The 72,089-nt window shown below is 47.4% G+C and overlaps 1 protein-coding gene across 1 annotated transcript; it reads right to left on the bottom strand.

Annotated features, from left to right (window-relative positions):
• Window positions 1-23,243: 23,243 nt before the first annotated feature.
• Window positions 23,244-48,943, bottom strand: MXRA5 (matrix remodeling associated 5; the record flags this gene model as incomplete). The annotated part of the gene is made up of 6 exons (XM_082864177.1): window positions 48,729-48,943; window positions 43,537-43,666; window positions 42,898-43,288; window positions 33,597-38,582; window positions 29,330-30,230; window positions 23,244-25,152 (listed from the first exon to the last, which is right to left on the bottom strand). Exons 1-6 carry the CDS (start codon window positions 48,932-48,934, stop codon window positions 23,244-23,246), a joined length of 8,523 nt encoding a protein of 2,840 aa, XP_082720303.1. The 5' UTR covers window positions 48,935-48,943.
• Between the last annotated feature and the right edge of the window lie 23,146 nt (window positions 48,944-72,089).

Raw genomic sequence — 72,089 nt, forward strand, 5'->3', positions numbered from 1 at the left:
AGAGGTTGGCCTAGGATATAAGATCCAAACACACGAAACGTCTTGTAATGTGAAAAATGGTCAACACGGATTACGAAGGCCGTGTGATTCACAAGGGAAGCAAAGTTACTGGAATTTGGGCCTCATCTGAAGATATTTCAAATACAGTTTCCTTAACACACCCACTGTCTTAGGTCCCAGATGGTGTACATTCGACGTGATGTGATACATTTGGTGACACAGTACTTTTTCCTGGTCTTACCTTACGCTCCTAAGTATAGCATTTTATATTTTCCCCAAAGACCTTGTCTTTGATTTTAGTAAAACAGGTGATGTGGTCCCATAATAGGACCATTGCTGGTACCATATTCTGGGGACTCTCTTGGGTCTTAGACCCTTGAAAGCAACCTTTGCGATGTGTGCTTCATAGCCGGTCCAAGAGGAGACGACAATAAATGTACCTGGAATCAGTGTGGCCATAAAATACCTAGAGGGAACTCTGCTAAGTGCTGGGAACACAACAGTGGGAGAACAGCAGGAACCCTTGACTCGTTCCACAGGTAAGAGGGACATCGTCAAGGGGAAACCGAGCAGGGTGGGTGTGATGGCGAGCTTACGGAAGAGGCCCTGCTGCTACCAGACCTCAGAGGATGAACTGGAGCTTACGAGATGGAGCCATTGGGCGAGAAGGTCCGGGACAGAGGAACGTGTGAGATTTGCAGCTGGGAGTGACCCTGAGTTGTTCAGAACACAGGGAGAGCTGCAGTGTGCTCGGGGCAGTGGGCAGACAGGAGGCAGCTGGGAGGACGAGAAGAGATGAGCTGGGGGCCAGGGCGTGCCAGCCCCAGGGGTGAGCGCTGGGAACTTATCCTTAGTCAGCAGGGGGCCACCCAAGATGTGACGGTTGTGTTATTGTTACAAAATCGGGAGACATGTCAGCGGGGAATGGCTGTGAAGATCACGATCACGGTGGGGCTTCAGAGCCGTTCATCTGTGTATGAAATGGTGTGTGCATATACATACATGTAAAAATACACATGAGCCTATATCATCAGCATATATATATGAGAATATGTATAAGAATATATGAGGAAATATATATGAGAATATATGCAAGAATATATGAGAATATGTATAAGAATATATGAGGAAATATATACGAGAATATGTATGAGAATATATGACAATATATACAAGAATATATGAGAAAATACATATGAGAATATATAACAATATATTAGAAAAGCATATGAGCATATGTATAGGAATATGGATAAAATATATATGAGCATATATACACGAGCATATATTTGACAAATATATATATAAGAATATGGGAGAAATGTATATGAGAATATGTATATGACAATATATATAACAATATATATAAAATATATATGAGAATATATAAAATATGTATGAGAATATATACATGAATACATATACGAGAAAGATATAAAAGAATATGTGAGAAAATATATGAGAACATGTATGACAACATATAATTTAAAACACATATATGAGAATATATATTACAACATATGCGTGAGCATATATATGAGGATATAAATGAGAGAATATGTATATTTTTTCTCATTATTCACAGTAGTTATGTTCAGTGAGATCACTGCAAACTCTGAATTAGTGCATACTAAACCATGGCTTCTGGGGAAATACAGAGTTAGGGTCTTGTGAGTCTCCAGTTACAATATTTTCACCAGCCGATCCGTAACACACCCTGGTTTTATGTGTTTTTCTTTTTAAAGACACTGTGTAGAGTACATATTTTCATTCATTCATATTGAACTCACAGCCAACAGCGCTGAAACTTATGCCTGAAGGAAGCTTTTCTAACACAAGCATTTTTTTTCCCTAAGACACATCACGACCTTCTCATGCTTCATGACCACTGGGCAGGTATTTAGTGCTATGCTTGGGGCCCACTTTAAACAGCAAAACTCACCAAAAAAAAAGCACCAAAACATGGGAAAAACAATGCACTCCATAGGCTGCAACAGGGACACTTGTTTTCGGTAAGAGAGATGACACAAGAAGACAGTGTCACCATTTAACCTCAGCTTTGGCCACACAAGCTTTTCACTACGCAGCATGTGGCCACAAACAGCTATGCAATCAATAGTATTGATCTGGGCATTACAAACGGATTTTAGAGAATAAGTGAACGCACAAATATTGATTTCTTTTTTACTGTAGAGCACAGAGAACAATATTCAATAGCTTGTAATAACCTATAATGGAAAATAATCTGAAAAAAATATATATATCTGAATCACTTTACTATACACTGGAAACTAACACAACCTTGTAAATCAACTATACTTCAATGAAAACAAAAGAAGGATAGCTAGGTCTAAATAGTCAATCAGGGAAATAACTGTATATTCTTTTAAATATAAACTTTTATATTTCTCTTCTTAAAATTTGCAAATGTTCCTGTGAACCTCTGTGGGAATAAATAAGGTAAGTATGTTTATTTCTTAAAAAAAAAAAAAGAGTCTACCCCAGGAATTCCCTGGCAGTCCAGTGGTTAGGATTCTGCACTCTCACTGCGGTAGACCTGGGTTCAATCCCTGGGTGGGGAAGTAAGATCCCACAAGCTGCATGGTGTGACCAAAAAAAAAAATAAGTCTCCCCCCTACAAAAAAAAAAAAACAAATATGGAATCCATGAATAATGAGGATGGACTGTGTGTGTGTGTGTGTGCGTGTATGTGTGTGAGTTTTGCAGAGAACTAATAGTGAGTTTCAACTTGGACTCTCCCTCCCAAGGACTGTCTTGCCTAGTTTGGGAGTTTCCAGAGGACGATGCAGAAGAGACAGGTAAAAGTGAGGGAAGAAGGATTGAGAACCTACTTGAATTACCTACTGATCTGTCAAGACCAAATTTAAATAGTCCTCCCAGTGTCCTGTGTTTCCCAAGAAGACTCACGTATAGACTGTTCTCTACACAGTGAAAAGAATCTTGACGTTGGCAGGTGTATTCATGGGATTGGTGAAGGGATTTCTGTGTCTGACTACAGCCCCAGAGTCCTGCAAAGGGCAGGAAGACCAGTTCTACGGGAACAAAGAACTGTCCTCACTCAAAATATCAGATTAAAAGTTGAGCTTCAGGCGAGGTTGGGAGGGTTTGGACTCATAGCTCCCCCTTTTCTGTTTGTCCAAGAGGGTGGGGTTCGGGCGTCTTCTGGGGAATAGTGGTCTTTGCAACAGAGCACTTTTCAGGATGGAAATTCCTCCTTGGAGCTCATAGCCTCCTTCATCCAGGTGACCGAACCCATAGAAGAAGCACTGTCAGGATACCATATAATATAGTTAGGGTTAGGGCTGGGGTATTGTATGGTATCCCCACTCACTAAACTGAGTATTTTGCCCGAAAGTGAATGGATTGATTGAATAATCAATTAAGGTGCCTTATTTCTAGCATACTAAACATATGGATAAGGTAAAAACTTAAAATTTTGTTGTTATAATGTTACCGAAAGTCGGGTCTGGCTGGTTGCCACTCCAAAGCCAATAAAAGGCCAGGTTGGGGGAAAGGAAAGGTTGCTTTATTTTGGAGGCCGGCGATCGGGGCGGGGGGGCAGCGTGGACGCCAGTCCAGAGGCCGATTCCCCCTCTCCTCCCCGACAATCAGGGGGCAAGGGCTTTTATAGGCGGACGGAGGGGGCCCCAGGCAGAAACAGCACAGTCAGCTCTGACCGTCGTCTTGAAATCGGCCCTGCGGTGGTCTGACCTGCGTCATCTTGACTGTTTTAAGCACAGTTAATCTTCAGTTCCAGGGTTGGTTTGTTTCCACTTCTTCGAGGCCAGTTCTCGGAATTGTGGCAGGTTATATCATGGCTACAGCCTGGTCATCATGCAGTTCACTCCTTCCACGTGGTGGGTGTTTCGGTGTCTACAAGACAGCTCACAGGACGTGGCTCAGAAGATGATCTATAGCCCTTGAGGAGGAACTAAAGGTCCTTGACTGACTAAACTGTTACTATTTTGTCCTGTTGGACTGTTTTCCTTTGTCCCTGCATTTTCTCACTTCTCTGATTAAACCTTTTCTTTGGCTAAAATTTTTTCCACAGACAGAAGGCAGGCCAAGGACATGGGGGGCAAGGACCACAGGGTCCTGCTCTGTTTCAATAAGTATGACAGTTGCACCATCTTATTAGTAAAGAAAGTACACATAAGCTGTCCCTTTCCAAACCGATCTCAGCCTGTGCAATGTCATCACCATACAGCTGCAACTACCTCATTCTTTTTTATGTGCTTAACATATTTTATTGGTCTTCGCCTTCTTTTTTAACATCTTTATTGGAGTATAACTGCTTTACAATGGTGTGTTAGTTTCTTTTTTTTTTTAACATCTTTATTGGAGTATAATTGCTTTACAGTGCTGTGTTAGTTTCTTTTTTTTTTAACATCTTTATTGGAGTATAATTGCTTTACAATGGTGTGTTAGTATCAGCTATACATATACATATATCCCCATATTCCCTCCTTCTTGCGTCTCCCTCCCTCCCACCCTCCCTATCCCACCCCTCCAGGTGGTCACAGAGCACCAAGCTGATCTCCCTGTGCTATTGGCTTTTGTTTTTGTTTTGATACACGCCCTGTCCGTTGTCTGTCTCCCCAAGTGGGTGTTGTTGTTCCCAGTTGAGTTTGAATGGGGTGACACCCTACCTTCTTGTATCAGGTCTCCTACTGAAAACAAGTGTCCTATTTGCAGCCTTTTTTGTGCCATGTTTTTCCCAGCGTGCGAACCCAGTGTCATCCTGTTTGTAATTAGAACTTTCCTGTTGAAACTAGACCGCTCGTAAGTTGGACGCTGTCACTTAGAACCTGCTCGAGTAACACAGTCAAACCCCGAGATGAATTATAGGTCCAGTCACAAGCCTGGTGTTCGTGCCCCGCCCTAGTGGGTGAAGATGGGAAGCTGACATTGTCAGCATCTTCCTACAGGCATCCCTGGACAGGTTTGCTTCTTTTTTTAATTAGTTTTTTTTATTGGCGTATCGTTGATTTACAATGCTGTGTTAGTTTCTGCTGTACAACAAAGTGAATCAGTTATATATACACATATATCTATTCTTTTTTTAGTTTCCGTTCCCATATAGGTCATTACAGAGTATTGAGTAGAGCTGCCTGTGCTATTCAGCAGGTCCTTCTTAGTGATCTATTTCATATATAGTAGTGTGTATATGTCAGTCCCCATCTCCCAGTTTATCCCTCCCCCACCCCCTTTCCCCTTTGGTAACGGTAAGTTTGTTTTCTCCATCTGCGACTCTATTTCTGTCTTGCAAATACGTTCATTTGTACCCTTTTTTTAGATTCCACGTAGAAGTGATATCCTATGATATTTGCCTTTGTCTGTCAGACTTACTTCACTCAGTGTGACCATCTCTAGGTCCATCCTTGTTGCTGCAAATGGCATTATTCCATTCTTTTTTATGGCTGAGTAATACTCCATTGTGTACATGTACCACGTCTTTCTCCATTCCTCTGTCGATGGACGCTGACGTTGCTTCCATGTCCTGGTTATTGTGAGTAGTGTTGCTGTGAACACCGGGGTGCACGCATCCTTTTGAATTATGGTTTTCTCCAGATACATGCTTCTTCTTGAGGCTTTCCCCAACATCTCTGGCAATGTCTTTAATTCGCTGTCCCTTTGGTTTGCTAGAGGAGCCCCGACTTCTGCCCGTTAGCTGGTGTTAGAGCCATGCAAGAAGGATGCTTAACTGAATGTTGACACAGCCCATCCCAGTGTGCCCTCACCCAGATAATCCCTGAAGGAACGTTCATTCTAAGGTGACCTTCTGTCTTCCCGTGGTGTCTCTTCAGCGGCCCTGAATCACCACACAATCAAACGTCCCCGCGGTAAGATCAGCCCCTGAACTGACAGCGCCCTGCGTGTTGAAGCTTGTCATCCCTGCCATCTGGCTGAAGTAGCCCGGGGTTTATATTTCGAGCAGAAGAAGAGGTTACGTGGGACGCAGCAAATAAAGACCACAGAGCAGCTGTGCCTGTGGGGATTTGTGTAGTCGGGGATTCATGGGAGCTCTCCTGGCTACTCAGTGAAAAGGCAACCCCGGGGAAGGTGAGCTGAAGCTGGACAGTTTATAAGAAATGCCTGTGTGGTTCTCTGGACAGCCGGTACATAGGTCAGTTCTACGTACATTTTCCATAGTGAATGACCGTATGTGCAGGCAAGAAGTGGAGCTGCAGTGAGAAGTTGGAATAATATTGTAGGACTGTAAATCCTTCCTAAAAATACACAGAGGGAGAGAAGGAGGGAGAGAGAGGGAAAGAGAGAGAGGGAATTAAGGAAAATTGCAGAATGTGGCCATTCTATTTCATCGGCAAGGGTTAGAAGCCCTCTCTATGCTTTAAGTCTTGGGAAACCCGGTAGGCACTGATGGTAGATGGCACTAAAATGCAGAGGTGCGTACAGACCTTAACTCTCCCGTTTCCATTTCAGACCCTCTGCAGGGACATCACGGTACAGTGGACAGAGCAGAGTGTCTGCACTTGGCGTGACCTCATTTCTGATTCAAGATCTGCAGCTCACAGCTATACACGTTGCTCGACAATGGACCATGTCACCGACGTGGGGAGTGGCAGAGCTTAGGTGTCCCAGCGCTGACTCCAGAGGTCCAGGTTTGACCGTTATGAGTATCACCTGGCCTCCGAAAGCCCCAGTCCCCACCTGGCAAACAGCTAAATAATATCTCTTGTACCAGGCGTTCCTGAGGATCTAGAGAAAGGGTGAGCCTGGGGTTGAGCCAGCCTGGGCCCCTCCGGACACCTGAGTTACCTTCCACTGTCTTGATCTGACGACCCTGTTTTCCTGTGAAGTATTGTAGTCGTTTTTTTTTTTTTGCGGTACTAATTTTTTTTTGTAGTCGTTTTTTTAATGACCTCTGACCAAAAGCAATACACGGTGTGGCACGATCTTTTGTTGTCAATGCCCCTTATAAATTATACAATTTACAAATGAAGAAAAGCTTGACCCCTTTGTTGTCCAAAGAATATATTGATGATTGGATCTGTGGTAAAACGTTACAGCATTCACCTAGGTTTCAAACATTTCGTTAATGTCAGCCATGTCCACGGCCATTCAAGCCTCTCATTAGTCAGCTATGCACACGGCAATCTTAGCTTCATGAAGGTAACGATTTGCAGTATTTACAGGTATGATTCTGATGCAAGTTTCTGTCTGAATAATGCCGGTCTATCCCCTAATCACAGCGTTCCCTGCTGTCGCTCGGAACGCACGTCTCCTTTCTCCTGGGTTACTGACGTCTCCCCGTGCTCTGTTGCACGACTTCTGTTTACATGTTTCTGTATCCCTGGTGTCTGTGGCTTCCGAAATTATGCATCGTTTTACTCTCGTAGTAAGATAAGAAAATTATAATGGAGGGTTTTCCAAAACTTATGGCAGTATTCGTTGTTCCGCCTGACCCTTCCTTTGTGATCCCATGGGGACAGTTCCCGAAAAATAAAATAAATCTGCCAGGCCCGCCACTGCCCACGCATATAAGTCATCCTGTTTCTTGGTCTGCTGGCGCGTTTACTGCAGGTTTGGCTTCAGCCTGATTCATCCTATAGGCATGTGGACCGAGCTTTAATGAGCTCTTGGTAGAAGCCCAAGCTTTCCTAGGTACCACCCTTAGGACAAAAGCCATTCACCAAACCTGGACGGGCCCAGCCTGCTTTATTTATCCTGGCAAATTGGTTGGCAGTTGGCTGTTTAGTCGGCACGGAGACCATATCAGGTCACTTCGACGTTTAGCCTAATGAGACTTCCATTCATTGATCATGGATGGAATTCATGGTCCTTTGCGATTCTTAAATCTGTACCTACTGGGTCTTCTCGCTTTTGCTCGTGTCCCTGGCTTGGCAAAGGAAACTTGTGAGCCGCCCCCCTCCCCGCGTGTTTGTGAGCCGCCCCCCTCCCCGCGTGTTTTCTCTTGCTGGCTTCTGTGGCTGGGGGCAGTGGCGGCAGCAGTCAGCACATGGCTGCCATGTGCTGAGAGGGAAGTCCGAGCTCCAGAGCTGTCTTTGTGCGTCTGCGATTCCTTCTTGCCGACAGGAAAAGAAAGCATGGGGAGGGGGTCTGCGTCTGGGCCTCCTGGTGGAGAGCCGGTCCCACCCGCCAGCCCCATATGCAACCAATCACCCTGCGTCCTCTACGTCCAGGCACACAGCCCTGCAGGCCAGCTGGGACTGTGCTCTGAGTGGATTTTACTGGGCTTTGCAGCAACTTTGCGAAGCTTTTCTGGGTTGGGTCTTTATTGCCCCCACTTGGGCCAAGTAACAGAGGCTTTATAGGAGGCTAAGAAACCTTTCACCAATCTCCGACCAGCACGCACTTGGGGGTATGACGATGCAGCTTTAAATCAAAATCAAAATCTCCAGTTTACCCCCTTGTATGCCTCGGGCCGACGCTCCGCATTCCTACCGTGCCAGCTAGGGTTGGATTTTTGCCCCAATACCTCTATGTTCCTTCTTTTGGTATATATATATATTTTTTAATTGAATTATACTTGAGTTACAATGCTATGTTAATTACCGCTGTACAGCAAAGTGACTCAGTTTTGCATATATATATATATATATACACACACACACACACACATTCCTTTTTTTAATATTATTTTCCATTATGGTTTATCATAGGATACTGAATATAGTTCTCTGTGCTGTGCAGTAGGTCCTGTTGTTTATCCATTCTTCTTTTGGTATCTTTAGCTCAGATCCTATCAATGAGTGTCTAACAGTCAAAAACGTTAAACTTTGAAATAATGGAATAGATACATTTTAAAAAATGTAATTATTTCTGAATCTGGTGATATTGAATAGAATCTAGTTAATTTCTAATTATTGGCCAGATAACTTCAATTCACCATCTGGAAAAAGGCAGCTTCACCTTTGGACTTACCCCTTTTTGCTGAAGGAGATACATTCCTGTTAGTCACTCATCCAACTATTTTTAGGTGGGGATATTTCCTCTTTGACATGCAAGCAATCACCACCTCTTAGAGAATCTTCCGGTCGTATTTCACAACCACCTTTTCTCCTTTCTCTTTTTGGTCGAGCCCTTCAATCAAGCCTTCATTAATTCTTGTCTGGATGGTGACAATCACCTCCCAACGAATCTTACCAGGAGCCCCATTAATTTTTCCCAATGGGAATCATGCCAATTTACCATGTCCCCATTAACTTTCTTGAAGTTTCTCAGAAGTCAAAGAATCTATGGTATGTCATCAAAAAACAAACAAAACCCCTAGAACTGTTCCATATCGACTGTGCCATTCACCTTATCACGGACAATTCGTCATAATACAGCACAACGGCCATACTCAGCTTCCTCTTATACCCCACACTTCGTGAACCGCAGCCCTAAGCTAAACCGAGCCATTCACTGTTTCTCAGAGACCCAGGAATCCACATCCTTGTGTCTTCCTCAAGGTCATTTTCTTCCAAGGATGTTTGTCTGCCATCTGTGCTTGATCAAATCGTAACCTCCTTGACTGAAGCTTCTTCTAAGACCCTTTTCCCATCCAATTGTATACCCTCTTTAAAACTCTTTCAACTACCCCTGTTAATGAGCGTTTAGTTGGTGGTCCATTCTGTCCTTGGGGTCATTGGGTTATCTCACTCATTTTTCTCCACCGAATTGTGAATCGATGATCAATAGTAGGTCTTCACTAAATATGAGAAGACGTAAAGCAATGTCACGGATACATACGTAAGGACATGGAATTATCATATCTCTCTCAGAAGTCCATATGAATCTGACTGCCCGTGGACCTCTACAGCTAAGAATAAAGGTTGGATCTCAAAAGGAAACTCAATTCGTACACAAGTTGGCATGCCATTTTATCAGCTATTTTAATAGCAAACACAATACAAATGGTACTTCTGTCACATAAAGCTAAGGTAAACAACACTTGATAGGACGAAACCTATTGCCACCTTGTACTGCTTATAAACCCAAGACACAGAGTCAGGGGGGAAAGAAACGTTTCCAAGTTCCTAAACACAGACACATGCAGAACTTGGGCAGTAAGTGAGAGAATATGAAGTATTCCAAGTTATGCTTTTATTATTTTGCTTCTTTTCAAACCATGTGGAACTCATTAGATTTCTTTTCCATGCAGCACTCTGCTACACAGAGACAATAATGTAACTGGGAACCAAAAGGACCACAATTGGTGGTAGGTTGATGTGTGAGAATTAGACCTGGGAAGCTTTGACCTGGAGAATCTTTCAGGAAACATGGTGGGTTCTGAGGATCTCCTGTAGAGTCCACTATAAATGCTGTCCCGTCCTTTGATCTCAGATCTCTCCCATATGAGTGAATCTTTATTATTCAATTCTGAGGCTTGGATTGCATACTGAGGCGGGTTCTGTTTATTGTGGTGAGCTGTTTTTTAAAACAGTTGTCTCTCTGCGTTTGATGTAGGGAATTCCAGTCAGAAAAGAACTGTTTATATATTTATAAGGTCCAGAGTCCTGGTGAGTAACTCGGTCAAAGCCGAGGCGTCATGTCCTCGGGGAACACTTGGGAGCTCAGTTTTGGCGAGGTACCTGCTTTACAAACTCTGATCGCGTCCTTTTCTTCTTTATGAGATGTATCACGACTGTGTTTATCCATGGATTACTGTGTAGTTATTCATTAAATTTTCGCCTCCCTTTTTGACGTTTTTATTATGCTCTTTTCACCTTGTTTGGCACATAGGATATGCTCAAAAATATGTATTTAATGAATGCATGAAGGAGATAAGCTATATAATAAGTGGTGTGTGAAGTGGACTGTCTTTCAAACACATGCACTCAGATTTGTAGAGCTTGACAATTTCCATGGTGTAAATACTCCACTAGAGTTGAGGCCAAGCTATCCACGGTTGACCAGATGGCTCTCAGAATTCCTGGCTGTTTGACTTGGCTTCTTAGAGCCAAGGTGAGCCACTGCATACGCAGTTCATCCACAGTGTGTGAGAAAGGTCTTTGGGGCATGGAAACACCCCTTCTCAACAAAAGAACATGGTTAGTAACTTAGGGTCAGAAGGATTCTTCTTGATTTAATTTTTTTATTGAAGTATAGTAGATTTACAATGTTGTGTTAATTTCTGCTGCAGAGTAAGGTGATTCAGGTATACATATATAAGCATTCTTTTTAAAAATATTCTTTTCCATTATGGTTTATCACAGGATATTGAATATAGTTCCCTGTGCTCCACAGTAGGACCTTGCTGTTTATCCATCCTATAGATACTTTGCATCTGCTAACCCCAAACTCCCAATCCATCCCTCCCTTCCCCCTCCCCCTTGGCAACCACAAGTCTGTTCTCTATGTCTTTGAGTCTGTTTCTCTTTCGTAGATCAGTTCCTTTGTGTCATATTTTAGATTCCACGTACAAGTTATATCATATAATATTTATCTTTCTCTGACTTACTTCACTCAATATGATAATCTCTAGTTGCATCATGTTGCTGCAAATGACATGATTTCATTCATTTTTATGACTGAGTAATATTCCATTATATATATACATATATATATATATATCACATCTTATCCATTCATCTGTCGATGGACATTTAGGTGGTTTCCATGTCTTGGCTATTGTAAATAGTGCTGCTATGAAAATAGGGGTGCATTTATCTTTTTGAATTAGCGTTTTGTCTGGATATATGCCCAGGAGTGGGAGTGCTGGATTATATGGTAGTTATATTTTTAGTTTTTTGAGGACCCTTCATACTGTTCTCCATCAACTTACATTCCCACCAACAGTGCAGGAGGTTCCATTTTATCCACACCATCTCTGGCATTTGTTATCTGTAGACTTTTTAAGGATGGCCATTCTGACCGGTGTGAGATGATACCTCATTGTGGTTTTTTTTTTTTTTGGTGGTATGCGGGCCTCTCACTGTTGTGGCCTCTCCCGTTGCGGAGCACAGGCTCCGGACACGCAGGATCAGCGGCCATGGCTCACGGGCCCAGCCGCTCCACGGCATGTGGGATCTTCCCGGACCGGGGCACGACTCCGTGTCCCCTGCATCGGCAGGCGGACTCTCAACCACTGCGCCACCAGGGAAGCCCTCATTGTGGTTTTGATTTGCATTTCTCTAATAATTAGTGATGCTGAGCATCTTTTCATGTGCCTATTGGCCATTTGTATCTCTAGAAAGATTCTTCTTAAATAAATATTTGCTTTGTGTTGCCTGATGCAGATTTTCTCAAGTAGAAAAGCCCTTGTTTCTTTTTTAGAGCATCTGTCAGAACCAGAGTTTTGAGCTCTACCTAAGAAATGCTGCTCCAGACACATTGTCCTTCTGTTAACAATCAGAAATGTTGTCAACCGGTGGCTTTAGGACATAGAGTCAATAGAACAGAACAAGAAACATAAATAAGAGATCTAACAATTGGGGAAGAGAATAAGTTATATTTTTTCACAGACAATGCGATCAATTAAGTAGCTCTGCTGAAAATGATGTATGTAAAAAAGACCTCCATGAGAAGATTTAGCAAAAGGATTCAAGACTTCCACAAAAAAAAGATCACAGCGTTTCTGGCAGATATAAAAAGCAGCTTATTAATAGGAACAATTCATGTCCTTGTGTGGGAAGACTCAATCTCATAAAATGCAAATATTGCAAAACTACTTCATATTTTCTAAAAATTCCAACTGAAATATTGATGACTTTTTGTTATGAAATCTTGGAAAATAAAATTTATCTCAAGGCAAAATTGAGCCAGAATGCAGATGGCAATATGGGAAATACTGGGCTTCCCAGGTGGCACAGTGGTTGAGAGTCCGCCTGCCGATGCAGGGGACACGGGTTCGTGCCCCGGTCCGGGAAGATCCCACATGCCGCGGAGCGGCTGGGCCCGTGAGCCACGGCCGCTGCGCCTGCGCGTCCGGAGCCTGTGCTCCTCAACGGGAGAGGCCACGACAGTGAGAGGCCCACGTACCGAAAAAAAAAAAAAAAATATGGGAAATACTAAGAAACTTGCCCTGTCATGTTAAAATATGATATAAAATACCCTCCAATAAGCGAGAGAACCAAAACCCGCAGGGGTATTTAATGTGAGGGAAACTTCTGATTACTGGGAAAATAACACATCAATACATGGCGTTAGAAAAATTGGCTTAATGAGTCAAAAAAGTTAGTTTTTTTCATCTCATACCGTAGAACCAAGTGAGTTACAAATGTTTTGAGTTTTGCTATTTAAAAATGAGAAATATTTTTAAAGTATGTAGGAGAATACCTAATCTCAGAATGAAGAAGGACTTTCTAAACATACAAAAGGATTAAAAAAAATAGAGGGAAAAAAAGAGAGAAACAGCTACAAACAATTTCAAAAGGCCTGTACTTCCAATGATTGCAGTTCTCTAAACAACTGAAAAAAAAAATGATGAGTGGAAAAAAAAACATGTGCTATATTTAGAACAAGTATTGATGCCTTGTGTATTTGCTGCACTTAGGGTGCGTTAAGGCCTTGTTATGTAAATTATTCCATTGCTCAAGAAAGAAGGCATAAACAGCTCAAAAACTAATAACTAATTCCTCCATGAAATGGCCAACTTATGTATTTTGACCATTAATTCAAAAGTATGAAAGACAGGGCTTCCCTGGTGGCGCAGTGGTTGAGTGTTCTGCCTGCCGATGCAGGGGACGCGGGTTCGTGCCCCGGTCCGGGAAGATCCCACATGCCGCGGGGCGGCTGGGCCCGTGAGCCGTGGCCGCTGAGCGTGCGCGTCCGGAGCCTGTGCTCCGCAACGGGAGAGGCCACAGCAGTGAGAGGCCCGCGTACCGCAAAAAAAAAAAAAAGAAAAGAAAAAAAGAAAAAAGCACGAAAGACAGAAAACACAGAGCCACCTTTGAGTATAAAATTAGGAATTGTTAAAGCGAGAGCAGTTCTGAGGCATAAAGGGTGGAAAGGTAGCATCCTTACATGCCAGTACGGTGGCCACGCGAAGTGGAAAGCCTTTTAAGGTTTTCGACAGCACTTCCAAAACGGTTTGCAAGAGCCTTAAAAATGTTCACACCCTTCACTGTTGCAATGATATGTCTCAGAATTCAGAGATTTATGGGACAGTCTTTGCAGAGACAGCCCAAAATGGAAAACAATGTAGATATCCACCAAGATAGGATGAGATACTTAACGGCACATCCGTTGAATGGGGTATTAGCCTGACTAATGACATGGGGAGATACAAATCATATTGTTACGTGGAAAATAAATGGACTTAAAACCATATAGTTAAGCTTATAAATAGAATATATATATATATATATATAATATATATATGTATATATTTTCACAAAATCTGAACATGTTCAGAGAGTTTATTCTTGGGTAATGGGATTGTGAATTTTTGTGTATGAATCATTTCCATTTGTTCCTATATTTCTATATTATTTTTAGTTATTTATAAAATGTATACTATAAAATAAGATCTCAGTAGAGTACAAGCTTGCTATGTGACAACATTAGAAACTTGGTCTTTTCCTCCACAAAGGCCCCCAACTCCCAGATCCACCTTCCTTCCGGCCAATTCCTTCTGTCCCTTGAGCAACCTGGCCTCATGGTGGGTGGTCTTGTGTGCACTTTTCTGGTTTCTGCTGGAAAGATGTCAAGAAAGATGATTTTCCTCCATTTTGAAATGTACTCAATGTGGTATTTTCTGCAGGAAAAATCTCAGTGGTTATTTTTTTTTAATTATTAGCTTAAATCCCAGCTTTGACACAACGTCTCACTTTCCAGAATCAACAATAAGAAAATGAAAAGGCAGTGGATACTAATCCAGTTCTCTGAAAACTGTTTTTAGTCTCTTCCTTTAACTATTGATTTAAAATAGACCTCCAGCTCCTGCCATCGTTCAGAAAGAAAATAGAAAGAGAGCTTTTATTCAGAATCTATTTTTATAATTATTCAGAGCCAAGGAAGTCCATAAACTCCAATTCTTCACCCAGACCCAGAAAATGTATCACTGAATTGTTTTGACATATTTCATAGATGCTATACAACACAAAATAGTAAAAAGAGACTGCAGGAACCTCCATGGTACACATGAGTTCTCTTAGATGTGCTTGTTGGTGTTTTTTTTGTCATTGTTTTTCAATGCACGTCGCCAGACATTAATGGAAAATAGCCTTGTTTTTTCCTTCCAAAAGCAGCACGTCCACATTTTTTTTTTAATAACAAAACGCTGAATTGGGTTTTTCACTAACAATGCATCATGACTCCCAATCTTTCTAGGACTTTGTGAGAATTAAAATATACTTTACTCGTTCTGTCTCTTAAATGATAAAGGGGTCCTCAGAGTCCAGATGTCTTCACTGCAACATTGTACAAAATTCTAACGTATGCCACGTTTAATAATACAACTGAAATGTTGAGCTGGACTTCAGACAGTCTTTCTCTGCCGCTCGCAGACGGCAAGAATTGGGGCTGGCCACGGAATCCCATGAACTAGAATAAAGACATAATAGTGGAAGTTCCGTTGCTAAAGTCACAGTGTATATGAAAGATTTTGAAAATTGCCACTCTTGTGCCAATTTGAGTTCCACTATCAATCCATCAAGATGATAATAACAATAATACTAATGACTTTTTGAAAACCAATTTCCATGGCACGCCCTTGAGAAATGTTATCTTATTTAAACATCACAGCGTTTTTATGGCTTAACGTGTCACGTGGGACAATGCCATAGGTAAGATAAATAAATGGCTTAATGTTTCACGTGGGACGATGGTACGGCTGAGATAAACCCCAGGCTTGCAGACGCGTAACACAAAAAGCACGGTTTTCCACTTTCAAGAGCAAGGATGGTCCTCGAGAGCCATGGTGGCCATAAGAGGAAAGGTGATGGAGACCAGAGCCCAACAGAACCCACAGGGCAGCCCATGCCAGGTGTTTGTGCCCATGGTGATTCAGGAACTCAGGTCCTTCCTATCTCGTGGCTCCTCCATTCCCTGGTCCCTTGTAACCCCTCTCCTCAGTTGGGGGATGGGAAAAGAGCCGGAAGGGCATCTCTGCATCTTCACCTTCTCAGCCTGGAAGGGACACACGTCATTGGTGAGAATTAGTCACGTGATCCCACCTCCAAGCAAGGGATCCTGGGAAATACAGACCCTGACTGGGATGCTGTACTCCCACCAACATTCTGCCACCCGGCAGCTGGTGCTTGAGGCTTGGGGGACGGGTAACCAAGCACCTCTGCCTCAGGGACCTTGCATTGCTCTTAACATTTTAGCAGTGAAGGAATTGAGATACCTAGGAGCCAGATTTAGACCCAGGCTACAATGAGGTAGGATTGCTTCTGAAAAATATGTCTTCTGGGCACTAAAATGTGAGTGGCATACCAAAAAAATTGGACCAAGATTTTTAAAATTCATTTTTGGGGGTTGAAAATGTCCCCTAAGTTATGTGTTCCCTCCTCTGTGTGACTTTTTGGGTTATCCGACTCTACAGCTGGAATCCCATCTGTTTACTTCTCCATGTGTCACTACAGACACTCCAAAGACAAAGAGAAAAGACATTTAAAATAAGAAATAACTTTTAAGGTGATGTTAGGACGTGAGAAAGGACCTGGATACCATGAAGGATTGTGACATTCTCTTCTATGGATGGAAGAGTTTTTGTAAACAGATGAGAAGCTGTAACTGGGACAAATGGATCCTGTATGATATTTTTATGGTGTGTGGACCAGGCCCAGGCGGGCAGTGGTGAGCAGAGTGTGAGATTTATGTAAATATTTTGTGTAGTAAACAATTCGGCCGGTCATTTAAAATTGATTGTATAGCATGCTTAAACGTGAGTCCTTGAACTCCAATACATATTCACATATACAATTTTATATTCATTTGTGTACATTGTATACATTTATATATTATATACTATACCTGTCTATCTATATCTATTTATCTGTCACCTATCTATCAATGTATCTATCTGTGTCTATGTATGTATGTACGTATCTGTGTAACTATCTCTATCTATGTATCTATCGTCTATTATCTATCTATCAATGTAACTATCATCTATCTATTTATCGTCTATCTATCTCTATCTATTCTGATTTCCCGTTTGTGTCCTCACTACTTTGCCCTCTATCTCAACTTCCTTCTGACAGTTCAGCCATGGGAAACTTTTTACATAATCTAAAAGTGTCCTAGCAATTTTTCTAAAACAAAAACGTATCTTTCCGATGATTTATGCTACCCTACTTGGGGGGGGGGCACAACTGTTGGATTTTTTAAAATATGACTTTTGACCTTTGTTCCACCATCCATATGTTATCTCAGTGGTTCTCCCAGTAATCCTATAAAGTGAGTGGTATCAGTACCATCGGACACATAGAGAAATGGAAGTTGATGTAGATGACACCAAGGTTCCCACGGCTGTTAAGGGGCAGAACCTAAATTCCAGCCCACTTCTCAGCTACTCAAGCCTTCGTTGGTTCTGCCATAAACTTCTAATCAGCCTCATGGTTGAGCGGAGCCCAGCACAGTACACAGGTTGGTTCTGATTCTGAATCTGGTTCTGCAACATGGCTTTGGATGGACAAGTCACAGCCAATGCCGCATGGTGTAGGATCGAACCATATCATCTCTATGCACCCTTCCCCGGAAATCACCTCTTCCAAGAGCAGTGGGGAAGCTTCAGTGGAATACAGTGTGTGAACGTGTTCTGGAAACCATAGTTATATATTTTAAACCCTGGAGAAAAGTAGCAAGGATCATGGAAATAGCAACGCATACTAAGAACAGGCAATGGGTCAGGCTGTGTTCTAAGCACCTTATTCCCTGCCTTCACAATGACCCTATGAGGTGGGTGTGCAGTAATTCCTTTCTCAGAAGTCTGGAAACAGAAGCATAGAGAGCTTAAGCGACACACACCGAGCTTCTGATTCCTGGATGGAGAGGGGTCCTACAGTATGGCGGAAATGAGCACATTAGAATGTCCCATGGAGCATTAAACCATGAAGAAATGCAGTGGATCCCGGTACAGATTTGCCAAACCATTGGCAGGACCCCAGCACTAAAACTTCCACATCTTCATCTCAGCCTCGATGAACATGTTATCGCTGGGGCTTCTCTCTCAAAGGTTCTGGTCTAGTTAGTGGGTTGAACAGTGGACTCCCAAAAGATATGTCCACATCCTAATACCTGGAAACTATGAATAAGATTTTACTTAGGAAAATGATTTTTGCAGATGTAATTAACTTAAGGATCTTGAGATGAGGTCCTCCTGGAGGAGGGTGACCCTACATCCAACGACAGGGTCCTTCTAAGAGACAGAAGAGGGGAGACACAGACACAGAGGAGAAGCCCTGTGAAAACAGAGGCAGAGATGGGAGGGATGTGGTCACAAGCCCAGGGACGCCTGGAGCCCCCAGAAGCTGGAAGAGGAGGGAAGGACCCTCCCCTGGAGTCTCCGGAGGGAGTATGGACCTGGGACACCTTGACCTCAGATGTCTGGTCTCCAGGATGGGGGAGGATGAATTTCAATTGTTTTGAGCCACCTGGTTTGTGGTCATTTGTTCCAGGAGCTGCAGGAAATGCACATACCAGGGCATGAGAAACTTTTAATCTCCTTAGGTGATTATAACTGGAAGCCAAGGAGGACCACTGGTTTGCCGTCATAACAAGATTAACGTATAGTAGAGTCTCTTAGGAAGGAGGCTGAATAGGCAGACGCTCAGGATGGAGCTAAAAGGACCCTTGGGCTCCCCCCACCCCCCGACATACCCCCCATAACCTCAGGTCCTCTTGGGATCCAGGAACTCACCACGCTGCCCATCCTTAGTCTGGTCTCACACGATTAAAAGTGCCGCAAAGTCTCCTGCAGGGCTCGGCATCTTGCAGCGTGAATTCAGTAGCAGGTCACCCCTCACGAGGACTGAAGTCCTGTCCAGATTCTTCAGAACGAGAGCCGCATCTGCAATTACACACCGAATCTTAAAGAGTGGGTTTGAAGGCCTGGTTTGGGTTTTGTTTTTCAGTGAGGACCTGGGAGCAGTCGAAGAGTGACCGTTGACTGCTAAGCGAGGATTTGTGCTTGTGGACACAGATTTACAAGCACATGTACCAGATGTGAGACGTTTGGGCGGAAAAAAAAACCCCTATGTTTTAGTTAGTATATTATTTACAAATCACAACAGAACCGCATGTGATCGCAATGAATGATCTCAAACCACATACGCCCCCATTCCGAGCAGACTATTTTAAAAGGCTCAGGATGACTAAATCTCAAAGTACTCGAGCGCCTGCCATTGTGACTGTCTCCACCAGAGAATCTGTAAGATTTGTGTTTGTTTTCCACGGATGCGATAACCAGTTATATCAAACGGGTTGTCTTAAAACAAAAGGGATTCATTCTCTCTCAGTCCTGGAGACCAAAAGTCTAAGATCAAGGAGTCATCAGGGTCGGTTCCTTCTGGAGGCTCCCGGGGAGGGTCCTTCCCGCCTCTTCCAGCTTCTGGGGGCTCCGGGCGTCCCTGGGCTTGTGGCCTCATCCCTCCCGTCTCTGCCTCTGTCTTCACAGGGCTTCTCCTCTGTGTATCTCTCCTTTTCTGTGTCTTATAAGGACCCTGTCACTGGATGTAGGGCCACCCTCATCCAGGAGGACCTCATCTCAGATCCTTCACTTCATCACGTCGGCAAAGACCCTATTTCCATGTCAGGTCCCATTCTGACATTCCAGGTAGACATGGAGTTTTGGAGAACATTATTCAACCAACTATGATATAGCATTTTCAACGAAAAAGTAAACACTTATTTAAACTCTAGTCCAAATATGCCTATTACTTTTTATCTGTTGCTCGACCCGAGGTCACCTGCTGGAGGCTAGAACTTTCTTAGAAATGTTTTTGCTGCAGGGAGAGCAGTGCTTCCCTCCTATGCATGTTATCCTGCCCAGACATCCCTCTTTCTTAGCCCAGTAAAAATGGCTTCTCCACAAATAACTAGCCCTTAGACTTCCATATGAAGTGGCCTTTGAGTCCCCTGGGACAGGAACACCCCCTAGAACCACCATTAATGCTTCTGAGTGTCTCAGCCTTGTAGCAACCTGACTTGTAGTCTTATGTCTTTTGAGAAGATGGAGAGTGTAGACCACCATATACCTCTTCATGTCATGCTACCTCACCTACATCAGGACAAGGCAAGTCCTTAAGAATGTATGTTGAAGGAAATCCCTGGCGGTCCAGTGGTTAGGACTTTGTGCTTCCACTGCAGGGGCACAGGTTCCATCCCTGGTTGGGGAACTAAGATCTCGCCAGCCACACAGCGCGGCCAAAAAAAAAAAAAAAAAGAATGTATGTTGAGTTCACCCACAGAAGTTTACCACCAGTTCTTAACCTTACATGAACCCAGAATGATGGGACAGTGAGATGCTTTACCATGTTTTTCTAGGTGACGTGTATGTAGCAGCCTATGTCTTGGTTTCTGTACCATCCTGGGTCTCATTTTCTGAGGCAGTCAGTCCAAATGAGTCTGTTCCTAAAATGCCTTGCTGCATTTATTTCTCTAGCACAGTGGTTTCCAACCAGGAGTGATTCTGCAACTCAGAGGGCATCTGGCAACGTCTGGAGACATTTTTGGTTGTCCAGCTGGGGGAGAGGAGGGTGGAATGTGATATTGGCACGTAGTGGGTGGAAGCCACGTCCCACAGTGAAGGACGGTCCCCACCATGGAGGGTGACTCAGTCCCAGAAAGAGTGATGAGACTGCCTTCGCATGAGAGACTCAATCTGTTGGTCTCTCTCTCTGTCTCTCTCCACGCGCCTATCCATCCATCCATTTGTCATCTACCTTCCCTATCTATATATCTATCATCTATCTAATCTATCGTCACCACCATCATCATCTAGCTATTATCTATCTACTATCTACTGATGTATCTATCAGTCACCTATCTACCTATCATCATCTATGTATCATGTATGTCATGTATCTGTCTACAATCTATCTTCATCATCTAGCTATTATCTATCTACTATATATTTATGTATCAATCATCTCCATCCATTCATCCACATATATATCATCTACTTATCTCTATCATCTATCTCATGTATCTTATCTATCATCTATTGTCTACCTATCAATCATATCATCTATATTTATGTACATAGCTATCAATCATCTATCCATCCATCCACACACCTATTTATCTCATCTATCATTCATCTGTCTTATTTATCATATCATCTACCTATTTTCTTCCTATCTATCTATCTATCAAATTGTATCTAGATCTACGGTGGTGGTTCTCAACTAAGGGTGATGAGGGGACATTGAAAATATCCGGAGCCATTCTTTGATTGTCAGCGCTGGAGGGGAGGATGCTAGTGGCATCTCGTAGATACAGCCTACAGATGCCATTAAAAACGCTACAGTGCACAGGCCAGCCCTCACCCCAGAAAATGATCCAGCCCCAAATGTCTGTAGTGCTAGTGTTGAGAAACCCTGTCCTGGATGAAGGGTTTGTCTATGGAGGATGAACTCTTCAAGCAGGATGTGTTTCCTACACATCAGGGTACCCTGATGCCCATCCCGGTACCTGGCACACCCCAAGGGGCTGTGTAGTTACCCTTAAGCAAATAAATGGATTCATGAGCGAGACAGTGTCTGTGCTTCCCACAGTCTTGAAAAGCCAAGCTCTCTTTCCCTTCAGTGACTGCCACTCTTTCCAGATTGGCAGCACGGACAAAAGTCACATGCTTCCCCAATATTTATCTTGCATTTGCTTTTTTCCTTCCTCTCGCGGGAAGCCAAAGAGTGCATATTTGAGGAATACTGCTATAGGCACCCGAGATGTCTCCTCCCTAAAGAAAACTGGCTGCAGGACTGCTGTGGCGCTCTTTCTTCAGTCTCAAGTAATCCTGATTCACACTGGAGCTGGTCCCACCTTACCTTCCTGTCAGAGACTCGGCTGGAGCTGCCACCTTGGACTTAGTTTCCTTGCTGGTGAAATACTCACAGAGAAGAGAATAATTCCAACGTGGTGGATAAAAGCAGTTTTTCAACCAATCTGATCTAAGCGCAGACTCACTTGAAGTGGCTTTTGCCCTTGAAAATATCACTGTCATGACTGCCTGGTTCTTTGGAAAATATTATTTTATTATCCAATGTACATTATTTTGACCTTAAAAATACAGCAAAGCAGTCGTGGAAGTAACAGATCTATTTTTCGAGGACACAAATTGACAGGAGGAAAGATATTTCTGGGCTCCTCTGGAAGGCTCTGGGTTTATTCCGTGCGGTCACAACTTCGCTCTGTCCTCCCTCTCCTGTCGTCTCCCCGGTCCCGCACGGCTCTCTCCGGATACATTTTATTATCAACAGGGAAATCCAATATCTCAGCATCCCCTACCGGAGGGTCGCTGGGAAAGGTAATATAACAGTGGTTTATGAATTTGAAGGAAGTCGGGAAGGAAACTGGTTTTAATTGCATTTCCGTGCCTGCTCTAATGTATACAAACCTTGTAAAGACCAATAATTTATTATTTTTAATGAGACAGAAAGGACGTCTTTCTCTTTCTACTCTCATCGTCTGATTAGAAAGAAAAATATATATATATATATAAAAAACACTATATAAAAAGTGAGTTCCAGGGAGAAAGCGTCCTCTCCTATAAAATGGGAGCTGTACTGTAGGACACTTGTACGTGAGATGCAAACAAGCAAGCCCTCTGGTTGTCAGCCCCCGTCGGGCACACGGCAGTTCTGAAGTGACAGAGGAGTAACGGAAAGACGGACACGCATTCTAGAACGTTCTATCATGTTAAAACGGCAGCGGGTTAACTAGGTAATGCATCTTCCGCGGGGGTAGCAAGGCACTGTGAACCTCTACAGCTCCTTTGCAGTGAATGCTCCTTAGATATCCTACAGACGCCCGTTCGAGCATCAGGATGGTACCAGCAACGCAGAATTTGTAATTTGCGCCCAAGTCCTGTGAAACGGAAGGCAAGCGCATATAGCATCCTGTAAACATGAAAGGAAGTCCCCCAGAGAGGCCGACACCTGCTTCCCGTGTCTGCATTGCTTCCTTTCGTCAACGAGCACAGGTCAAGGTCGACAGTGGGCCTCGAACCCAAGCCGGAGGGGGCCACCGTGCCCCGGGACAAATCCTTTTAGAGCCCTGACTCTCCGGCCCCGGCTGTGAACCCAAAGGAGGCTTTGTTCTAACTTCGGAAGCAGCGGCCGTGGAGTCCAGGGTGTGCTCCCGGGGTTTCAGTAGACGTGGACGTAGGTTGTTTTTGAGTCACGGCCCAGGAGGTTTTTGGCGGTGCACTTGTAGAAGCCCGCGTCCCTCTGGGTGGCCTGTTGGATGATTAACGACCCCTGTGGGTGAAGAAACCTGTTCCCGTAGAGACGGGGCTGCGTCCCCGCGGTCAGGTGCGATTTGTCCGGCAGCTCCCAGCTTATCTCGGCTTTGGGAATGCCCACGGCCAAGCAGTTCATCTTCACGGTGCTCCCGGGCCGGGTGTAGATGACAGGTGTGGGTTCACTGGTGATCCGGGGAGGATAGGCAATCACAATCACCGGGACGTTCACGACGGAGGGTCCGTACTCCGTGTCCGCCTTGCACACGTAGGTGCCCCTGTCGAAGACGGACGCGTCGCGCACGGTGAGGGTACCGTTTTCCCAAAGGGTGAAGCGTCCTCGGACCTGGGGACCCTCCAACACCATGCCGTTGGGCAGCGTCCAGGAGGAGTGGGTCTGCCGGGCCCCCGGGAGGATGCAGGGCAGCTGCAGGGTCTCCCCGTTGATGATGCTGACCAGGTTGTGGTACTGGTTGCTCGTTTCGGGTTTCAGCCCCACCTTCAGAGACACCAGCCTCTCCGTGTAGCCCGCCAAGTTCCTGGCCACGCAGCGGTACGCCCCGGCGTCCACGGAGGAAAGGCCGCTGATGTGGAGCATCCCGTCGCCCTTGTGGTAGAACCTCTGCAGCTGGTGGCCGCTCTGCAGCTCCGTCCCGTTGGGAAGGACCCACAGCAGGGTGGGCGTCGGGGTCCCGGCTGCCGAGCAGTTGAGACTGATGGTGTGGCCGGCCATGGCGGTGATCTTCTCGCTGACCGGGTCGTGGAAGATGGGCTTCTCCACGGGCTCCAAGACCGTAAGTTGCACGATGAGTCTGGCTTCCCCGCCCTCGTTACGCCCAATGCACGCCAGCTGGACAGAGTCGCTCTTCCTCAGGCTCTTGATGTCCAGGGTACCGTTGCGATGGATGGTGATGCGGTTGCCATAGTAAGGGGCCGGCAGGACCACGCCCTCGGGAAAGGCCCACAGCACTCTCGGCGTGGGGATGCCTTCCGCCTTGCAGTCGATGAGTTTGCGACTCCCTCCCGGGGCAATCTCCCGCACCGTGGTGATGGCATTGGGGTGCCCGTTGATCTTGGGCGACTGGACGTTGACGTGAATCCAGACCGTCTTCCTGTCCTCCCCGGCGCTGTTCCTGACCACGCAGGTGTAGTTGCCGCTGTCCGAGCGCTGGGCTTTCTGGATAAGGAGAGTGCCGTCCTGATATATCTGGTACTTGTCGGAGGAGGTGGGGATCTGCCTGCTGGTTGGAGAAAGCCAGGTCACCCTGGGCGTGGGTTCCCCTTTGGCCTCACAAGCCACGGTGACCACGTCCCCGTAGGGGACCTGGACCACGGAGTACGTCTTATTCCGGATGACGGCGGGCTCGGTCACCACCTTGACGCGCACCCTCATCTCATCCTTGCCAACCTGATTTTCGGCAAAGCAGGTGTAGTCACCTTCCTCTCGCAACCCGACCTCGTTGAAGTAGAGGGTTCCGTTGTTGAAAACGACGTAGCGCTTGGTCCGTCCACCGCTGTCGTCGGACTGCATGAAAGAGTTGACCAGGCTGCCGTCCGGGAGGCCCCAGGAGATCTCGGGGTTGGGGAGCCCGGTGGCCATGCAGTCCACTTTGAGGTCGCCCCCGTAGAAGACCCTGTGGTCGTTCTCCTCCTTGTGCTGGATCTTGGCTGCTTTCATGACCACGTTTACCTTAAGCATGACGAAGTCATCGCCCACCTTATTCCGGGCGACGCACAGGTAATCCCCCGCATCTTTGTCCGTGACGGATTTCACCACCAGGGTCCCGTTGGCAAACGCCTTGATCCTGGTATCAAAGCTGACCGAGAGAAAGAAAACAGAATGAGATGTCAGTCTCCCGAACGCTGTCTCTCCCGGCTTGAGGTCACCGGAACGCAACAAAAACGTGTGGATCTCAGAACTCTGGGCGCACAGGGCTGCCGCTCAAAAACGTTGGATGGATTTTGCAGCCCGGAGGGGACGGCCATCCAAACGCAGAAGTGATTTATTTACCAGTTAAGAACTCCCCGGTGGAGCCTGACCTTTGGCTGGCCTGGCCTCTGATTCGAAGATGTGAAACGCAGTCTAAGACATCAGCCCGGTTTGTGTGGGCGTGTGTGGATCAAATATTTGCCTGTTGTCAGCGTGGAGCTTGTTGTAATGATAAAAGCAGATCAAATTCTAGCGTCCCGGACAGAATGAATGTGCATTAACCTTAGGAAGAGGTGACCTTTTTCCTAAAAGTTTTATAGACGATTTTTACTCTTGACAATTTTTATGATGTTGTATCCCATTATGAGGCAAACAGGCAGCAAACCAGCTACAGAATGGATCACGTAGTTGTGGTTATACCCAGAGTTTCGAGGCTACGACTGGATTCTTCAGAACTTGGTGCTATTGGTGTACAAGCTTCTTCCCTAGAATCTGTAACGAAAGCGTCATGACCCTCACCAGCTCGTACCCTCCTGCTGACTTTCCGTTTCTCCACGTGGCAGACCTAAACTCACACACTGCTGAGTTAGTATTCGAGAAAGAATTTTCAGTTTAAAAAGGCAACATGGAAAGAAAGACAGAAATATCTTCACTAGGCGTGTGACATTTTTATAAATATACATCGGTATGTCCTCCAGCAACGCAGAACTAATGTTTTGAATAGCGGGGCGAAGGGATTTGGGAGGTTCCTACTTTAAACGTGTCCAGATTGAAAATCTCAATTACTTATAATTCTGGCATCTGCAGGGAGAGCTTGACTATTATCCCTAAATATTTCCTGCACACTGTGTCATTCTAATAGCACGTCTGGAACCGTGTCACTGATTAAAAAAAGAGAAGTGTCTGCCTATGATGGAATTCAAGCCTGATTATTGTTCATCAAAGCACCTACCAACAAGGACCACGTCACGTGTTTTGTTGGCCATGAGCGAGAGTCCAGTCAACCTGAATCAGCAGGTCATTCGATAGGCGTGGAGCAGACAGAGGTATTTTAATGAGTCTTGGAGTTAGAATCCAAAAATGTATACAGTAGCACATGTCTGTAAACATTTAGAAACTCCTATAGCAGCAAATCCTAACCTTGGTCATTATCTGAATCAGCAGAGCGACTCTGAAAAAGATGCATGGCTACACATTACAGGAGACTTAGCTTCGAGACAGGAAAGTCCAGTATCCCTGTTTTACAACAGTCCCGGTGTGTAGGCAGGGCAAACAGCCCGTTCTTTTAAAAAACTCACATGGGCTGTTTCATTACACTTTTCGAAGAATGTCATTAGCCAGAAGCTAGGAATAATGAAGCTACAGAGACTGTGGCTTCTGATTTATAGCGAGATGCCAGTAGCATGGCCCCAGTGCACACCGGAACTACATTCTTTCCCTTCAGTGTTCAGTCAGCACTGCCTCAGCCTCGCCAGTGTCGATGGAAAACAACCCTCTGCGTGGCAGGACACCGGCTCAGCTGGAAGATACTGCGGGGAAAATCGGGTATGTGGTATTCTGGATCGACGGTGCAGGGCTCACTAGGCACCACCCAGCCATCTGGAGTTAAAATACGGCGACCTGGCCCTTCTCCTGCGCTGGAAGGAGACTGGGCAGACCAGACACAGCTGCGCAGAGCCTTGGGCGCTGCTTTGGGTCACGTCCCAGGGAGGAACCCGCGCCGAGGTGGGTTCCTGTCTGAGCTGCCAGGCTGTGTGGGCTGGAGACGCACCACAAGCCAGGGGGTTTCCAACATGACGCCACTGATGTGTCTTTGCTTCCTGTTGCCAATCACTGTCTCTTTCCTCTGCATCTTGAAACACTTATTAAAGAGACAGTGGCTTTGGGGAGCTACCTCAGGGTTTCTCAGCCTCGGCACTACTGATATCAGGGGCTGGATGACCCTCCGTGGTGAGGCGTCCTGTGCAAGGTGGGGTTTCGAGCGGCCTCCCGGGTCTCCACCAATCAAAGAGTATCAACCCTTCCCCACGAGCTGTGACAACTGAAAACGTGTCCAGACATGGATGAGTGCAGCCTGGTAGACAGAACCGTCTAGTTGAGAACCACTTCCATAGATAGACAGGTGACAGACAGAGGGTTAGAGATAGAGAAAGATCACAGAAGAGATAAATGACAAACGAAATTGAGCTATTTGTAATGAGGTGGATAGACCTAGAGTCTGTCATACAGAGTGAAGTAAGTCAGAAAGAGAGAGACAAATACCATATGCTAACACATATATATGGAATTTAAGAAAAAAAATGTCATGAAAAACCTAGGGGTGAAACAGGAATAAAGACACAGACTTACTAGAGAATGGACTTGAGGATATGGGGAGGGGGAAGGGTAAACGGTGACAAAGCGAGAGAGAGGCATGGACATATATACACTACCAAACGTAAGGTAGATAGCTAGTGGGAAGCAGCCGTATAGCACAGGGAGATCAGCTCGGTGCTTTGTGACCGCCTGGAGGGGTGGGATAGGGAGGGTGGGAGGGAGGGAGACGCAAGCGGGAAGAGATATGGGAACATATGTATATATATAACTGATTCATTTTGTTGTGAAGCTGAAACTAACATACCATTGTAAAGCAATTTTACTCCAATAAAGATGTTAAAATGAAAAAAAAAAGAGATAAATGACAGATGATATACAGAGAATACATGATAGAGACAGATGGAAAGATACTATAGAGATAAATAATACATATCAGATAGGTGATGACAGACAGATAAAAATAAATGATAGACAGATAGACACAGATGAGAGAGAGGTAAGATGGATGGCTAGGTAGGTAGATAGAGCTAGAGACAGATGAAGATAGATGATAAGATAAATGACAGATGATATATAGAGATACATAGAATAGATGACAGGCAGATGCAAAGATACTAGATAAACGATAGATATCAGACAGGTGATGTTAGATATATAAAAATAGATGATTGGTAAATAGGTAAAGGGTTTGAGCTAGATATGGAAAGGTGAGGGATGCCAGATAGATACATAGAATAGAGGATAGACAGGCAGATGGAAAGGTACTAGATAGATAAACGATAGATATCAGATAGGTGATGACAGATAAAAATAAATGATAGACAGATAAATAGATAGATGATAGCTTTCCTTGCTAAGACAGCATTTCTCAGCGTCAGCACTACTGATATTTGGGGCTAGACGACTCTCTGACGTGGGGCTGTGCTGTGCACTGTGCCCTCTGGTCTGTACACACCACGTGCCAGTAGCATCCCCTCCTTGTTCCCCAAGTCTCATCAACCAAAAATGTCTCCAAACATGGCTCAGTGTCCCCGGGGGACAAAATCCCGCTTGGTTGAGACCCACTGCTCTAGAGTCATACATCTGCGAATTGAAGACGGGGCAGGGCAAGGTGCTTTTTTCCCTAGCCAAGATGAACTCTTAGAATTGCAGATGTGCTACCTTTGTGCTGCCATTTGCCTTTAATTTCTTTGTTTTATCTCCTTTCCTTCTATTGCTAACACATTTCGAGATACGATCTGAAGCTCCGATGTGTTTTGTTGAGATCAGAATAAGACAAGAAATTGTTTTATCTAATTATTTAAATACAGTTAAAACTACAGAGCATGAAAACAAAAGCTATTGCTTTATCTTTCTTTGGAGGCGGGGAGTAGAAAAGCAGGGCTAAGGGCTAGGTGTTTGCTCTGCATCTCAACTGATAAAAGACAAGATTGGGACTTCCCTGGCGGTCTAGTGGTCAACACTCTGCGCTCCCAGTGCCGGGGGCAAGGGTTCGATCCCCGGGCGGGGGAAGGAAGATCCCACATGCCGCCCCGCGCGGGAAACAAAGAAAGAAGACAAGATTGCATCGTGTGAGAAAGAAATGCCCCCCACCCGGCCCACACAGGAAGCAACATCTGCGCGTCAGCACTGCCGACAAGGAGTCATTCCTTTTTCTGCCCGACCCCATGAGGAGGTTTCCCCAGCACCCAGAGGGGAGACAGGCTCAGGAGCCCCGGGACTGCTGGCGAGGCAGGAGCGCCACGTACCTGAAGAGCGCGTCTATCATCCTCTTGGACGGCAGCCTCCAGAGGATGCGCGGCCAGGGGTCACCGGAGGCGCTGCAGTCCAGCCGGAGGGTCCCCCCGTAGCGGACGTCGGTCCTCTGCGGGGAGGTGCCCGTGATGCGCGCGTTGGCGGCGGCGCGCTGCACGGTGAGCTGCACGGTCCTGCGCGCCGAGCCCACCAGGTTGGCGGCCACGCACTCGTAGCGTCCGCTGTCCTTGGGCGCCAGGTTGCGGATGTAGAGGGTCCCGTTGGGGAAGACGAAGAGGTTGTCGTGGATGAACTGCGAAGGGCGGATCTGCGTCCCGTCCCCCAGCGCCCAGCGCACGCTGGGAAGGGGCGCGGCCTTGGCGGTGCAGTGGATGTGAATGCTGAGGCCAGGGGGCAGCGAGATGTTCTCCAGCTCCTCCTGGTGGATGACGGGTGGGAGGGCCGCCACGTGCAGGCGGATGGCGAGGCTGTCCGCGCCGGCGGCGTTGCTGGCCACGCACTTGTACACGCCTCTGTCTGAGAAGGATGCCTCCTTGATGGACAGGGTCCGGTTTTCGTGCAGCGTGATCCTGCCCTCGACGGGGGAGACGGTCTGCCACACCCTCCTGTCGGGGAAGATCCAGGAGATCTGGGGAGCCGGGGTCCCCTTGGCCAGGCACTCCATGGCGATGGTGTCGCCCAGGTAGACGGTGACATCCTTGTAGTGGGCGGCTAGGATCTGGGGCTGCTGCACCGTGACCGACAGCAGGACCACCATCCTGTCTGCTCCGTGCAGGTTTGTGGCCGTGCACAGGTACTGGCCGCGGTCCTGCACCTGTACGTTTCGGATGACGAACGTGCCGTTCTTCAGGACTTCAAACCGCTGTACTCTGGTGTTGGGGGTCATGAGAGCTCCTGGAAACCAAAAACAGGCACCGTCAGGTTCAGTGCAAACACGGTCTTGCCAAAGGGACGAAACAAGGATTATGAGTTAATCTGATTCTCCTCTTTATGTCCAGACAGTGAAAGCAAAAAAAGACCCACCCCCCAGTGCCTCTGATGTTCGTCTTGGATGTTTCACTGATCCCCAGATCAGGGCATATGCCACCTTCAGGCCAAGGGAGCAGGCGTGGTTTTCAGAGAGGGTTCTGGAAGCCGCCAGAACCCGTCACGAACCCCAGGGTCTCCCCTTCATTTACTTTAGGTACTGGAGAGGCAGCCCCACTTCGCTCAGCCTCTGCCTCGCTGCGTGGACGCTGTCCTCCTGAGGTCCCCAGGTCGGCTGCAGGGATGCCCCAGGTTCTCAGTCACCGCCCGCCTCTGTCCGGCCAGGGTCCCGAGAGCGACACGGGGCTGGTCGTGCTGTGCCCCGTCTGGTTGAGTTGCAGGCTGACGCAGGCTTCCTGACAGTGCCTGACAGCCCCACTTCCACAGTCAGAGGGCACACACCCGTCCTTCTCCCCACTGCCTACACTCCCTGTATTTCATAGCCCATCTCTCAGGACTCTGCCACAGTCGGGGTCTGTAATAATCAAGAGTTTCTGATGTTTTGACGTGTTGGGGCCTTGCTGACCTTCCAGGGACGGCCAGTTCCTAGAGATATAGCAGAGGACCCCCCTTCCAAATGCAAACTCACCCATCCAGAGCCTGCCCCCCACTCCCTGCTCTGAGAGGTTCCCATACTCTGGGCCACCATCCACCTGCCCTCATCCCCCCAGGACAGGTACCAGACAACTAGGGCAGCCCGTGCACCCAGGACCTGCTGGAATTATTCACACCAGGCCGTCCTAACCCCGCTTACCCTGCCTCACCTGTTCCTTCCTGCGAAAATCACAGTGAAGGCTCTCGTCTGGTTTCCCCCTTTCCCTCTGCCTCCTGACCGACCCTGGTGCTTCCCCGTGTAACCCTGCTTGGTGTGCTGTGCCCCTTCCCCTTGGCAACCGTGAGCGACCAAGTGTCTCTTCAGTGGCAGTCATCTCCTGAGCTGTTAGCCTCGCCTTCCCTGAATAATAACAAATCCTATATTGAAAGACTGGGAAAAGCCCCAGCAAACCCTGAGTTTCAATCCTCCCACCCTATCCCACGCCGCTCGGTTCCCGGGTCCATGCGCCCGTCAGTGGCTATTCATTTTAGTTTTGACAAACTCCTCTGCTTCTTTTCCTAGTAATTTTCTCTAAGCCGGGAGTCCTGCCTTTGCATGGAACCCTGGAACCCTGGACGCTGTCCCCAGCCCTAGTGCTGGGGATTCATGTCCTCGACCTCCTAAGTTACCTGAAACTTCCCACGACAAGGCTTTCCACCGTGCACGGGTACTGCAGGTGAGTCTTCCCAGCCCACCTGCTCATAGGGAAACAGGTGTTGGTTGACGACAGTATAACCTCCCTGCCTTCGAGGAGATGCAGGTCCTTCTGGTCTGGGTCCAAGCCCTCCTGGATGACAGGTGACTGTGGGCGTGGAAGGCCTCCTGCTGCCCCTCAACCACTTCCCCATTGAGGGATTTTATGATGCAGGGACCCCAAAGCGCTTGTCTATTTCACTGGGTTTCAGGTGGGAGGGAAGGCCCACTAAAACCGCTTGCAGATCACGATGGGCAGGTAGAAGGTGGCCTCCTATTAGCACTCGATGAGATGATTTGGTTTACAGGGTAGAAAAGGTTCAATACAATAAGAGACATCACGCAGCTCCAGGATCACAGAAAACAACGCTGGCTGGATGGGAGACTGTCTGGTTTGGGCATGAAATGCGGAAGAACTTTCTGAAAACTGGAGCTAGCTAACAAAGGAGAAGCCAGCAGTAGAAACAGATTCCTGGTCAGGTAGAGGAAGGTGCGTGACTGTCTAGGGAGGGGGCATGGTCCAGGGATGCTCTAAAATGGCACAGGGTACGGTAGACCCTAAGGATGAATGCAAATGGGATCTCCCAGGGGAGGAATACGCCTTCCTTCGAAGGCGCAGTCCTTCTAGAACGAAAACCCCGTGGTGTTCCCCATTTGCTATTTCAAGCAGGTTCCTTATGAGATCATTACGAAAGCGTTTGCTGTCAAATGCGGAGCTGATCAAAGATGCTGGTAATTTCCCCATATGCTCAGTGCTCTCTGCTCACCACTGGGGCACATCCAACATGTGTGAGATAAGCAGGGAATGTACAGTTCTCTCTAGTGATAGCAGCACTTGTCATTTCCTGGATTATCTCAATGGCAACCGAAGAAAACCCAACCCTCTGAACAGGATGCGAGCCTGACGGACTCAGCCATGTTGAGAGAGAAGGGAAGAGAAAGGGGAAAAGGGAGGTCCGTTCGTGGAGGCTGTAGGTCCTCCGCTATTACTTTCTTCCGTCTCCTAGAATCTCTTGCGCCATCGGGAAAGCCGACGGTCATTTTATGAAGCACAGTGGCCTTTGGGCACCCAGCCTGCTAAGTAGAGACCACTGTATAGAGCCTTGTTACGGCCTGAACTGTGTTCCCACCACAATTCATATGTGAACGCCCTGACCCCCCAGGACCTCAGAATGTGGCTGCATTTGGAGTTGGGGGTCTTTAAAGAGGGGATGGAGGTACAATGAAGTCATTAGGGTGGGTCCTGATCCCATAGGACTGGTGTCCTTGTAAGAAGACGGGATTAGGACACAGACGCACACAGAGGGGCGAGCCTATGAGGACACAGGGAGGAGACGGCCGTCTACACACCCAGGAGGGAGGCCTCGGGAGGAACCAGCCTTAGTGACACCTTGATCTTGGATTTCAACCTCCCCAAACTGAAAGGCAATACACGTGCTGTTCCGGCCGCACCATCTGTTCCGGTGCTTTGCGATGGCAGCCCGAGCGGACTCATATGATCCTATCTCTAGGTTCAAGTCAAAGCAATGCCTGATGAGCTCACACCAAGCTCCACTGACCTTTCAAGCCAGCGCGAGGACAAGAGGGGTTTGCACAGTTCCCCTCACGCCCCTCTGCACCTCGACATGGCTCGTGGAGGACTTCTGTGCTGGACCTCACTGGGAAGAGGCAAGAGTGGCTTGGCCCTGAGCCTCGGTTAGGAATGCCCTACCCAGAGAAGCTCGTACGTGTTTCCACGACTGCATTAAAACCCGACACCCATTTTAATTCCCCACTTCCCGTGCCCGTAAAGGAAGACACCTGTCGGCGGATTCTCAGATGTCCTTTGCCATCCCATCTGCCCGTCCCTCTGCCCGGAATCTCTGGTTCTACCTGCACTCGCAGGCTCCAGTAAGCCCCTCCCCTACACAAGCCCTGGTTAAAACGCAGGTGTTTAAACACCCTACCTGTGGACGGCTTTGTCCAAGTCACGAAAGGCTTGGGTTTCCCCATAGCCTCACACGGGAACATGACATCTGCCTCGGCAGTGACGGACACGGTCTGGGGGGATTTGGTGACAATCTGGGGCTTTTCCCCGAGCGTCCAGAATTTGGATGCGGGTGGTCCTCTGGAAGAGAAGAGCTTTGAGCTGCTTGGATGGAAGCTTCTGGAAGGCTGGGCAGATGATGTTAGGAAAGGGATGGCGCTCCGGGTGGAGTAGACCAGAGGGATGTTTCTTAAGCTTGTTGAGGGTGGTGTCACGGTCCGGGGAAGGTGCAGTACAGGAGGTGCTGGGGGACCAAAGTCCACATGGGTGACGCTCTGAGAATGTATCCTGTTGTAGGCACCTGGGTTGACTTTTCTCCCTCTCGTCCCTGGGGCAGGAGAGGTGGGGACCTGAGGCTTCGGAGTAACTGTCAACTGTGGAAAAGAGAGGGTCCTGTTGAAAAAGAAAGGGACTCTTCCATCGGGGTAATAAGGGACTCTCGAATCTGGAAGCTTGCCAGCTGGGTCTCTTGAATCAGGGATGCTGTTGTCTCCAAACAGTGTGGGGCTGCCGTTGAATGGGTCAGTTCCCCGGTCAGTCGACTTACTAGGAATGCTAGGATTGGACCTCGGCAACGGAACCACAGGAGTCGTTGAACTTGGTAATACTGGAGCCGTAAAGTGCTTATTCTCTGGCGGACCCTTTGACGGATATGCAGTGATTTCCGGTCTGCTGGTCAGGTGGGGCTGGCGAGTGACCACGTATCTAAAGGAGCTTTCTGTGGCCGTGTGTGGCCGCCTCACGGTTCCTCTCTGGGGGACCGCTGTGGCAGCGACTCTGGCTGGTTGGTGGAAACCTTGGACCCTCCCAGCCTCGTGGTGAGTATCTGGACGCCCTGGAAGGCTGTTTTTGGTCGTACCATCCAAGGCTTCCTTTCGCAACTCCTGCTTTGGAGCGAAGGTAAATTTGTCCTGGTGGGAAGAGGGAGTGGACAACTCGTTTGGCTTCGATCCATGCTGAGTTCCTTCGTTATTCACTGAAGGTGTTCCGGTGGCCGGGGTCCCCCCAGCATAATGGAAGAAAATATTTTGTTTGGAAGCGTCTGACGTTGGCAGTGTTTCTGACGTAAGAGGTGTGGGCTTTGCGGTGGTTTCAGCCAGAGACACACGAGTTGTGGGTGGGAGTGGGGTTGCTGGTCCCCCCACCAGGGCACGTGTGGAGACTTCATTGCGGTGTCTGATTTCAGAGCGGAGAGTGGCTGGAGTGGTTTCACGATGACCCTGACCACTGATGGTGGTTTCCACCTGACGTGAAGATGCCTCTACTTTTAGGATGGCGAGAGAAGGGACCGCTTCTTCCTGTTGCGAGAGCACAGAGACTGCGGCAGAAGGTGAAAACTCAGAAGGAAAACCTAGGTCCTCCGACTCTTTTAAGAAGGATGAGTCTGTAAGAGCTTCTGAAGAGCTGGTAACAGGTGGGTCCGTCTGTAGCCGCCCAGGCTGGGCTGCCCTTGGAGGAGTCCACCTTGCACTTCCCGGAAAGCCAGAAGGAGGGGATGCCTCCTTAAACACTCCCACACTGGAGACCTCGGCCCCAGAAGGTGAGGCCACAGGAGTGACTGACTCGCCAGGGACCAGACCGTCTGTTTTAGAGTCCTTGATGTTTGTGACATCGTAATTCTTAATTTCCTTTCCGTCCGATACAGGCTCGTCTGTGACTGGAATTGTCTCTTGGAATTTATCATGAGATAAATGTGTTTCGGTGGCGGCTGTCCTGTCATCTTCCACTCTGGTTATCTCACGTGGGTCTCCAGTTGTGAGAGAAACGGTGGTGGGTGACAGTACAACTTCTGAACTGGGGGTGACAGTGTTTGTATATTTATTTTCTGGGGAAGGGCTGGGCCTGGACACAGACGCTATAGAGCTCAGGGTAGAGGTGAGGTATCGATGTTTCTTTGGCCTCTTCCCGTGTTTCCTGCGTGGGGTGCCCCTGGATGCCGGTTCTGCGTGCTTCTCCACGTCCATCAGTTTTGGGGTACCAACGGTGCTGTCAACCCAAGATGTAGGAACCAGCAAGCTTTCCGCTTGGCTTGAAGTCTTCACTTCGGGTGCCTGAGTCAGTGGTGCCAAAAACGTGGCCGCTGGGGCGAACGTCGTGGGCGGGGTTTGTTTATGCCGGTGCCGGAATCGGTGGGGGCGCAATCGCCTCCTCCCGCTGGGTCTCCTTCGGGAAGGATGAGTGGTCAGCGCTGACGGGGACGTGGCCTTTGGGGCTGGCCTCATCACGGCTACCGTGCTGGTGTCCCTGTCGAGCAGAACGCCAAGCGTGGTTCCCTTGGGGTGCTTCACGGCAGCGATGCTCGTCACGGCTTCCAGGGCTGAGTCCAGGAGAGTGGTGGATTCGATGCCTTGCCTCTTCCTCTCAGGAATTCTGGAGCGTTTGGGGTCTCTCTCTCGCAGACCTCCTTCCTGCAGTGTCGGAGAATTCTCCTCTGTGCCCTTGGGAATCAGTGGGTGGCCCTGAGTGCCTAAACCACTTTTCACAAGCTCGGGGCTCTCTGTTTGCTCTTGCAGAGCTGTTTGTGCTGGGACTTCGGGGTCCCCTAAAATGGGATCTTCAAATGCCTCAGAGGTCCTGGTGTCAGCAACCCACGAGGCAGGCACTGGAGTAACGTGTGCGGAGGTCTGTCCTTTCGTCGTGCTTCCACCTGGTTGTGAATTTGTCTCCAGATCTTGGTAAAAGTATGGCAGGGTCTCGGACTCGGCCAGGGAGATGGCATCCAGTGGAGACTCATACTCACTGGACGGAGACCCTGGCATGGACCCAGCGTCTAGTGTAGACCAGCCCTCTGTGGCCATGTTTCTGTCAGTGGGCTCTTCGTGGACCACATCCAGGGTCTGTAGAGTAGAAGATTCGTAAGGCACAGGGAGCCGTGTCGTGGCTGTAGCCCAATTCGAGTCAACTGCAGTGGGAGCTGCAGGCTTGATCTTCTCAGAAAACTCTTCATCAATCAATTCTTCCAGGTGTGTGCTTGTCACTTTGGGGTCAGCAAGAATCACTCCGTCGTGGCCAGACTGGACCAGAGCCATCCTGGTGGAAGAAACCGTGCCAGAAACCTGCTCTTCCTTGCCAAATAAAGAGACATCTCCTGAGGATTCTTCTGCACTGGCTGTGGTCTGCACAGGTGACACTGAGCGGGGAACAGCTGCAGGCAACAGGGGGGTCACTTCCAGGCTCTCCGATGGAGGGGTGCTGGTTCTAACGGCCTGGGGGACTTCTGTTCCCTTAGGGAGATTTCTCCCACGTACTCTGGCGAGAATATCTGCCCACTGCTCTGGACTGATCTGTTTGTTTGCGACGTTTATCCTTCGTCTGGACTCAAACACTCTGCGACCTTCTGCGATGTTTGTGTCTGGTTCCTTTTCGGAAGTCTTCCAGTGTTTCAGTTTTCTGCGCCCTTTCTTGGTTTTCTGACCTCCAGCGATGGCATCGTCCTTTGCTTTGATGAACATCTCTTGGTCCTTTGGATGGAGAACTCTCCTCATGGTGTTACCTTCATCTCCTAGGCCAGATCCCCCTTCATCCTCCACGACATCTCCTCTTCCTCTGGAAAGGGTCTTCCCACCTGGGCGTCTGCCTCTTTTCGATGACCTGGCAGATCCCTTGTTACTCACCGTGATCCCCACCGTAAAATGATCTGCCCCTTGCTGGTTGACAGCCACGCATCTGTAGTAACCACTGTCGCTTCCTTGGACCTTTGGGATGTAAAGAGTTCCATCGGCCAACATGTATGTGTGTGACGTGTTAGCCATAGCGTTAATTATCCTTCTGTTTGGAAGGATCCAGCTGATCTCGGCTTCAGGTATGGCCAGAGCATTGCAAGGCAGCGTCACCGGCTCCCCCGGGCTCTTCTGAATGGTCACGGTATGTCCGTCAGGGGGCCGAGTGACAGGTGGTTGCACAAGGACCCTATAGACCATTCGATCCATTTCATCCCTCACCTGCGCGATGCACTGGTACAAACCAGCGTCTGACTGCTCCGTGGATTTGATCTTCAGCCAGCCGCTGGTGAGGATGGAGAATCTCCCGTCCTTGTCTTCCATGGGTGCCTTCAGGACAGAGCCATCTGGGAGCACCCAGGAGATGGACGGGCTCTCAGAAGCCTTCACGTTGCAGCTCAGCTGGCATGGACTCCCTTCCAAGACGGTCTGGGCTCTGTGCACCGCTCTGCTAGGCTCAATCATTACCCAGCTTCTGCTCCGAGACGGCCTCGCGTCTTTGGCGGACACGGTGACAGCATGTTGAGAGGAATAGGACAGCAGCACTGTTTGGGCCGTGCTCTGACGCCGGTTGAGCTGGAGGTGTATGGACGGCTGCGTAACCCACTCTGGCTCTGCCAGGATGTGGGCTCTGACGCCCGTGTAGTAGAGGGTCTCGTCGTCGGCGTCTTGCCTGTACCGGTAGCCGAGTCTGGGGTCTCCGCTGAGCGTGAGCTCCCGGTGTAGCGTCACAGGGACCTCGCTGTAATAGGCAATCAGCTTCCAGAGTTTCTCATAGTTTTCTCGCGTCATCGGACACTCAAAATCCAAGGCGACCGTGGCGTTTATCTCTATCTCTTGAGGGTCTGTCTGGTTCAAGTGTAGCTGGTACACGTCCACGGGCTTCTTGATGTCACAGACCAAGTTCACTGTGTTCCCGTGTTCGTCGCTCATATTCAGAGAGACGTTCCATACAGGATACTGGAAGCCCTGCAGGGAGGACGGGCTGTCGCCGTCCTGCTCTTGACTCTGATTTTCCTCGCTACTCCCGCTCCCGTTCTGTCTCAGAGGGGACTCGATAGAAGGCTTCTCACAGGCGATGTCCTGCAGCCTCTGAAGCTCTTGTTTGTGCAGCTTCCTGGGACTGAAGCACGTGGAGCACAGCTGACCCCCTTCGTAGGTTTTGTCCTTCTTGCATTTCAGAATCCCTGAAACACGCAATCACACACAAACATGCTGTAAGTCAGTGACGCAAAGAACGGCCCGAGGGTTACAGCCTTTGCATCTTTATCACCCGGACGCACTTCCACCACGACTTAGGACCTCCCCCACCTCGCTCTGTGACGTCACCCCTGACTTGAAGTCAGTCTAGCACAGCGCGTGGTACCTCGCCGGGGTTTTGGAACTTCCGGACGGTGAGTGATGGGTACTTCTCTAAAAGATATTTTTAAGTTAAAAAAGAATGTCTATTCATACGTATTAGACAAGTAACCTTTTATGAGGGCCCAGGAGAATCTACGTGAAGTCACTGCAGCCCGTGAATATATTTCCAGGTTATAGGATCGACAGCTGGCATGGATCGTATCGTGTCTACCTTTTATAATGATGTTTTCTCTTGCTAGAATTATTCATTTCAGGCAGTGTTTACTTTTTGGATTCACATTCTACTCTTGGCTTCCCGGACGTTAAATCCTCCAGAATTTTCTCCCTCTCTGGCCAACACTGACTCTTTCACTGTTTCCTCCTTCTCTGCCCAACTCGTTACGGATGATGTGTTCCTTGAGTCGGTCTCGGCCCTTTCCCTTCTTGTGCCGAGGTCTCAGATGGCCTCGCCCACGTGCATGGTTTCAGTTACCGTTCACTCGCCAGTGATGAGTTCCAGCTGTGCTTCTCCAGCCCAGACTCATTCTTACGAGTCCCACACCCAACGCCCTACTTGACACGTCTATTAAAGGGCACAAAGGTTCCTCGAACTGACACCTATAGAACCACGTTATGTTTCCTCCCTGCTAGACGTCTCGGGGCTTTTCTGTAGTCGTAACTGGGGAGACTAGAAAACTAGGATGCTTTCTGACAGTCTTCGTGGCACGTGTCCACTGCTTTCCATCCGCGCTGGGAATAAAACAGCCAAACTGCCGTCACCCGGAGCATTACAAACCTTCCAACCAATGTCACTATGTCTACTTTTGCTTCTCTGAATGCAGTTTTCTATTCGAGTTTCAAAATAAACATCTCGAGATGCAAATAGGATGGTTTCACATACCGCCCCCCCCAAACACACATACACACAAATACAAGACATACCACACAGACACACAGACACACATATGGACACACTCAAACATATGCAGACATAATGCATACATATGGGCACACAAAGGCATAGGCGTGTATCTCCAGAATGGCTGCGGCGGCTCTCTACCCCCCAGAAGCTTCATGATTCCACCACCAGCGTGTAGTGTTCCTGCTGGGACATGACGGTTTTCAGCCTGTCCTGGACCCAGTGGGGTTTGGGCACTGAAATACGAACAGAGGTGACGTGTGTCTTTTCTGATTAAGAAAATTAAGAGGTCAGTATACCTGTCCTTCCTCATCCTTTGCCTGATTTAGCAAATCTGGTATCAAATGTGAAGTGGAATCATCCATGCAAGAACCTGAATCTTAGCATCTCCACATGGAGGAAAGACATCTGGCCACTGCACGCGCCTAAAGGAAACTGTGGCCCATGAAACCAAAATGACAGGGAGGCACCAACTCACACCAGTCAGAACGGCCATCGTTAAAAAGCCTACCAACAATAAACGCTGGAGAGGGTGTGCAGAAAAGGGAACCCTCCTGCCCTGCTGGTGGGAATGTAAATTGATACAGCCACTGTGGAGAACAGGATGGAGGTTCCTTAAAAAACTAAAAAGAGAGCTACTATATGACCCAGCAATCCCACTTCTGGGCATATATCTGGAGAAAACCATAATTCAAAAAGACACATGCACCCCAGTGTTCACTGCAGCACTATTTACAGTAGCCAAGACACGGAAACAACCTAAATGTCCATCAACGGATGAATGGATAAAGAAGATGTGACACATATATACAATGGAATATTACTCGGCCATGAAAAAGAATGAAATAATGCCATTTGCAGCAACATGGAGGGACCTAGAGATGATCATACTAAGTGAAGCAAGTCAGAAGAAGAAAGACAAATATCAGATGATATCGCTTGTATATGGAGTCTAAAAAAATGATACAAAAGAACTTATTTATAAAACAGAAACAGACTCACAGACATAGAGAACAAACTTACGGTTACCAAAGGGGAAAGGGGGGAGAGGGTACATTAGGAGTTTGGGATTAACAGATGCACAGGACCATATATAAAATAGATAAACAGCAAGGACCTACTGTAGAGCACAGGGAACTCTACTCAGTAAATAACCTACAACGGAAAAGAATCTGAAAAAGAATATATATACATACATGTTTTATATATATATATATATATATATATATATATATATGAAAACAAAATTGTGACATATATAAATGAAAACAAAATTGTGACCTAAGGTGTGTGGGCTGGAAGTTCCTCGATGGCCACAGGCTGAGAGGCTAAGCTGAAATTAAGGGTAGCAAGACCTCTCAGAGGAGGAGAGCTTTCAGTGAAAATCTGAATGCTGAAAAGAAGCCAGACCCTTGAACATCTAACAGAAGAGTTTTCTTGGTAGATGATGACCAGGTCCAATGACGCTGAGCTACAAATCGGTTCAGACGGTGCCTGGAACAGAAAGCAGCGCAGTGTGGCTAGAGCAGAGTGAGTACAGGGAACAGTGGGACCAGCCCATTGCAGGAGGGTAGGCACTGCACTAGCTTGCACTCTAGAGCCCACGTGCCACAACTACTGAGCCCGCGAGCCACAACTACTGAGCCTGCACTCTAGAGCCCACGTGCCACAACTACTGAGCCTGCGAGCCACAACTACTGAGCCTGCGCTCTAGAACCCACGCGCCACAACTACTGAGCCCGTGAGCCACAACTACTGAGCCTGCGCTCTAGAGCCCACGCGCCACAACTACTGAGCCCGCGAGCCACAACTACTGAGCCTGCGCTCTAGAACTCACGCGACACAACTACTGAGCCCGTGAGCCACAACTACTGAGCCTGCGCTCTAGAGCCCACGCACCACAACTACTGAGCCCGCGAGCCACAACTACTGAGCCTGCGCTCTAGAACCCACGCGCCACAACTACTGAGCCCGTGAGCCACAACTACTGAGCCTGCGCTCTAGAGCCCACGCGCCACAACTACTGAGCCCGCGAGCCACAACTACTGAGCCTGCGCTCTAGAACCCACGCGCCACAACTACTGAGCCCGTGAGCCACAACTACTGAGCCTGCGCTCTAGAGCCCACGCGCCACAACTACTGAGCCCGCGAGCCACAACTACTGAGCCTGCGCTCTAGAACCCACGCGCCACAACTACTGAGCCCGTGAGCCACAACTACTGAGCCTGCGCTCTAGAGCCCACGCGCCACAACTACTGAGCCTGCGAGCCACAACTACTGAGCCTGCGCTCTAGAACCCACGCGCCACAACTACTGAGCCCGTGAGCCACAACTACTGAGCCTGCGCTCTAGAGCCCACGCGCCACAACTACTGAAGCCTGCACGGCTAGGGTCCGTGCTCCGCAACAAGAGAAGCCACCGCAATGAGAAGCCCGCGCACCGCAACGAAGAGTAGCCCCCGCTCATCACAACTAGAGAGAAGCCCACGCGCAGCAACAAAGACCCAACACAGCCAAACATAAATAAATAAATAATAAAGTAAGAAGTGTTTTTAAAAAAAGAAAAGAAAAAGACCACTCAGAGCACTCCATTTGCCTCCTCAGAGACAGGAGAAAGGAGTTAGACCCAGGCTGGTGGCTGTGAGGTTGGAGATGAGCCACGAGACTCAGGTAGGATAAGCTCAACGGGCTCTGAGGATGGGTTCCAACGTGGGGCTTGGGGAAGGGGGTGTAAAAGAAAAAGGAAAAAAAATCTTTCTTATTTTGATGCAAAATCTACTTTCTTGCAACTTCTACCTATCAGTCCTGGGTTTTTTCCCCCCTCTGGTTCAATACAGAACGCCTGTATCCCCCATCACAGAAGAATAATCACATAGCCAGCCCAGTGTTCTCTTTTCCGAGCATCCCTGAACACTTCCTGTAGGACGAGGACGCACGGAAAATCCAACTTCTAGCTGTAACCCAAGGTCGGAAAGAATCCTCCGAACGTGCTTGCTATGCCAACCAGAGTCAACTGTCGATCACTCATTAAATGATAATCGCTCTACGTTTCGATAAAGGATCCATGCGTTTGAATTATGCCACGGAGCTGTCTTGACATTTCAGTTATATCATTTCCTGCCTCACTGGTTTGAGGACGTGATTTCACCCGACCTAAGACGAAGCAATGGCGCAGAAAGTAATTTATCCAGAGAGGTGAAGGTTGGGCAGCTAAGGGTCACGCAGCCGCTCTCCTGTCCTTACCTCTCGACTTTGCATCCCATTCCAGAAACCACTTCATGTCACAACCACAGGACCACGGATTCCCGTGCAGGTAAAGGTTCTCCAGAAGCGGCATGCTCTGAAGCACGCCGGGGGGAAGGGTTGTAATCATGTTCTCGGCTAAGTAGAGGTGTCTCACGGTGGAGAGTCTGAAATAATCCAGAAACGTGAACGTGGAGAACGTGGCGGGGTGCAGCTGGTGAAGCATGTTTCCCTCTAAGTGGAGTAGCCTTAGGGACGTTAAGCCGCTGAACGCTTGTGGGTGGATAAACTCGATCTTGTTGTGGTCCATGTGTAGCCTTATGAGGTTCCAGAGCCCCCGCAGGGTCTCTCCTGTGATCACTCGAAGCTTATTGTAGCTGAACTTGAAAACCTACAAAGACAGGGAGGACGGGAAATCCTGTCTAAGATTAAATACAAAACCAGAAAACCAAACAACACACAACCAGGAAGAGAAACCAGAACAAAGGGCAGGAAAGTAATGACATTAAGCTCGTCTCTTATGTTAAAAAAAAAAAAAAGGCCATTTAAATCATTGTTAGGGAACATCCTATAGCTTCCCCTCTTCACGACAGGTCCTAGAGGCTGCTAGTCGCGCTGTTCATAAATGCCCGGGTTTACCTGGAGAGAAATGAGGTCTCTCAAAGCCCCGTCGGGGATGCTGGGAATGTCATTGCCGTGAATCATAAGCAGCTCCAACTTGGTCAGTCCCGCAAACGAGGTTTCCGACAAAGCCTGGATGCTATTAAACCTGGAAAATAAGTAACTGGAATGAGGAACAGTGAAGTTAAATCCCAGCTGGGGAGGAGTTCCCAGCCCACCCAGGGGCGACTTAGCAAAATGTTGATTCCAAGGTTGTACTGGTGCCACTCGCAAAGCATAATCCTCTCTCTCCGTGTCCTTGTCTATTTCTAAGGTTGCAAAGAAACCCACACATTTTTATTAGCCTTCGTTCAGTGAAGGCGTGATCGCTGGGAATTCTGAATGGGAGTACACTTACGTGGTCACAGGCTATTCGGGGAGATACGTAAGATTTAGACCTTTAAACGCAGCTGGTCGAAAGGGCCCTTCATTGGAAATCATAACAAAGACACGTGGAGAGCATGAATGGAAACCAAAAAACCAAAACACAGCTTTGGAAGTGGCTTTGCATATAGTAAGACAAGGACGTTCTCTGAAATAAAGGACCAAATGAAACAGACAGCCTTATTTCGCAAAGACAATCTCCCATTTCTGATGGGTGATGGAAGTTATCTGTAAACATTCTGGTGCGTTTGGGGTGTTGTTTTTGCAGAGAGATTGGTAAAGACGCTTCCTCGACCGGTCTGGAAATTCCTCACTGCTCCGTGGTTAGTGACACCAGGGAATCCCCAAAGTGAATCCCTGGAGAACCAATTATAAGATGAACAGAGAATCCTGTACCTTGCTGTGTCGTAGGGCAGGAACCTGGGGTCAGGGCTTCTGCGGAAATCCAACACATCTATCCTGACATGATTTCTGTATTTCCCCTTATCACCTCAACAAAAGGAAATGCATCTGTAGAGGAGGCCGGTTACAGCTCAGAGCTAACTCGGCAGGTGATGGCCAGGTCCAGTTTCCTCCTGAGACACATACGTGCCCCACACCTCGGTGATCACAGCCTCTAGGGAGGCGAGGTCCACCCCAGAGCTCAACATCCTGCAATGCACTGGCCAGCCCCCATGACAAGGAACCGTGGTGTCCCAAACGGTAAGTGGGCCCCAAACGTCATGTGCTGAAGTGGAGAGTCCCTGCCTTAACCCAGGTTGGGACAGGATGGGGGGTTGGTGTGCTGCCTCATTTGTTCATCATTATTTGGACTCTACCAAGAAACCTGCCCGAGAGGGTGAACACCCAAGGGGATGAGTATCTGCCCGTAAACTCTTTTCCATTCCTTGTTGCCTGACGCTCGTCTGGAAACAGTTTGTGGGAGAATATTATCAGGGGAAGTCGGTGAGGCTGGCAGGGACCAGGTAATCTCAGAATTGGGAGGATGTAGAGAGGAAAGAGCTTCCTTTGTTCCAAGTCCACCGGGAAGTCACTAGAGGGTTTTCAGGAAGGCTGTGGCATGAAGAAAGTCACGTGGTAAGACAACATAGCTCCACTCTGTGCAGAATGGGTCAGAGACAGACAAGAGGGGAAGGAGGAGACCACGTGCATCCCGGGGAGGGACGCCGGTGTCCGCGGGCAGGGTGGCCGCCGTGGAGATCAACGTACACGGGAAGTTTCCAGACGTGCTTAGAGCAAGAGGCCACAGGCATGGCTGAGGGATGGAACTGCAGATAAGGAGAAGCTTGCGGGGGAAACACTTGCAAGTTCTATTTGCCGTGGGATGTTGAAGAGGCTTGGCAGACGCCACGGTGAGGGTGGGACTCAGACCTGAGATGTGCACATGCAGGAAGCATTCCCGAACGGACGCATGCACTAAGGGCTTGGGGGGAGGTGACGCCACCTGCGAAGACCCCAGAGGTAAAGAAGAGCAGAGAGGCCAGAGGAAAGAGGCAGGTCTGGACTCGGAGGCAGCGGGGGTGCAAGTCAAAGGCTCCATCTCTCAGGTGGGTCAGAAAGAGTCTGATGTTCCGCAGCACATTTTCGTTCAAGGCTGTGCTATTCCTCTCCTGGAATTTTTTTGTCTCCCCAGAGCCTCACTTCCAACTTGACGTCCAGCTACAACGGTGGGTGCCGCGGCGGGCAGAAGATAAAGGGGAGGAAGATGTTTGGGTGCAGGGGGTCACCTTGTTTGGATTCCCTCCCCGCCTGAGTAAATCCCCTCAAAGTCCTGGATGGGGGGCATGTCAGCTCAGGAATCCTCCTTCCTGCATCACCTTCCTGGTGCTTCCTTTTAAGAGAGTGACAGATGCAGGAGCTGCTGGTGTCAAGGTTACAAATGCGGGGTGTGGGGGGGGACATTTCCAGGACAGACAAAAGACAAGGGAATCACGTGAATGGCAAATGCAGGAAGCACTGTATTCTCTCTGCACACCCAAGGGGTGTGGGTGAATTCTCCCCGCACCTGTCTAAAAGTCGGCAGAGAGACGGGGAAACTCACGTGGCAGTCAGGAAAATAATTTGACCGGCAGACTGAAATGACCTGGTGTACAGTCCCATCCTTTAACTGGTCAGCTACCCATCCTTCTCTCCAAAGTATCTTCCTCATCTGTTGATGGGCAATAACTGACTACATAACCAGCTAACTGGAATGATTTTAATATCAGAAACATAGAACCGTTTTGCAATATATACACATATCAAATCATTATGTCCTACACCCGAAACTCATATAATGGTGTCACTGATGTCGCCAATAAAAAAGAAAAAAACAAATATATGTAAAATTGCTTCACGGATACCCGTTAGGATTCCAAAGCAAAATTTAAAATGAAAAAGAGCTAATGGGCATGGGAGAAATTTCAGAAAGATGTCATCAAAACTCATCTTTCAATCCAAGGGGGGAAAACTTTTAAAGGTCTATAAATCAGACATTTAACTGCATGATATGTTCTTACTCAGAAATATTTGGAAAGTGATTTCTGAAAAAGCTTTGGGGCTGTCCAAACAGGAAACAGCAGATCTTTCTTTCAGTGCTGAGTGAGAACCCTAAAAACATCTGTGTGGGAATGAAAATTTTTCATTACTGCTCTGCCAATAATCCCTCATTCCTTGAGAGTTTTAAACCCTTTCCAGACCGCGAACAGACAACTCAGACCCTGAGTTCTATCTGTATTAGACGTTGCTATTGTTTTTTTGTTTGTTTGTTTTTTCCCAACAAAAGGCACAATGCCAGCCTCCTTATCTGCTTTGAGACTGGTTTCCAGAAATAGTGCTGTGATATTATAAGAGTGATTTTTAAAATGCGGCACATTGAATAATGTTACAAATTAAGCCAGATGGAAGTAATATACGCGGGTGCAGTGAAGCTATTCCTTTTTTTTCCCCTTTATCTTTAATATCACACAAAACCGTCTCAAGACCTTATTGGAGATGGTAGGAAAAAGAATAATTTTGATATCTGTCTTTCATTCTAGTGGCAAAGCCTTTAGGACACTGTAATTCACTGTCTTCAGCATTGATTGTTTAAAATGAAACCACCAAGAACTATGTTCTCATTGAGACGTGACGTAGGTTCCACGCTTACAAAACACGTCATTTTAAAGATGGGCGGAAGAGAACCCTCCTGGAAACTGTGAATGAGATGCAAACAGCTCCACAAAAAAACAGTTTATAGGTCTTGCAAGTCTCAAGCTATCACACAGCTAACTTTTGGGAGAGGATGCATGCGGTGTCTTCCCCAACCCCCCAGCCAACCTGACAGCCCAGACCCTCAACACACAACGGGTGAGGCATTCGGGGCTCCTACACAGGAAACACAGCAGAAAACAGTCCCCCTGCACCTTCAATCCCACACTGTCTAGGGGGCTCCCCTAAGGCCTAACAGTAGCCCTGATTCTGCGCCCTGACAAGGGGTCAGCCTTGAGGGATTAGGTGGTTAACCCGCAAGAGGGACACTATGCTGAAAATGGCTCATGAAAGGGGCGACCCCTATAGACAGAGCTCTTTTGCACCCCAGGAGGTGTAAGAAAGAAGAGAAATCATAGATAAGCTCTATTTTCCTTTCCACAAACTAGCACAGCCCATCCTAGCCTGACTCAAAGCAGCCCCAGTTCCCCTTCTGAATGAATTGTAAGATTGTGAAAAGGAAACTGGTTTTAAAATTGTAAAATGATTTAAAGATGGCAACAAGGAAACTGTTACTGTTCTCTCTGCTGGCAAAGCCAAATTGTTTTCCCCACGGAACCATCATCACTGTGTTAGATTTTTCAGAGCGTCAAATCGTAAAGTTTGCCAAACTTTTTTGGAGGAGGCTATTTAATGGTCTATTGCTACGGATTCAGTGTTTTTTCTTATTGTCTTAACTTCCCGTTCTTTTATTCTACTACTGGTCTTTATAATCGATAAATGCAAGAATGGTTGAAGCTCTGTACTCAGAGATGTCTAGGCAGGTTTACAATTTTTTGTTTCATCTTATGAAAATGTCCCCACAGTGGCTATTCATCAAACCCTAAATAATTTCGTTGTTTTATGGGTGGTAGAAAGTAGCTAATAGGTTTTGTTGAAGAAGTCCAAATGATTGTTTACTATTGAAGTTGTACATTGTTTAATATGAAAATTGCACATGAGTACCTGTAATTCATAGCAATGTACACTAATGTATAGAAAGCATATATGGGTACAAAAGGAAACTAAAAATACAAAAATTCTACCTTGAAATGCTGCATTAAAATATCTGTTTAAAAGATACTAATATTTTAAATAGGCAAAATCTGAAAGAACTCTTATTTCCTCAATGTCACAACTGCGTCATGCAGATAACCTACAAAATGTCACAGATGTCTCACTTATTCCTCTTATTATCATGTAGTAGTTCCTGAAGTCTATTTAGAATACTATTAGTATATTTATGTGTGTGTCATATGCTTTCATATCTGCATTAAAGAACTGTCATCAACGGAGACTTATCAAGGAACTGAAGCTGTCCGAGACGGTTCGTTATTCAGCCTTGTGATAGAAGCTTCCGGTGACGGATCAATTCAGATAACAGCCCCCAAAGGACCACATTTAGTATAGTTACAAATGCCCCCTCGATTCAGCCCATATAGGAGCACATAACGCAAGACACAGTGACACATAAAGGAACATATATTCGCAGTTACGTAAACGCACACACACATAACGAAACACCAAATCAACACGCATGCGAGGAGGCTGCGATGGCTCAGGAAGAACGTGGTACAAACCCCAGATTGATTCTTTCCACATGTTTAGAAATCCCAGCGGGCACGGAAGCCAAGGAGCGGAACGTGCAGTGGACCTCGCTGGGAACATAGCAGGCGCAAGGATACGGACAGGCCAGCGCGGCGCGCGGATGTCCCCACAGCAGAATCAGCACCACGGAGAGTGCTCGCCACTGCGCCCGCGTTGGCATCTTGTCGGGGTGGGTCATCCCAGGACACCTGTCGTGGAACCACAAAACCAGATGTCAGGTAGCGCTTCCGTATTTCCAGCAGATCTTACTTGAATGTGCACCATGGGGGTAAGCTTCGCAAGACATCACACAGTATATGTCAGTGACACAAAACATGTGCATCAAGAAACAGAAAATTTATTTTTTAAAATCTTTCGCCATTCACTTTAATCGTTACTATAGAGTATAACCTTCCCTCCTGACTTTGGGATGACTTGGAAGTCTCCCTATGCTGTGTAGGAGGGTACGGAATACACATGCCCACATACACGCCCAGAAATATACTTACATACATATGTGCGTGTATAAAGGTATACATACACAGACATATATATTTGTATAAATGGGTATATATGTGTGTGCTTATAGATACAGAGAGAGGAGAGATACATTCATGTTTCTATAATAAAATGAATAATAAAAGTAAATGTTATGCGTCCGCCTCCAACGTTATTGCCGAGCCGTTGCTTATTGTATATATCGGAATAAAAAGCTTCTCAGGAAGGCCGTTATTATCAGAAGGGTTTCCTTCTTTTAATGACACTCCTTAAAGTTTTAATTGTATCTTCTTCAAGTGCTTACAGAGGCATTCACTAAAGCGAAATACGTTCCATTATATGTGGTTTTGTTTATGACCCTTAATTGTTTTTTCCTTGGAAGAGCCCAAATGTTGAGATGGTGCAGCACCATAGTTACCGGAGAGGAAATGTGGGGCAAACCTCTGAAAAATCTGCCACTAGAGAAAGAGGAAAGGAATTATTTCCTGATGAAGCATCTTGAGGCAAACAAAAAAAGATCAGTAAGACAAAAGAAAAAAAAAGGAGAAAGAGAGAAGGGAGGAAGGGAGGAAGGGAGGGAGGGGAGGAAAGAAACGGTCAGATAAATGTTAGGTTGCGGGCCTCCCTGGTGGCGCAGTGGTTGGGAGTCCGCCTGCCGATGCAGGGGACGCGGGTTCGTGCCCCGGTCCGGGAAGATCCCACATGCTGCGGAGCGGCTGGGCCCGTGAGCCATGGCCGCTGAGCCTGCGCGTCTGGAGCCTGTGCTCTGCAACGGGAGAGGCCACAACAGTGAGAGGCCCGCGTACCGCAAAAAAGAAAAAAAAAAAAAAATTAGGTTGCATCAGCTGCCTCATTTAGAATGTCCGTGATTATTTTTTCATGCATCGGTCATGCCTTCCTTCATCGACTCATATTTCTGTCAACTCTTGCATGAAGTTTATTTGCAGATAAGTAACACACATGGAGAGTAAAGGGCACAGAAGAGAAACGCGCCTGTCGGTTCGTCCCTGCTCTGGGCAAGCCCTCACTTCTCATCATAAACTCTCCCTCCGCTGACACGCGGTAGGGACACCCCGAGGCCGCAGCCCTTCCATCCGTTACAGGGCCTCCAAAGAGATGCTCTCTAAAATCCGGACGCGTCTCGCCTTTCAGCTGCCCCTCCGGAGCTGACGGTGCAGGCGGCCGCGCAACAGGCAAGCGCAGCTTCCTCCGCTGCCGCTTTGCGGAGAGCAGCCGGCTGGCTCTGCTGAGCCCAGGCCTCCCCCGCTCCCGCCTGCGCGCTTGACCTCCGCCCTGGCTTTCTGCCGACGGCCTCCCGATGCCCCCTCCCCAGCCGCGCTCCGCATCCTGCCTTCCACCCGGCTCCCCCCGGAAGACCGCAGCAACGCTCCCCCGGGAACCCTGGTCCCGAGGTCTCGAGGGAAAGCGCCCTGAGCCTGCAGGACCTCGCGGCACGCCCGGAGAACCCCGAGAGGCTGGCCTCGGGACACCAGGCGGTAGACAACCTGGAGGGGCCGGGCGCGCGGCCCTGCGCCCCTGGCCGGCTTCCAGCGCCCGCGCTCACGCGGCGGGCAGGCGGCGCGGTGAACGCCGAGCCTTCCCCGAGCGCGGCTCGGGTGGCCCCGCGGGTCTCTGAGGCCCGGCACCCGGGCAGCGAAGGACGTCTCTCCCAGACGGTGACTTCCCCAGCTCCCGCGCGGCTCAGCCCCCGGCTGAGGGGGGCTTCGCGTCTCCCCCTTTCCAGGGGAAGACGAAGGGGGAGGAGGACGAGAGTCTCAGCCCCCGGAGCGAGGCGGCCCTGCAGCGGCGGTGTCCCCCGCCAACGCAAGAGCGCAATCGCTTACGCTGGGGGATCCCCTTGGTGACGCCCTGGAAACCGGGGAGGGATGAATGAGAGGTCGCGAGGGGGAGGGAGGAGAGAAGACAGGCTCGGGGGTTCCTTAGACCTACTCAGCGCATCTTCCCGGAGGATTCCGTCAGCCTCTCGCCTGGACGGAAGCCGGCCCCTCCACTGTAGTGCCAGGAAACAGTTCAACACGTCTGCTTGCCCTCGCCCCCCGCGGCACAGGTCCGTCCCGCACTCTCGTCACCCGCCCCTGGCAGACAGAGCCGGCTCCCCGCCGCGCGCCCCGGCCGCCCTCGGTCCTCACCTGTCCTTCGGAAGCCGCGGCACACGGGAGCGCTGCGCCCAGAGCATCTGCGGGGCCGGCGCGCGCGCGTCACCGCCGGGGGTCCGCCGGGGCCATGCCCTTCCCGGGGCCGGGGGCGAGGCGGCGCGGCTTCCCAGCGCGGCGCGGCGAGCCGGCGCTCTTTTATGCGCGTCGCCCAGAGACTTCCCCGAGTGCACGCCTCGGCCCACCCCCGCCCTGCCCCACCCCGGGGAGACGGGGCGCGGGCCCCGGCGCAGGGACCCTGGCCGCGCCGCTCTGCGCTCAGCCCTCCTCTCGGCTCTTCATGGCGCCGCGTCCCGAGTGGGCACGCCTCGTCCACGCCGCCGGGAGGGCCGGCAGGGGCCAAGCGCACACGGCTTTGGGAAGGAGGGCTGCGGGTCCGAGACGAACTCCGGGGACCCGCGGGAGGGGCAGAGGCCCGGAGCGCGGTGCGAACTGCTGCCCGAAGTCCGCACCCGGAGCGCCCTTCCCAGCAGAGTTGGAGAGGGTCTCCCTCTTTCCGCGGAGGAGAGAGGGAACAGGGTTTGCACTCCTCCGGGCGGGTCGGAGTGTTCTCTGGCCGCGCCTCCGAACCCCGGGGTTGGCAAGAGCCGGCTGCGCCCGCCGGCATCCCACCGCCCCCCCCCGACCCGGAGGGGCAGGCGCGGCTGCCACGTGAGCCCCGCGGCCACGCCCTCCCGCCTCTGCTGTGGCTCCTGGCCGCCAGCCTCCCTCCCCCTGCCAGACTCTTCCTGCCAAAAAGGTGGAATGCTCTCGTCCCGTTTGGAGAGCCCGAGGGGGGCTGGGCCGCTGCCGGCATTCTGGGGAGCCCGGTGGTACTTGCTGGAGCAAGTGAGAACCGCTTGTGGACAGGGCGAAGTAACAGAGGTTGGAGAGGACCCTGCGTCCCCAACGCAGAAGGGAAAGGGAGAGAAGGAGGTATCCTGGTTCCCAGGAGGAATCAGATCTGGGGAAGGGGACCAAGGGGTCAGGTGAGGACTTTCATCAGCAGAGCCCCCCTGGGCAGAGCTAGGAAGAGCACCCACTGTGAAGAGAAAGAAACCGGGGTGTCCCAGGGCCGGCATCCAGGAGGGGAACATGCCAGGTGTCCTGAGCGAGCCTGCGGCATGCCTGGTACCTGTCCAAGAGCTGCTAGGAGGTGTCCAGAAATGAACCTTCAGATGAGCTGCTTCTGATGCACCCAGTATGGACTGGCCTGGTTTCTCCTGAAAAGTGTGTAGGAGGGACTTCCCTGGTGGCACCGTGGATAAGACTCTGTGGTCCCAGTGCAAGGGGCCTGGGTTAGATTCCACACGCATGCCGCAACTAAGACCCACTGCAACCAGAAACAACAACAAAAAAGTGTCTAGGAATTCCTCACTGCCCCTTGCCCAAGGCGGCGGGCATCCACCAGGTAGATCAGGGGCCAGTTCATAGGTGGGTCCATTCACTGCGTCCATAGCAATAATGTGTGTTGACATATTTCCAGGGACTGGTTTTAGGGATCCTCTTTCTTGAAATGCCCCAAACCCTTTAATTACATTTATTAAAAACCTGTCCCCAGAACATCTCCTTAGCTTTCTTTCGTGGCTTTGCCATCCACCTACTCAGCTAAACTGGAAACCCAAGTCACGGTCCCCATGTGCCTCTCCTCTAGGACCTTGAAGCCAACTGGTGGCCAAGTCTAGTGGATTGCGACTCCTGAGAATTGCTGAGCCCAACGGCCTTGCCCGCTCGGTACGGAAGTCTGGTGCTCAAGTCTTAGCTTCTGCCTGCCTCTTCCTTCATCCATTGTTTCTTTGTCCCACCACCAACCTGGAGGGCTGCCCCATCCTCAAAACAAGTTCTTAAGTTGTCCACGGTGACACATGACATGGCAGGGTCTTGCCAGCCTGTCCAGGGACCTTGTATCTGCTGATGTCCCGGCTTTGAAGAAATGGTAGCAGACCCCTCCCTTCTTCTCTTCCTCCTTCTTGTTACGTCCGTGCATGTTCTCATCTTGAGGTACGTATTTCAGTCCATCGTGTGTCCCTTCCCTGCCGCTGTTTGATGATCTCTTCTTCAGCCTCCATCTCATAGCACTTTCCAACATTCCTGCCCATCCATGTGGCCCTTTGCTTGTCTTACGGCCAGTTACTTGCCCTTGTCTAATTATATGGTTACGTTTCGAAACCCGGAAACTAGCACAGAGCTTAGCACACACTAGATGCTCAATGAAATGCATGAATAAGTGAGTGAGGGAATGAATGAGGTTCAATCCTACTAAGAAATGTGTAGATTTAAAAAGTCACAGTACATAACGGATATGACAAATCCATGAATATAGCCTTACGGATTTTCCATGATTCCATAATTTTTTTTTAAAAAAATCAATAGCTTGGTGTATTTATTCCTTTTGTTTCGACATTTATTCTGCTCCCTCGGTGGTTAGCTCCGGAAACCATGTTTGATTTACTGTTGGATCCCCAGAAATGCCACAAAATTCCTTGAATACAGAGGGTTTTAAATACATATCGGTTGAATTAAATTTACCCGTTTCCCCACAATTCCACAAGGTGGAGGCTGAGGAGGGTAGAGGGGACAAGGGCCAGGTCCGTAAGTTAGGACAGCGCGGAACGTGCTTTCTGAGGCAAGGAGTGATTTGACCTCCAAAGCGACAAGAGGTTGGAGTCCTCCAGAGTCACCAAACGCCATGTGATTTGGTGGATGGCAGCTCCTTGCACGGCGCACCCCACGATTTTATCAGCAATTGCTTCTCCATCTTTCTCATTCTAGCGGCATCTGTCTTCTTGAAGAATTTTGTCTGCATCACCGTAAGAGCCCTCCCATCCACTCTTCTCATTGGACCCCCTTAACAGCAGAGCCATTGGTAAAGAGTACAGACAGCTGGGCTTACGCCCCCCTTTCCTCCTTCCCGCTCTTCCTTGGCTGGGCAGAAACCTTCCCTAAAATCAGCTTCCCCAAACGTAACATAAAAACAACGATGCCCATCTTTCAGGGCTGCTGTGACCACAGGATGCAATCCTGTAGACAAAGACCTGAACACAGGACCTGTGTGGTACCCGTGGTTAATACCCAGGATCTGTGGAACCTACACTCCTTTATTTTTTACTCCTTTCTTATATCTTTCATCCTCTTACCTGATTTCTCCCCAAGACAGGATCTCTGGGGATACAGTGGCTGTTTCTTGCTTGAGCAGAAGCTCTGAATCTTGAATGGGAGAGTTTCATGTTCCAGGGGGGGGCTGTGCATGACCACGGGATTATACGGTTTTTTGCTTAACAGGGATTGTAAAAGTAAATCCTGCATCAGCGGCTGCTACCCAGCCTCCCTAATCAGATGAAGGACTGACCCTAAATATTATAGGATGACTGGAGAGAAAGGAAAAAAAAAAAAAAGTCTGCACAGGAAATGTCTCCTCGCATAACTGGGAAATCCCAGGGGTAGACTAATAGCTAGTGGGGATGCATCTTTATCTGAGCAGAAAGAGACTTTCAGGAATCTTGCATGTGAAACTTCCCCCCGGTCTGTCTAGGGTAAGCCTTAAATGAGAATACAAGCTACTGGCAACCTCTCTGAAAATGAGGGGGTATTTTTGTTTCACCTCGTTCCTTCATACCACAGTCGGTGGAAGTCTCCCATTCTGCTGCATTTACTAAAATGCTTCCAGATTTTTCTCAACAGCGAATTTTTAAACAGAACAAAAAAATAAGAAGTACACCTCAGAGGAACTCCCCAGATCTCCCAAGCACAGTTGAATTATATCTGCAAAATGGGCTGGAGCAAATTCTGCTCAGCGGGGAGGGTAGAAATCTACAGAAAAAGCATCAGAAACAGACGTGAAGTCAGTCCGACCCACCATGGGGGACGCGCTTAAGGGGACTGCTCGGCAAACTGGAAGCTATTTCTCCATCCCTCCCCCTTATCTGAGCCGGAAGCATCTAGAACAAGTCACAGACACAGGCTCTTCCACTCTGGGTCTCCAGATTCTGCTTGGTAGGAAACCAAGTGCAGGGGGATAAGATAATGGAATTTCAGCTCTCTCCTCCATGCCACGGGATCCCAGGCAGACTGGGGTTAGCAGCCCACGCCACGGCACCCGTTCAAAGACCTCAGCTCTGGATGGCAACGCGTCAGAAACCAAGATCGGGCTTCCGTTTCAAAATAAAAGTTACCAGGGGTCTCTACCTCAAGGGGAAATTATTCATTCCGGAGAGATGTCCTGTGATGGCGACTATTCAACCTTCTACGCAGTGTCAAGACTTGGGGTTTTCGGTGTTTTTTTTTTTTTTTTTTTTTTTTTTTGGACAAAGCATTTTGACCTGCATTTATGCTGATTTTACATCCTGCCTCCGGGAATACAAATCAAGTAGCTTCTCTGGGATTTCATACGGCAGGTGCACGAAAGGCTGGAATGGAAAGGTCACTAAAAGCTACTTCTGGGACTTCCCTGGCGGTCCAGTGGTTAAGACTCCGCGCTTCCACTGCAGGGGGCGAGGGTTTGATCCCTGGCCCTTTCGTGGGTCTCATAAGGCTAGATCCCAGGGTATTTCTCTCACCTGTGGATGCATTCAAGACACCAGGTAAGGTCCCTTGTGCTTTGGGAACATGCCTCTTTCATGAATTAGGACGGGCAGCCTCACTTACGGACAACAGATGACTTATGCAGAGAATTTAAGTCATTCTGAAAACAGACAAGCAGGAAGACATTCTTGTGTCTGGTGACCGTCAGTCCTCCCTGCACATCGCCGAAGAGAAACACGGATTTGCCGAATTGTCAGTGGCGTGGGCACGGACAACACACAGGCACGCGTTGTAAGCAGAAGAGCTTAGACAGGCACCCAAACCCAAACTGAGTTCAAAGAAGTTACAACAGTCTTTGGGACATGGTCTTTAAAGATGCAAAGAGAATTTACTTAGGAATAAAGTGGAAGGAACACATGACTCAAAACGATTAGAAAGCGTGAAGCAGAAAATGATGTTCTGTTCATGGTTTACCAAAGAAGAACACGGCAAAGAAAATACTTAGAAACAGAAACTGCGTGGCGTCGTTAGGACTCCTAATTAGCCTTCAAACTTGGATCGTACCTATATATGAGTTTGCTACCATAAAATTTGTGGTTTAAAACAACAGAAATCTGACTGTGCTCCGCTCTGAAGACCAGACGTCTGAGGTCAAGGTGTCCCAGGACCGCGCTCCCTCCAGAGGCTCCAGGGGAGGGTCCTTCCCACCTCTTCCAGCTCCTGGGAGCGCCAGGCATCCCTGGGCTTGTGGCCGCGTCCCTCTCGTCTCTGCCTCTGTCTTCACGGGGCTTCTCCTCTGTGTCTGGGTCTCTCCTCTTCTGTCTCTTAGAAGGACCCTGTCATTGGATGTAGGGCCACCCTCATCCAGGGGGACCTCATCTCAGACCCTTCCCTGCACCACATCTGCAGAGCGAGACCCTCTTTCCAAATAAGGTCCCGTTCTGAGGTCACAGTTGGACATGAATTTTGAGGGGATACTGTTTGCCTTACAGCACTACTTGTTTGCCCTGTAAGAGGGTAAAATGTGTCACATTGACATCGACCATGGAAGCAGTCAATCAGCCCCTCACAACCTTAAAATGTCATGTTTTTAAAGTAATGATAGAAATATCGCGATAGAGGAACTAGAACCCTATCATAGTGCCTACCTGAAAATGTAGGTCCCTGGTGTGGGGTACATTGATACAGGATGGATTGTTTTTTTCTTGTTTCAGCATCTAGAACCTCCAGACCCAGCAGAAACACAGTCCTTCCTGGCATTGCTCTTCTCTGAGTCCTAAACTGCGTTCAAGTGGGATTGGCCAGGTTCACGTCATCCTACAATGCTGGGCCGTGATTGGCTGGCACCACGGTGAGCAATCGCTGATGGACCTTCTGCACCAATCAAAATGCCTGGCTCCCGGATACAAATGATTGGTGCACAGGTGAGCACATGACCCAGGCCAGGCCAGTCACGATCCATGCCCAGAATTTCTCAAACAGAGAAGGAGATGCAGTTCCTGGTGATGCCCAGTGGGCACGTGTGAAGACCCAGAGACGCCATATTTCTTGTCCCGGTGAGGAAGGCTGTTTAAGAAAGTGAGGTCAACATTTTGGAGAACCAGAAAGGGGAGATGTAGCAGAGAGCACTTGCCTTTTTCTTTTCTTTTCTTTTCTTTCTTTTTTGGCCTCGCTGTGCAGCTTGGGGGGGGGGGGGGGGTCTAACTTTCCCGACCAGGGACTGAACCCGCAGCCTCGGCAGTGAGAACGCAGAGTACTCATCACTGGACCACCAGGGAATTCCCACCTTTGCTTCCTTCTCAAGGTTCATGTGGGTTCCAGTAACCTCCCTGTCTTGCCTGAGTTGGTTCAGCTGAGTTGATAGCTTTTCCTCTTATGGATCAAAGCAGAAATGCCCAATGGATCGTGTTCCACTCCAAGCCCCATAAAGACAGATGTTCTGCCCTCAGATGTGTTGGTTTATCGTGGGGAACTACAGATTAACTATCACAAAAGACGCTGCCTCAGGACCTTTGCACTGACTGTGTCTGCTCCCTGGAGTGCTCATTCCCCAGATTCCCCCATGCCTTCCTCTGGACCTTCTCCTGGTCTTTGCTCAGGGGGGTCCCTTTCAGCAAGTCCTCCTCTGACCACTCCCCCTATAGTTTTCACTCGTCTTTCCAGCTTTATTCTTCCACAGGTTGGAGCTGAGAAGAGACAGGTGGACCTGAGGAGAGGCAGATAGAAGTGGGTGGCAGCTTTGAGTTTCAAGGTAATTGTGATCTCCACGGACTGCACAGTTTCCCTTTGATTCAGGCAACTTTCCATCACCTTTCAGCACACACTTAGCCAACAGGCACCTTTACTGCTTTCCTAACTTGAGTTGGGTTTTTGTTACTTGCAATGAAAAAAGTTCTCAGTGATATAACAATCACCGTTGAAATGTTAACCCAGTTTTGTTTTTTTTAAAATTGCACCACTTAGAACAAATGATAATGTAAGATTCATCACTTTCTGAATCAACAAAACCTGTACGGTTGAAAGAAAAATGTATGTTTGCTTTGTTTTCATTATGATGCTATGTTTTATTATTATTAGAACACACAGTCATTTATCCGTGAGTTTCATTTTTTTCCTGAAAAGGGTTTTCAGGATTTCCTGAAAATAATTCCTAAGGTAACGGTTTACAACTGGTCCTTCCCCATTTGTTTCTCAGGCATAATCGTTATGAATATAAGCGTATGCATTAATGTTTATCTTTCATGTTTTACAGTGTTTTTAATGGCATACACCCATATATACGTGCTTGACTGTATATAAAAATTCTGAAGAAGTTAAAAGAAATCGTTAATTGTTACTTCTGACATTTAAGACCGAAAAACAAGGGGGGTAGACAAAAAACGTTTAGGGTTTGTATTCTTTTTCTTTTTTTTTTTGCAATATGAGATTTTAGTTTTATACCAAAAGGGGCCTTTGTTTGGTTTAGAAATGTCTCCTGATTTTTATAACAATACAGTGGAATGTTTTATTGCCTTAGAATTTAAATGTAAAGCTATTAAGGACTATGATGTGAGCCCAGTCAAAGATGTGAGCCCAGTCAAAGCCCAGTCCAGTAAAATATCCAGGACATATAATGCTTTTAATTTGGGGGATTCCTTTTTCTTTTAACTTAGAATAATCTTTTAAGAAGGACTATTTCTAGCTCAAATGAAACGTGTCCAAAGTTCAGTCATTCTTTGACTTCCACGTTTATTTTATCAAGGTAAAAGTCACACCATACAAAATTTACCATTTAAACCACTTTAAAGGGCACAATTCAGTGGCTTTAGAGCGTCCACCGTCTTGTGCAACTGTCACCACTACCTGCTTCCAAAACATTTACGTCATCCCCAGAGGAGACCCATTAAGGGGTCACTCTTCATTTTCCACACCTCCTCCCACCCCCAGCCCCTGGCAACCGCTCATCTGCTTTCTGTCTCCCTAGATTTACCTAGTTGGGACATTTCATATAAGTGGGATCATAGGGTATGTGGTCTTTTGTGTGTGGCTTCTTTCACTCAGCAAAATGTCCTCAAGGTTCATCTATGTTATAGCCTGTATTCATACTTCATTCATTGTTAGGGTTGAATACCATTCCACTGTATGGCTGGACCACGTTTTGTTTATCCACTCGTGCACGGGTGGATAGGTAGAATTCATTGAAATGCTTTTTAGAAAAGAGCCAAAGATGTAGGACTCTGCTTTAGACCTAGTGAAACAGGCATGGTTCTGCAGGTCAGCAAATGACCACGGGTGACTGTGACACGCAGAGACTCCGATTCACACCTTGCAACCACAGTTCTTGTACTTCTGCAGGGAAAGGCAAGCTTTGCTCCTAATGTCTCTCCTCTCCACAGGGATGGAATGCATGAGAAATCTCTCTGGATCCCACGTGCAGCATCATTCCATAGAATTACGACAAAATCATTTTTAAGATTCTCATAGTTGTGTTGGATTTCCCTGACTTGTACTTAGCGGCTGACTTGACTCAATTACAGGCATTTGACTCCGAATTTCCTGCCTAGGGGCAAGGGTTATGTCAACTTACAATTTGCATAGATAAAACGATATTTAGGAAGAACTGGCAAAGTGTGTCTGGCATGAAGACTTTTCTCTATAGCTTAGGTGGAATTCTGCCCATTTTAGGCGTTTCTAAATCAGAGAACAGAGAATGAGAGCACACAGATATCCCTTTGCTTGCTAGTAGTTTAAGTTAGATGTAACTTGTTCAAGGAAAAGTATGCTTTACGGCTGTGGATGCCTTGACCACCAAGGTTCACACTGATGAGCCATGGTCAGGACTTTAAGGTCTCAGTAGAATAAAGATAGAATCCATCCTGAGGGGGATACGTACTCACATAACCCCGATTCAACTCAGAGCTCTGAGGGGGAGGGATAAGTTGGGAGATTGGGATTGACATATACACACTACTGTATGTAAAATAGATAGCTAATAAGGACCTACTGTAGAGCACAGGGAACTCTACTCAATACTCCGTAATGACCTGTATGGGAAAAGAATCTGAAAAAGAGTGGATATATGTGTATGCATAACTGATTCACTTTGCTGTACACCTGAAACTAATACAACACTGTAAATCAGCTACACTCCAATATTAACTTTTTTTAAATAAAATAAAATACATCAAAATGATAAAGCAACAAACAAACAAAAAAGCTCAGAGCTCTGAGACCTGATTCTGGACCCAAAGGGATGCCACGCTGCGCTGCCGTACGCATTGGCAAGAGGAGAAAAGGATCCCAGACATATCTTGTCATTGAACAAGTCCAAACACCAGACTCTGAAATCCCAGGAACTTGGTGAAGTCTCGGCACCACGAGGATGACAGAGGAATACACAGGAAGCTTCTCCTTCCAGCCTCTATCAGAAGACCTTCGAGGGCAGGAGTCCCCGTCAAGCAGAGGTCGTGGACGAGCAGATGACTCTGTATTTTGCACTTTCCTAACATGTGAAATACGCATTCCTGGAAAGGACTCCGAGAAGCTCTCCAATGAAGCATTCATTTAGAGTCATCACCTGGTTGGCTGTTCTCCCAGCGTCACTGGTCTACCCCCAGAATCAAGTAGTCAAGTTATAACGAAAGCCTCGTAGAAACAATGTTACCCCAGCAAGTGTGGGTTTTGTCAGACTTTGTCTATTACTACTTCTTACTGTAGTCTGTTTTTTTCCTGAATGGAGTAAGATAATCTATTCATCATTTCTATCTATCTCTCATCTACCTACCTGCCTATATCTATTATACCTAAGATAAATGAATGCAACTAATTTCCATTAATTTGACCAAAACAATAGCCTTATCCAAAGGTTTGCTCGAAATTTTTGAGTCTGATGATTTCTTCTTAAATAAAATAACAATAAACTGCATTCCACATTAAAAAAAAAAATGAGATCCTGCTTTCAATTCTTTTGACTATATACCCAGAAGTGGGATTGTTGGATCATATGGTGGTTTTACGTTTCATTTTTTGTGAAACTTCCATAATGTGTTCTCTACCAACTGTACTATTTTACACTCCCACCGACAATTCTGATTTTTTAACATCTTCACCAACACTTGTCGTTTTCTGTTTGTGTGCTTGTATTTTGTTTGTTTGTTTTTATCGTAGCCACCCTAATGAGTGTGAGCCGATACCTCATTGTAGTTTTGATTTGCATTTCCGTGATGGTTAGCTATGTTGAGCATCTTTTCATGTGCCTGTTGGCCATCTGTATATCTTCTTCGGAGAAATGTCTATTCAAGCCCTTGGCTTGTTTTTTAATTGGGTATTTTGAGTCAAAATCACCAATGTGGCGTCCCCTGCCATTGCTTTGTTGCTGTTGTTGAGTTTTAGAAGTCTGGTATGTACGGTGGATGTGCGTCCCTTATCAAGTATTTAATTTGCAAATGTTTTCTCCCACTGGGAGGGTTGCCTTTTTATCTGCTGATATGGCCTTTTGATGCACAAAATTTCTTAATTCTCATGAGGTCCACTCTGTCTATGTTCCCTTTTGTTGCCTGTGCCTTTGGCGCGCTGTCCAAGAAATCACTGCTAAATCTGGCGTTGCAAAGCTTTGCCCTAGACTTGCTTTATCCCCATATAATTCAATTACACCCACTTATCAGCCCTGGTGATGATTTACCACCTGGGTACTCTTCTAACCTAGGGATCACGCTGTCAGGAGGACAACATAAATCTAACGATCCTAGTTTTCCAGTTTCCCAAGTTTCCCCTCAAACCTTCTTTCTTTAAAAGTGCTTGCTGACCCACTCACTACTGCAAATTCGATTCGATAGTTGAACCGTTAAACGCGACATGAATTTAAGAACATCCTTTGAGTTTCCTCCTTCAGCCCGTCCTGGAAAAAAGTGCTAAGCGCATGTGAACTGGAATCTTGAAATAGGAGGTCTGCGTTCTAAAGGGACCACCCACCTTCTCCCCACGCGTCATGCAAGGCATCTGAGAGAAGCTACTTTTGTTCACTGAGCCAAATATCCTGTATCCTTAAGTGACACACACCGTGCAGTGATATTAGATAACAGTGTTTCCAAGAGGGACAAAACATTTCCTGACGGTTAAGGAAGGAAAAAGCAACTAACATGTTCATACAGAAAGTTCAACCCTGGGGCCAACACACCTATTAAACACCTGGAAAATTATATATATATATATACATACATATATATATATATATATATACACACACACACACACACACATATATATATATATACTGTATATTTTTTGAAGGAATAGATACAATTTACATACTTTCCACGTATGGAAATGATAGTCTGTGTATAGAATCTAGGGAGCTAAGTTAATTGCAGAGGAATACACTGCTGCAATACCAAGTATCACCTTGACTGGGGCGGGAAATGGGTACAGATCCAGGGGAAGTGATGACCCAGATCCTTCTTTAATTTTAGTGGTTAGGAAACCTATAAAGAGAGGGACATAATAGCCCATGGGCTTGACTCAGGATGGCTATTTCAGAAAACAGTGAGAGCACAGATAAGTGTACTTCAAAAGGAAAACTTCAGGAGGGCAGCTTCCTATCTGTTTAGAGAGCCCCCATCTGACTTTAGCACCCCATCAATGGCTAAAGTAATTCCACGCCACCCTCGCCAAGCTCCTGAATGAGTTGACTGCCTCCAATGGTGGGGGCCTGATTCTGTGAGAGGCATGCCGAAATCTATCACATGCAGCCCCCAATCCATCTCTTTGTAACTTTCATGGGTCACAGGTATGCCCCAAGTGGACATCTAAGATGTCTGTCTGTGGTCCTTCACCTCCATGGCAGCCCTTTGAAAGTCAAAAAAAAAAAAAAATCCCTGTGCTTCCCGTGTTTTATTTCCTTTAGAATACATACATGTCCGTGCACGTCCTGGTGAAAAGCCCTTGTACCGGGCTTCGCTTTTCTACATTCTTTCAAAATAAGAGTGCTCTTCGCTCATGGGTATCCAGGTGGGGCTAGGTAGGGACGCGAGGGCTGTATGTACACTTCAGCTGATGGAGCTGAGTGTCATAGTATTGGGTTGGCCAAAAAGTTCATTCGGGTTTTTCTGTAACATCTTATGGAAAAACCCAAACTTTTTGGCCAACCCAAAATACATCATCTGATCCGGGAAGGTGTTTCTTATGACCAATTCTCATTGAATCCGTTGTAGATTTTTGTAAAAGCTTTCACAGGCATTTAGAAATCTTGATACTGAGCAGGGCCCTGGGGGGCTCTTGGGCACAAAAGCCTTTCTGTGTCCCCCCTGTTTCTTGATTACAGGAAGTAGGCTTCATTCAGCCTTCCCTGAGTTCCAAAGGGCAGGTTCAGACAGATGTTAATCAGGGGAGGGAGGGGATGCAGAGATAAGGGAGGAGCAGTGAAGAAACAACAGTGCAGCCTTGGGGCAGGTCCTGGTTCCCCCTCCAGGGATACACAGAACAGTATCTTTGAGCCGTCTTGCAGATACTGAAACCTCCACCAGGCAAGAGAAGTTAACTGCATGCTGCCCACCGGCACGGCACGCACACCTCGGACGGACGCTTGGAACCAGAAGGTTGATGATGCCGACTCCCACCTACCTCTCCACCAACCAATCAGAAGAAGGTCCACGAGCTGACCACGCCCCCTTTGAACCATGACTGTAAAACTCCTTCCTAACCCCCTCCAGGTCAGGACACAAAGTTTTGAGGGTATGAGCCCACTGTGGCCCCCTTTGCCTGGCAAAGCAAGAAAGCTATTCTCTTCTACTTCACCCCAAAGCTGTGTCTCCGAGAATTAATTCAGTGTCCGGGTAACAGAGGCTGGATTCAGCTTCAGTCTCTATGCATCGGGTGTGGAGATAACAAGTGCTGCTGTGCAGAGTGGGAGCACGTGTCTTCTCCAGGTGGGCCCTACGTCATCACAGGGGTCCTTGGAAAAGGGAGGCCAGAGACTCAAAGCTTGAAAAGGACATGTGATCTGAGAAACAGGTTGGATTGATGTGACGAAGGGGCCGTGAGCCAAGGACTTCAAACAGAGTTGTGTTTTTTTTTTGGCCACGCGGCATGTGGTATCTCAGTTCCCCGACCAGATATCGACCCTGTGTCCCCTGCCTTGGAAGCGCGGTCTTAACAGCCGGACCAGCAGGGAAGTCCCTGGACAGATTTACAAGCTGGAAAGATAAGAAACAGGTTCTGTCTCGGTGCCTGCGAAAGGAACCAAGCCTGCCCACACTTCGATTTCAGAACTTTGTGTCCAGAGCGCGAAGAGAATACATCTGTGTTGTTCTGAGCTGCTAAGCGGTGGCAGCCCCAGGAGACAATAGACTTAAATCCTGTCGGTCAAGCTACAGCACACGATAGATCCCTTCAGCCCCTTTAAACCTACTGGAAGCCTCTTTCTCCAAATGCAGAATGGTTTATTAAGATACCGTCTCTTGGGGCTTCCCTGGTGGCGCAGTGGTTGAGAGTCCTCCTGCCGATGCAGGGGACATGGGTTCGTGCCCCGGTCCGGGAAGATCCCACATGCCGCGGAGCGGCTGGGCCCGTGAGCCATGGCCGCTGAGCCTGCGCATCCGGAGCCTGTGCTCCGCAATGGGAGAGGCTGCAACAGTGAGAGGCCCGCGTACCGCAAAAACAAACAAACAAACAAACAAAAAAAAGATACCGTCTCTTCAGAGTGGCTCTCCTGCTTCCCTTTGTTCCAGAATAAGCTTCCCCCCTCCCTGTGGCCTGATGGACTTTTGGAAACAGTCGTGAATACTTGGATTTGGTATTTATTGCATCGTCTCTAACCGCTCTCCCTGGAACATGAGGTCAACGGGATTGTCAGCATTCTCACTGCATTTTTCTAAGAACGTGCCTGGAACCATCAGTCTATATTGGAGGGAGAAATGGGCGTGCCCAGGTTTAGGGGGTGGAGTGCTAAATGAGTACAAAGTATCGTCTCAGGAAGGAGGGAAAACAAATTAGGTTTAATCACGGACTGAGAGAGCCATGGGGTTTCTTACGAAGGGAGCAGAAGCACATCTATTGGAAACCAGAATCAGAGGACACCCACATACCAGATGTGTGCAGGGGACACGGGTTCCAGCCCTGGTCCGGGAAGATCCCACGTGCCGTGGAGCAACTAAGCCCGTGCGCCACAACTACTGAGCCTGCGCTCTAGAGCCCGCAAGCCACAACTACTGAGCCCGCGAGCCACAACTTCTGAAGCCTGCACGCCTAGAGCCCGTGCTCTGCAACAAGACAAGCCACTGCAATGAGAAGCCCACGCACTGCAGGAAAGTAGCCCCTGCTCGCCACAACTAGAGAAAGCCCGCGCGCAGCAACGAAGACCCAACGCAGCCAATAAATAAATTAATTAATTAAAAAAAAAATCAAGGTGGTCATATTTTCCTTCTACAGGGTAAAAAGAACTCAATTTTTAACCTGAGTTAGAGTGTGTGTGCGTGTGTGTGCATGTGTGTGTGTTTATCCCTTAGGGACTTGAGTCATTATACTATCAATTTATATTTCTGAAATTGTTTTATTTCACAGTCTTTTATACTCAGCGCCCTAGAGGAAAAAATGTAATTTTCTCTGATTTGAAGCCAATCCCATTTTTTGGCTGTGGTCCAGACATAAGGGGGACTGACAGAATTTTAATTGTCTGTGGGAACGCACGTAAATTGAAATTTATAAAGAGAAACAGTGTGTAGGCAGTGTTTGCCTATTAGCTCCCAAAGGGACAGTAAATATTTTTTTTCCATGTAATTCCACCCCAAGGAATGCCTTGTTTAATTCCCAGAAGCCACCTAGAAAATCAGGGTGTACCCAAAGAGATGCCAGCAAGAGTTCTGACCCTAAACAGAGGAAGCCAGTGTCTCCACCCGACGACCTACACCATTCAAGGACAGAGAAGTAATACTGTATGAAGGAAGAGCTACCGTATGACCCAGCAATCCCACTACAGGGCATGTATCTGGAGAAAAGCATGGTTTGAAAGAATACGTGCACCCCAAAGTTCATAGCAGCTCTATTTACAATAGCCAGGACATGGAAGCAACCTAAATGCCCACCGACAGAGGGATGGATAAAGAAGATGTGGTGCATATACACAATGGAATACGACTCAGCCATGAAAAGAATCAAATAATGCCATTTGCAGCCACATGGATGGACCTAGAGATGATCAATACTAAGTGAAGTAAGTCAGACAGAGAAAGACGAATACCATGTGATATCACTTCTATGTGGAATCTAAAATATGACACAAACGAACCCATCTACGAAACAGAAACAGACTCACAGACACGGAGAACAGAGCAGTGATTGCCAAGGGGGAGGAGGGTGGGGTAGGGAAGGATTGGGAGATTGGGATTGACATATACACACTATTATATTTAAAACAGATACCTAATAAGGACCTACTGTACAGCACAGGGAACTCTACTCAGTATTCTCTAATAACCTAAATGGGAACAGAATCTGAAAAAGAATAGATACATGTATATGGATAACCAGATCTTTTTGCTGTGCACCTGAAAACTAACACAACATTGTAAATCAACTATACTCCAATGCAAAATAAAAATTTTAAAAATTATCCATTGTTAATCTGAAACTCACCTTTCACTGGAATCCTCTAAACCTGGCAACCCTACCACTGGCCATTTGGAGTTTGAGAAATAAAAGATAAGTGGCTTGATATTAGACCAAATATTGGACCCTTTGGCATCAATAGAGTAGTAATAATTATTATTACTATTCTATTGCATCAGTATTATTTACAGAATACTATACATAACTTTTATAGATGAATTATTCTATAAAAATTATTATTCTATTGATTGCTTAAAATATATAATGTAATATATTAATAACAATAATAATTATTATTATTTTATTGTTGTCTTTCGGTGGAAGAATTTCTCCGTTTGCCTCAAATCCCGCTGCGTTAGGAATCGTCCTAATGCCCACCCAAAGTCAAACCTGCTTGCTGACTCTCATTTGCCATTTCTTCTCACATCTCCGGGTCAGGATACCAAGAGGCAGAGACAAATCATTAAGCCCACAGGAAACAGAGGCTTCTCTTTGAAAGTAGAAATGCGGACTGAATGTATTTTTTTGTTTGCTTGTTTTTAACTTCTAGTTAATTCATTTATTTTAACTAACCCGAATGTGCTTTAAAAATTCATCTCCATATGTGATACTAACATATTCATCCTGTCCTTCTTTGATCATTTTCAGCCACCTGCCTTCTGGGTGTCTTTAAAGGATGTCCTTTGCGTTTGCAAATGGTTACAGGACTAGCATTTGGAAATAAAAGTGAAATCAGTTCAAAACACTGGAACTTCTTCGTTTTGACCCTGGAGTCAGAGGTAACCTTTGATGATCTATAAACCCTTGGAAACTTTAATTCAACTACATGCAAAAGGGGAAAAATTGGCATTTTTAGACATTTTTATCTGAACAGTTCTTAAACAGACCTCAGCACAGAAAAGAAAAAATCTGCCATGACTTTACTATACGAGACTATGTCACAAATGCGAAACATAACACATCTTCACTAAATAATGCACATGGTGAATATTACAAGCAAAAGACAGATTAACAGAATAGACCATGATCTACAGCATGTCAGTGTCTAAAGAAAAAACTTTTAAACTTAATAAAGAGAAGCAACTGAATCTCCTTTTATGATTTTGGCAAAGACCTTGAAAATTGCAGCTTTTTAGAGCAAATGCACATTTTCACAGTCACTAAGCAGGTAGATGTAAAGAAAGGAAAAGTGGTGGTCAAAAAAAAAAAATATGATCAGAGGAGTGTTAAATTCAATAAAGCAGATGGCAAGGGGCCATCCGTTAAGTCGCTCCACATCTTGGAACACAAATTCAAAAAGGAAGCCAATTTCCAAATTAAAAAGGAAAGCCATGGCTGAAAGGACGGTTCCGTTCTTCAAGTTTTTCTTTATTCTTTGTAAGTTGTGCCTACCTTCCCGGTTACCGGTCGTCTGGGACTTTGTGGTCGCAAATTGTTAACATATAATTTGTTTCTAAGAGTCCACATGGTGCTCTGGAATTGGAGTCGAGGTTCTTGGGGGGGTTTAGCTTCGGTTTAGAAAAAAAAAGATGAGTCATCAAAAGATTCTTTCTCAATATTGTTTACTTTGAAAGAGACTGAAGGCTCCTTTCTGGCTCTTAATTTATCCTGATTTAAATTAAAGGGTTGTGAGGGCAAGCATCTATTAAAGCAATCTAAAAATAAAAATGCAGATGCAATATCTATAAAGTATGTGAAGAGGGTGCTGGGGGAATGTGTTTCATGGGTGGACGGCCTGTTAAGAGCTTCTTAAAATACAATCAGTGCTTCCTAAGTTTAGGAGATACGGTATCACGCGTAACGCTTTGCAAGAAGAAAACCCCATAATGGACGGGTCTGAGAGATCTTCCTAGACCTGCGCTTCTGAAGTTTTAATGTGCTTTTGAATCACCCGGGGATCTTGTTACAATGCAGATTCTGGTTCGGTACATCTGGAGTAGGCGCCCCAAATTCTGCATTTCAGACTCTCCCAGGTGATGCTGATGCTGTGGGTCCATGGACCACACTCTTGAGTAGCAGATCCATTAGAGCAGAATCTCTTGGACCAGAACCTAGCCCTGGACCAGGTCACGTTACTATGTGGTCAGGATCGAAAAACCCAGATTGACCCCGACTCCTTGGTTTTCCAGAAGAGGAAACGTAAGACCTAGTGTTCTTAGGACATGGCCACGTTCCCATGACAACAAGGAGGAATCATGGCAACCGCAGCCCCCTTCCCTGATTCCCAGGTGTTGGCCTCCATTCTGCACCACCTTAGCATCCCTGATCTGAGCAACTTTGATGGATGAGAACACCAAGTGTGTACTCACGTCTCAAAGGCTACAGCTAAGAGATGGGAGGAAAAAATTCAGTCACAAACATTTTCTTTCCTTCTTTGGTGGTGTTTTCACTTGCCAGTTGGGACGTGGTCAATCCCCATCCTTGATGAAAGTAGTTGGACGAGACAGGATAGGGAGACAGGTGGTAATAGGGACCATGAAGGAGAGGAAAAGAGAGACATACAGATGGTGGCAACAGAAGCCTTTGGTCAGGGCTTCCCTGGGCTCACGCCTACATAAGAGACACCTCTGCAGAGTCGTAGTTTCCACGGGGACGGTGCACCCATTCCCGGTCCACCCATCTGCATTCCCTGACACACCCACTTGCATCATCTGAAACACATTATTACTACGAGTGCTAGATATTTTTTTTTTCAAAAGAAATTTCCTGAAGAGCTGCTGGAACCAACCATGCCTGAAGTCCAGCTGTCACCAACCACACCATGAGATCGGCCTGAACACGTCTTGCTGGTGAGGGTGATTTCAAGAGGCAGACAGTTTCTCACAGCTCAGAGTTACGGAAATGTGACACAAAGAGGAGTAAAGAGCAGGGGATACAGAGCTTCAGCCGGTCTTATCCATTTGCAGCTAAACGGAGCAGGGGAAAAGGCAGGGCCGTCCACAAGTCTGTACTTCTTGAAAGAGATGATTTCTTTTTCACAGCTACGAGGGCTTCAGGGGAATGTAAGAAACAGATTTGCACAGATTCTCTCATTGGGAGAGTTCACATTGAGAAGTATCCTTCGGCACCTCGTAGAAACCACCAGGGAAGCACACCTGCAGATTCAAAATCAAGGAGGGTGGTTAGGCGTGGTTCCTCCTACGGCCTCACTCCTGGTTTACGTCGGAACAAAAATGCAAGTCTTGTCCGTATCTTCGGCCCCATCCTAAGCTGTTCTTACTTGAATCCCCGTGTTTTTCCTTCAGTTACAGTCTTCTGCTTGGAGGGAGATGAATTAGGAAAAGCAAAGAAAAAACAAGAATTTCTAGCAAAAAGTTTCTGTTTCACAGACACACAGAATCCACATTTATTTGTGTGTTGAAAGAATTCCAAGATCCTGATGTGAAAAGAAAAAAAAATAACCCACATATAATGATTATGCTGAGCTCTGCAATGCTCTGTTGTGTAGACTAGTGGTTAAGAACCCAGAGACAGAAGCCAAACCCTGAGTTCAGATTCCAGCTCCCACTTGGATACTAAGTGCCTGACTCACAAACATAATGTCTGTGAAGCCATTAGCCCCGGACCAAGCACACACAGAGGCCATTCAGTTGACAGTACCGTGATGATTCTATAACACTTTCAGAAGTCGGTTCGTCGCGGTCTTACAATTAGCTCTTTCTTTTGCTTCTTCCTCTTCCAGACATGCTATGGACCGACAAGATGCTGAGATAATATAAGATTTGTGTGCTGAGGAGATGGGCCATTAGGATGCGAAAACAACCCTGGAGAATTACAGAATAACACATGCAAAAAAAAAAAAAAAAGTGACCAGCAATAGGAAGAGTAGAAAATAATGATTTATTAGAATCCATGACTCTGGCCAAAAATGATCTCAGCGAGCAACCCTTTAGGTAAGAAATGCGTGGGAGGTTCTTCATCACATACATCCAGTGTATCTATCGGGTTCCCAGAAGGCAAACTCGTGGCATGCACGCCATTTCTCTTAGACAACAGAGCTGTCCCCGGGCTCTGTGGTCGAAGAGCTCTGGTCGACAGGGCCAGCCTACTCTGTGTGCAGGAGGAGAGCGGAACTCAGTGTCTAGGCATGAAGACCATCTTCTGACTAGACCCAAGCATGGCGTCTTTGTAGGAATGCCAGCTGCAAACGTAAGCCACCAGATGCCGTCTGCCATAGCTCATCTCCAGGAGACACAGGAAAAAGAACTTAGAATGGCTTCTCTTGAAGCCAGGAACATTATTCCATTGCAGGGATATTTCATGTGCCTCCTCAGTCTTTGAGGAGTGTGTGTGTGTGTGTGTGTGTGTGCGTATTTCATCCTACTTGCCTGCTCTGTCGTTCTAGCCCTATTAAACACTTCACCATCTATTGGTGTTGGGTGAATTGGACAAAAATGCAAACCTACTCAGGGCTTGACCCCGTTTTGATTTTGTACTTTATTACGATGCTCTAAAAATACCAATTCATCCGCGTGCAGTTTTCCTTGTGTTTCAGAACATGTTGGTGACTTATGAATTTCCTCAACCCTGATCAAGGGAGTGAACTTTCCTGTTGAAACTCTCTGAGTGACTCTTGCATCCTTGACCGGACTGGACATTTGCTATGACTAAGAATTGCTTCGATCAATATTTCTCACACATTACTCATGAATGGCAGCCTTTATTGTTAATGGGAAGAGAGATGAGCAAAAGATATGAATCCCTAAAAGTTGAAACTCATTGCCACAGATACGCTGTGTGAAACTCTCAAAACTCTGTGACCCATATTGTTTTAAAATAAGCCTTGAAATGATTTAAAGATAATGAATCTAAGTTGAAAATGGAAAAAAAAAACCAACCATGAACCAAATACCTTGAGGTTAGCAGCCATGGTTCTAATCAGCATCGTAAACGCCTGGGGAGAGAGGAACTATCCAGCTCAGGTATGCAGACTACCTGGACAGGTATGGCCAGTGCATAGGTGCACTGATGTCCTGTGGATGCCATAGCATAGCGCCATGGATGGGGTGGGTTAAACAACAGACATTTATTGTCTCCCATCCTGGAGGCTGGAAACTGAAAATCAAGGTGTCTGCAGGGCTGGTCCCTCCTGAGGCCTCTCTC

The sequence above is a fragment of the Leucopleurus acutus genome (assembly GCF_964270905.1).
Source record: "Leucopleurus acutus genome assembly, chromosome: X".
Taxonomy (NCBI): Eukaryota; Metazoa; Chordata; class Mammalia; order Artiodactyla; family Delphinidae; genus Leucopleurus; species Leucopleurus acutus.